This window comes from Ricinus communis, chromosome 9 (assembly GCF_019578655.1).
Source record: "Ricinus communis isolate WT05 ecotype wild-type chromosome 9, ASM1957865v1, whole genome shotgun sequence".
NCBI classification, from domain to species: domain Eukaryota; kingdom Viridiplantae; phylum Streptophyta; class Magnoliopsida; order Malpighiales; family Euphorbiaceae; genus Ricinus; species Ricinus communis.
In genome coordinates, this window is record NC_063264.1 from 10,100,463 (window position 1) to 10,172,551 (window position 72,089).

At 30.7% G+C, this 72,089-nt stretch overlaps 8 protein-coding genes across 9 annotated transcripts in view; 5 read left to right on the forward strand and 3 right to left on the reverse strand.

The window, feature by feature from the left end:
- The window catches only part of LOC112537081 (probable disease resistance protein At5g63020), a 2,694-nt gene extending 1,988 nt beyond the window's left edge, over nucleotides 1-706 (forward strand). The window contains exon 2 of the mRNA XM_048379545.1: nucleotides 1-706. This exon is cut by the window's left edge and continues 703 nt beyond it. Coding sequence (XP_048235502.1) covers nucleotides 1-457 — 457 coding nt within the window. The 3' untranslated portion in view covers nucleotides 458-706.
- Nucleotides 707-1,127: 421 nt separating this feature from the next.
- LOC8259399 (PAP-specific phosphatase HAL2-like) lies at nucleotides 1,128-5,795 on the reverse strand. Of its 2 annotated transcripts, XR_001536390.2 has the most exons (4): nucleotides 5,221-5,794; nucleotides 2,703-3,390; nucleotides 1,722-2,082; nucleotides 1,128-1,377 (listed from the first exon to the last, which is right to left on the reverse strand). XR_001536390.2 is itself a non-coding variant. In XM_002534464.3 (3 exons), the coding sequence occupies exons 1-3, from the start codon at nucleotides 5,384-5,386 to the stop codon at nucleotides 1,779-1,781; spliced, it is 1,158 nt and encodes a 385-aa protein (XP_002534510.1). In that variant the 5' UTR covers nucleotides 5,387-5,795; the 3' UTR covers nucleotides 1,128-1,778. The 2 variants fall into 2 exon arrangements, 1 of the variants encoding a protein (XP_002534510.1); XM_002534464.3 differs by having other exon boundaries at nucleotides 1,128-2,082; nucleotides 5,221-5,795.
- A 19,448-nt stretch (nucleotides 5,796-25,243) lies between these two features.
- Nucleotides 25,244-25,832, forward strand: LOC107262490. The gene has a single exon (XM_015728536.3). The coding sequence runs from the start codon at nucleotides 25,470-25,472 to the stop codon at nucleotides 25,674-25,676; it is 207 nt and encodes a 68-aa protein (XP_015584022.1). The 5' UTR covers nucleotides 25,244-25,469; the 3' UTR covers nucleotides 25,677-25,832.
- A 16,627-nt stretch (nucleotides 25,833-42,459) lies between these two features.
- On the forward strand, nucleotides 42,460-46,099 carry LOC8261056 (receptor-like protein kinase THESEUS 1). The gene has a single exon (XM_002534947.4). It carries the CDS (start codon nucleotides 43,192-43,194, stop codon nucleotides 45,739-45,741), a length of 2,550 nt encoding a protein of 849 aa, XP_002534993.3. The 5' UTR covers nucleotides 42,460-43,191; the 3' UTR covers nucleotides 45,742-46,099.
- Nucleotides 46,100-48,225: 2,126 nt separating this feature from the next.
- Nucleotides 48,226-49,994, reverse strand: LOC8277671. Its single transcript, XM_048379231.1, has 2 exons — nucleotides 49,239-49,994; nucleotides 48,226-49,116 (listed from the first exon to the last, which is right to left on the reverse strand). Exons 1-2 carry the CDS (start codon nucleotides 49,456-49,458, stop codon nucleotides 48,326-48,328), a joined length of 1,011 nt encoding a protein of 336 aa, XP_048235188.1. The 5' UTR covers nucleotides 49,459-49,994; the 3' UTR covers nucleotides 48,226-48,325.
- Nucleotides 49,995-52,179: 2,185 nt separating this feature from the next.
- LOC8277670 (phytohormone-binding protein) lies at nucleotides 52,180-53,265 on the forward strand. Its single transcript, XM_015728080.3, has 2 exons — nucleotides 52,180-52,640; nucleotides 52,842-53,265. The coding sequence occupies exons 1-2, from the start codon at nucleotides 52,460-52,462 to the stop codon at nucleotides 53,126-53,128; spliced, it is 468 nt and encodes a 155-aa protein (XP_015583566.1). The 5' UTR covers nucleotides 52,180-52,459; the 3' UTR covers nucleotides 53,129-53,265.
- On the reverse strand, nucleotides 53,243-54,701 carry LOC8277669. Its single transcript, XM_002533667.4, has 2 exons — nucleotides 54,406-54,701; nucleotides 53,243-54,285 (listed from the first exon to the last, which is right to left on the reverse strand). The coding sequence occupies exons 1-2, from the start codon at nucleotides 54,635-54,637 to the stop codon at nucleotides 53,495-53,497; spliced, it is 1,023 nt and encodes a 340-aa protein (XP_002533713.1). The 5' UTR covers nucleotides 54,638-54,701; the 3' UTR covers nucleotides 53,243-53,494.
- Nucleotides 54,702-71,040: 16,339 nt separating this feature from the next.
- LOC8277667 (lysine-specific histone demethylase 1 homolog 2) overlaps nucleotides 71,041-72,089 on the forward strand; it is a 3,486-nt gene continuing 2,437 nt past the window's right edge. Inside the window, exon 1 of the mRNA XM_002533665.4 lies at nucleotides 71,041-72,089. This exon is cut by the window's right edge and continues 1,202 nt beyond it. Coding sequence (XP_002533711.2) covers nucleotides 71,758-72,089 — 332 coding nt within the window. The 5' untranslated portion in view covers nucleotides 71,041-71,757.

A 72,089-nucleotide genomic window follows, 5' to 3' on the forward strand; every position in this document is an offset into this window, starting at 1 on the left:
TGCCAAAGAAGTAGGACTCGATCTTTCTGATGAAGAAGATACAAGGAAAAGAGCAGCCAAGTTACACCAAGGACTTCTAAGAAGAAAGAAATGTGTGCTAATCTTAGATGGTCTTTCATGTTACTTTGATCAAGTTAAGGTTGGCATTCCAACTGAAGTAAATACTTGTAAGCCAATTATAACTACTCGATTGTCAAAGTTGTGTCGCAGGATGTGTTGTCAGGAAATCATTGAAGTTAAGCCTCTTCCTGATGGAGATGCAGACAACTTATTTAAGGAAACCCTTAGAAACTCACTTCCATCGGAGGTTGATGAAATTGCGAAGCTAATTGTCAAAGAATGCGGAGGTTTGCCTGATAAAATTATCCATATTGCAGAGGAGATGAGGGAGATAGATGACATTCATGAATGGAAAGACAAGTTGTATACACTTCAAGAATGTAGAGGGTCTCAATGACCAGCTATAAAAGTAAACTCTAACTGTTGATTTTTCTGAGGACTGAAGTGTATTTCCTCAATATCTTTCTCCTTTGTAATTTCTATTTTTTTTTTCTTTTTCTTTTTTAGTTGCTGTAGGATCTCAAAATTGAAGTATGGCAATATGGATCCTTGTTGACTGGGGTTAGCTAAACAATTCAGTGGAGTATTTAAGACATATTCAGTAGTCTCTATATATACGGGAATTGGTACTGGTTCTAATGGCAGTATAGCACACAAAATTTAGTTTTTACTCTAAAAGAAAAGAGGCCTTCTTTTTTACCCTGTAACTACAGATGTTTTCTGTTCAAAGCTGCCATGTTCAAATTTTATAGCCTTAACAAATCGGTAAGGTCATTCATCAGATGGAAAAGAATGATAGCTCAAGATTGTCGAGTCAGAAAAACTCGATGCCAATCGAACTTCACCCTGACAAAACAATAGATGCTGGATCTCGAGTCTTATCTTGTATGTGAAACCTCGTAGATTGCATTGGCTGCGAAGGGCATCCAAACTCCATCTTCCAGAAAAACCCAGGGCCAAACAAGAAAAAGATTGCAATGCATGCCAAATCGTGTTCTAATTGCTAAGCTTGCACAGCAGGCATGGCATATCACAATGCAAATAATAAACAGAAAACAACCAAGAAGTGATCCACAGCAATCAGTTCTGCATTAGGATGTAAATAGATATGCAACTTCACCATCAATACTATTTGTTACATTAGAGGTATTCCAGATACTGGTTAGGTATCTCTATACAATAATATGACAAAGTTGCACATTTAATGCTCAGTATACAGAACCTTAATTCAAGATCATATCCTTGAGTCAATGGGTCAAATACGCCACTCTTTGACAGCTTAGCAAAGAATCCCTCCATGTATAAGCAGGTAGCAACCTGGCAAAGTAATTGTCCTGAGATAGTATTAAGAAATATGAAACAAAAACAAGTCCCATTGAGACTAGGTTAACATAATGTTGGATTCTGTGTCGAAAATTGGTAAAAGGGGTCATATCATCTTGGCACCAGCAAAACTGATACACCCAATTATGTGCATTCTTGTTACTCGACCAAGGAATCATTGTAAAGCTCCTCTTTAGGTTCTAATAATATCTTACTTGCTAGACATTCTTAACTCAAATGCTTGTTCAAAATTCAGAAGAATGTCCACATCCGAGCGATAGTCAAATCTAAAAGAAGTTTCCACAAACACAATATACCAACAGTGGAGATGACCTTACCCTGCCAAGAGTATGGAAATTATGTTGGATACATCCAGCATCAAGATTGAGAAGGCTTCATAGATTAGAAGAGTCCCAGCTAGCATAAACAGCCCCAATGAGCTTCTCATGTAGTGAAGCACCAGAGCAAGCAATAATGCCCCGATCAAGACCTTCCAAGTATATCCCTCTCGAGAAGTTTAGGGGCCTTCCACCAGCATCGGTCACCACACCACCAGCCTCTTCTACTATGACAACACCAGCAGCATGATCCCATATCTTCTCTTTGTACCCACAAGAGGCAAATTTCATAAAAATCTCAGCATCTCCTCGAGCAATCGCTGCATATTTGACCATGCTATGGACACGCAGTGGTTGTTTTCTGTCATTAGAATGTGAAAAGAGAGGTATGAGGATCAAAACACAGAACATGACCAAAGTAAACCATCTCATTCACTCTGATTGCAAACGGCATCAAAAGAGATGGACTTGCTTTCAGGTTTAGATATTCTAATTGATGCAAAAGTTGAAACAACTTGAAAGAGCATGAAAATCTACTTCCCAACATTGCCTGACATAACATATAAATCAAACTTAAGCATATGCCTTAATCATTTCAGTTGGAAAGCTGGTACAAGAATAAGCAAGGCTTGCATATGATTGCAACTTGAAGGCAATTCTACTTTCTTACTCTAGGATTTACTAGACCTTGCATACATAAAGCCCAAGTCCAAGTTCCTTCCATTACCTATAACATTGTTATCAAGTTTTTAATCTTGGTTACAGTGAATTCTATAAAATTATTCAGACCATGAAGCAGTAAGAACTCTAGTGAGATTCAGTCTACTTTTTCTTTCATGCCTTCACAATTGTAAGGGTAGAATATTATCCTCTTTTTGTTTTCTCCAGCACAGTTTTGCAATAAATTTTCAACCAGTTGATTTAATTGTCACATAGAATAAAAATTTAGAATATAACAAGGAATTATAAAAGACAGCATACTTTAGCCCCATGCTGTGAGCAACCCCAGCTGAGAAGATGTGGTTCGAATTGGATTTTTCCACGGGTTCACAGAAAGTTGCCAGTTCTGGATCATCAATGGAAGAGACCTTTATCCGGTTTGCAGAATTTGGCCATTGAAATTTGTTATTTCCATGGATTAATGGCTGCATCCATGCCTCACCACTGCCTCTCTGTGCATAGATCACACATCCTTTCTGCCCTGTATCAGAAGTAGGCAAAGGCGATTTTGATATGCTCTGATAGCACTGATGAAAATGATTCAGTAATTCTTTCCTCATAGGATAATTTGGACACCCAAGGACCCCAATCACCACTTTTCCATTCTCAATCAAGGCCAAGGCTATAGCATATTGATCTCCACGCACAAATCCTAATGTTCCATCAACAGGATCAAGTACCCAATGTCGTCCAATGGGGCCCCCAGTTGAGTTGCATCGACTGATGGCCTCAAGAATTTGTGCACCTCCAAGGGCCTCCGTGGGACTCTGAAGACCATATTTTGATGCTTCAGCTAATATTTCATTCACCGTGTTTGCAACAGCCGCCAGTAAACCTGCCGAGTCATCTTTGGAAAGAGTTTGGACATCTTCTTCAGCAATGATAGATACATTTTGATCCCTAAAAGTTTCTGACAATATCCAGCTAACAGTTGCTTGAACACTCCAATCTATTCAAGCATTGGCATCAAGAGAATCAGTAAGTTTGGAAGTGTATAATAGGACAAAATATAATTGCAAATTGGTTTTGAGAGTACTCTAATCATTTAAAAGCAGCTCCAACCGTTTTAGTATTTCCTGCTATTTCATTATTAGTCTACACTTCACATTAATGTGCACACAACCAGAGAGCAAAGACTTTGAATAATGAGATCCCGACGCAGAGGTTCAACAAAAGAAAGTCACTGGATTTTCTAAATCAATTCAGTTTACAAACTGAACTGAAGACTGAACCTTCATTTTCATAGAATCTTTAACTACATTACCATAAACCAAGCAATTTGTTACCCAGATCAAAGCCTCCTGATTCCAACAACTGTTAGTTTTAATATTGTAATGCAATGAACATGGAAGTTGGATGTTTTCTGAAAGCATGAGTAGCTGATATAATATTGGAAACTACAGAATATTTTAGGAAATCTTGTTGGTGATTTTATTTAACTATTTTAAACTCTAATTAGTCATTTTTAACCGTTATGATCTTTTGCCAATATAATATCACATATGAAATCTTAGCAGTTTTTTGCAATCCACAGATAATCGTTGCTCCTATTCAGCACTCCAAAGAAGCCTATCCCTATCTTACTACATCTCATATTAGGAATATTCTATCATCTATTCCTCTGTTTTTGTCCAATGTAATGGAGCAAGTGATGGTCCTGGCAATCTTACTGCAACTTGCCAACTAGGCATAGCATAATGGTGATATTAATCCATAGTTCTACCAACGAGTAAAATTTTATTATTCCCCATCATATAATCATCTTATTGTTCTTGTAATATCCACTTAATTCTTCAATAAACTCAAACTTTTTGTCCAGATGGGAAAGCTTCAGAAGCATATTATGCTCCAATTTCTGAGTTGACGAATTAAGATATGAATAACTGAATCCACATTTCAACTATCTCTAGGGTCCCTGAACACTTCAATACAGAAATCCCCAAACATAAGTGTAAGAGCCATCCATTTAGGCAGTATCAGAAATTCTAGCAATACAAAAATCTTTAATTTCCCAAAGATTAATGACATAAGAGAAAACATGTTCGATTTGTTAGGTACTTCAAGAATTACAAGTTCTGAAGCAGAGAAGAATGACACTTGCAAGTTCCTAAAGGTATTGCTCTTGAAACCAATACCTTGATATTTAGATCATCCCCAGGTGCCTTAGATTGCCAATCTGTAACCTAGATATCTAGATTCATGTACTTGAAGTTTAATCATATAATCAAGATATATGCTATAGCTCTGGAACCTTGACATATTTTACCAAATAATTATTTAAGGCATCAACTATCCCTTTCCTTCCAGAACCTTGCAAGGAAGTAAAAGATACCAAGTTTTCAAGCATTACCAATAGTAACATTTAATCTAAGCTTGCCACTTGCCAAAAGAAGTCACTAAATTTAACTTTTAGAAAAAGGAAAAGAACAGGTCTAAATAGTTATCTTCGGTTATTGAACGCACAGGAATACAACGCCAAATGTCTCTTGCATTTACCATAAAGCATTATGAAGCAAATGACATCAGTCACTCAAAATTCACCATTCTTTTGACAAATTTTAATTCTAACCCCACATTCTCTAAGCAACCAACTTTTCAAAGACAACCTAAATTAAAACTAATCAAACACCATATTTCAAATGCAGATAATCCCATTAACCCAAAAAAGGCAACTACCAAAACAAAACCATTACCAAACACCAAATTAAGAACGCACCGATCAAAAACCGCAACTTCACCATTTAAACAAACATAAACAAAAATTCAAAATTTGAAGTACCTGCAACAGTAACAGGAGAATCGTCATCTTTAGACAGAACCTGATCATTACTCCTAGAAACCAGGCTTTCTTGCACTCTCTGACAAAGCGTACAAGCCATATGTACAACTCTAACCGCTACATCCAATTCCTTAGCGTATTTCTTATGCTTATTCTCATTCTCCATGATTTGAAACTTTTCTTTTTTAATATACCCAGATGAAAAATTCAAGTCTTTTAGCAAATCCTCACTTCAGGATTTACGCCAAGAAAAAGAAATTATACCTCCAGAGTGGTTATCTCATTGTGATCTACGAGGGAGATGATCCCATGTTAGCATTATAGAATAAAAATGAGATTCGGTTCTTGATATCTGTGCTTGTTTGGCTGGCGAGGTAAAGGGCAGTGTTGCGGTGTACGGTTATCAACGTTCGGAGTGCACTTTTTTTGGGCTTCAAAGCTTTGGAGGTCAGCTTCTGATTTTTTCCACTCTCTTTTTGCTGGGGTCAAGAGGAGAAAATTCAATTCTTGCCAACTCTCTCTTTCCCTCTCCCAAATATCAAATTACTTTTTCTGGCCAACAAGCAAACCCCAAAATAGGACAAAGAAAAATTAGACAAAACGATTAATTTACTCCCTCAATTTATGTCCAATAATAAAATATATCTATTTTAATTTCTTTTTAATAAATAGTTCTCTGAATTTATGTTTAAGGGTCAAATACATCCAATTTAAATATTTCAGCAATTAACCCACTCAATCTCTGTCCAACTGTCATTTTCTGAAAAAGTTTAAGGGGATTATTTGGTAAAAAAGTTTAAATTGAATGTATTTAATCCTTGGACAAAAGTTTTAAGAGCTATTTGCTAAAAAAATTTAAATTAAATGTATTTGATCTTTAGATATAAACTTAGAGAACTATTTGTTAAAAAGTTTAAATTTAGTGTCTTTGACTCTTGGACATAAATTCAGGAGGCATCTAAAAAAACTTGATAAAAATATAGCAACATACATAAAATATTTTGTTATCGTCTAGGGTGGTAGTTTGGTCGAGATGGCTTTCACCAGGGATTCTAAATTCTGGATTCAAATTCTAAGGAAACAGTTTTTAAGAATATTTTATCAAGAGCACCCATGACCTCATCTTAGTTGGGTCTATCTTCCGGCTTTGAAGTCAGCATTGTGGTGACCGGCTTCAATCCATTCCATATTAGCTATAATTCTATGAAAATTACGAAGCGACGGAGAGCTCATCTCCTTTTTCTATTAAAATAGATATTTTTTTTGTTAAGAGCATCCCCAATATATTTTATATTTGTCAAAAATTTTATTTTAAAGAATTATATTATAAAATGATATTTAAATACACTATGTATTCTTTAAATATAAAGTGAAAAGTTAATTTGGCTTTCTATATATAAAGAACCAAACTTCACTCTCTACTCTATAATTAATAAATGCACTACAAATTTCTATACACTTAATTAATTACTATATATAATTCTTATTTTCCTATTAGTAAAAATTAAAAAGAAATAAAATCATTAATACTTATAGAAATAAAAATACAATAAAGAATAAAATATAAAAAATCTATTGGACTTAAATATAATATTTTACTTTTTATATTTAAATATTTTTTTAATATTATTTTTTATTATAAAAATTTTACTTTTTAAAATAAGAGCCCTATTGGATGCGCTCAATAACATACTTACATGACTAAGATGCAAATTTGCCTCATAAATCTGAACTCAACAGGCAATTAGCTCGAATTTTAACTTTTTTTATCAATTTAGTCCGTGAGTAACAATATTTAACTACATCAAAATACTTGATCATTGAAAAATTCACTTTGATCCTTAAACATCATGCTAAGTGTCAAACTTTGGAAAAAGAATTTTACTGAATTAAAATGAAACTATTAATATTAACATAATCTAATTCGAATATCAATTAGATAATTAAATAATAGTTTCTAATTAAAAGGATTGAATTATATAATACTACAAAACTCATCTAAGATTCTATTCTTATCAAATTTTAATGAAAACATTTAGATTTTATTTTAAAATATTTAGATTTTAAAATTCTTCAGTGTTATTAGACCTGTCCGGTCCTTAACCAGTGAGGGCACCGGATTAATAGACCATTGGTTGAACCAATGTATCATATGCATGTGACTTAGTAGTATAAAATTAATTTAATTTAATATATCAAAATTTATTCAAATGTTTTTCTTATAAATTCTTAATTTATCTATAATGCTAATTAATTTTTATAAATATAATAAGTTATTTTAATAGATAATCATTAATAAAATATACAACTAAAATATATTAAATATCTATAATAATAAAAACTGAGCAGTGTATCTCATGGAATTTTATGGATTGTGAAAGAGAAATAATATAATAACAAATTTTAATTTCAATAAATATTATGATCATATATCAAGAATACAAGTGGACTACATACATGAAATCTAACGCTTAAATAAAGAAATTAACATGCTACAAACTTTTGAAGTATAGCAATAAAATGAACCTCCAATTATAATCTGCACATCAAAATAATAGAAAAAATATCTTAAACTTATAAATATTTTAAAAGAGAGAGATTATAAAAAATATTAATAGGAATATTATAATTTATAATAAAGAATAAAAGAAATTAGTTGGTGTAGAATCTTATTTTATAAAATGATTCTTTATAAAAATTAATATATATATATATATATATATATATTCCAACACTTACAAATTTATAGCTTGATTAAGGACGGTATAGCAAGTTATTAGAAACCTTGTTACCACGCCAGATAAGGTATCAAATGATCCTTTAATCCTAAACGACATGCCTCGTATGCTTTAAAATTTTGGAATAATTATAAATTTAGGATCTTAATTTTTAAAATTTTTTATTTTAGTATTTAAACTAATTTTTAATTTAGTGAAATATTTAAACTTGCTAATTTCTATATATTATAATACCTCTTATAAGTTATACAAGTTAAAAAAATTATTTAATGGAATAATTACTATTTGCTTTCTATAATTTTTTCTATTATATTAGTTACCTGCTAACATTTAAAAATATATTTTTTATCATTCTATTTTATAATTTTATATTAAAATTCATTCTGTCAGAATTTATGTTAAACAATCATTTTATTCTATTTGTCTCTTGATCTTTAGTTTATTTATTATACTAAAACCGTCTTGTTTAATTTTTATACAAAAATCAACTTTAGCGTTTGTTCAAAAATAATTAACTAGTGTTCTTTAATTACTCGAATTTTTAGCATAATTAAATTTTAGTAAAATTTAAATATCTTAAAAGTAATTATATTAATCAAAATATAGAAACTTCATATAATTTAACTTTAAATTGTTAAAATAAAATAGATATTATTCTCATTATTAATTTTGTTACAGTAGAATTGTGACTTCGATAAGAGATTTAAGGATCGAATTATATTTTTTATATCAATTTAATTTTTTAATTACATTGACTTAAAATACAAAAGGATTTTAGTATGATAAATAAAATATAAGGAGTAATTTGTATATTATACAAAAACTCAAGAGGCAAATAGTATAACCCAAACCTAATTAATGATTACATAATGAAAATTCTGACAAAAAGATTTTTTAGAATTATTTTAACTTATTTTACATATAAAATGACTTAAATATCTTTACTCTTCATTATTTATAAATTGTTTCTATTTCTTTTTTCTTCTTTCTTTTTATTTTTCTATCTTCATTTTATATTCTATTAAATGTTTATTTTAAACACTAAAAAGACAAAGATGTTGAATTAATCTTATTTCTTAAAAAGAAAATATTTATTCATTATTCTTTTATTTCTAAGAATTATTTTAAAAAAAACTTAATATTCTCTCTCCTTTTATTGCTTTGAGATGAAAGAATATATTATATTATTTCTTAGGTGAATTAAGAAAATAAAGAATAAGCAATAGCATTTAATTTTTTTCAATTTTTTATTTGGATGAATGAGAAAGAAAAGATATATTTTTCCATTAATTACTTGAGAAATAAAAAATTTAAAAGTAATGTTGAAACTTGACAAAAAGAAAAAAAAAAAGAAAAAAAAGAAGATATGAGATTATTATATTGTTCATACAAGTCATATAAGCAATTTTTAATATGTAAAACCGACTAGATACATTATATTGAATATTTTATTAGATTTAAATGCTTTATTAAACAAGAAAATAGTTTAAACATCAAAATAAAATAAAAAACTAAAAAATTAAAACACTAAATTTATAATTTTTCTAAAAAATTCTCCAATATTGCCTTATTGTAAGCTTGATGAAGCTAAGGGTAGAAGATCTTAGTAGATTTATAAATGAAAATATTTCTAACTAGAAAGCAATCAAATAGAAAAAAGAAACATTATCATAAACGAAAAAAGAAACTGATTTATCAATTATATATCTAATAGTAGCAAGAGTGACTCATTGCTTGTCATGCTAAAAGTGCTATTGGGTTTAACAAAAATATTTATTTTGTTATTTTTGATATATGAGATTTCAAATTGCGATTAAAGCTTAAATAATACTATGAATTTGTGCATTTGGGGTTATAACATGCTTTCTTTTTTTTTGTTATTGAATTTGGTGAGAGGCTCAAGGGAGATAATCATGATTAACTAATACATTAGCATTTTTATGATCAAATTAGTGATATCTCCTTAGCCCACAGCAATCTCCTCTGACATTCGAGCACAAGGTCCGTTAATTAGCAACCAAGTTCTTCCGTCGTTAATTCTAATAGGCAAAGGTACACTTTCACCCCTAAAGTTAGCTTCCAGGTACAAATATACCCCTAAACTAAATTTAGGGCCCTTTAACTTATAAGACCTTTTTTTTTTTGTGATATTGGCCCCTCTATTGAATCGGGAAGAGAACTGCGTATAACACTGTTTGAGGAGGCTGACATGGCAAATTTAGGACCAATAGTAGCAGTAACTTCTGTTATTTTCTCTCTCTCAGTTTTAATTCAAAACCCACTATTGTTTGACCGAGAACCTTTTCTTCTCTCATCTTTGATAATTGCTACTGTGACTACAGAAGCCGATAACAAATTGAATTGATTTTTTTTTTAATTAAAAAAAATGAGTAAAGTATAGTGAGAAATAAAAAGAAAATGAAGAAGAAAAGTGATAAAAGAATCCAAAAGGAAAAAAAAAAAGAAGAAGAAGAAATTAAAATTGGTGACAGAAACAGTAGTGCTGAACGCTTCAAGCAGAGAGGACATGGTGCTCATACAAATGCAAAAAGAAAGAAGGAGGAAAGTAGGGGAGGAACATGGAACAAATGTAACCTTCAAAGTTGTAATAACAATACTGATTTTTAGTACTTTCTCTTAGAAAATATATGAATAAGCCAAAAAGGAAAAAGAAATCAAATACCACCCCCAGTTCTTCGGACATTTTCTAATATCAGACATTTCAAATAAGGAGATTAAAACTTATCATTTCTTATAAGAAATGTCCATATCCATAAGAACTCAAGGCACTTAATGAATTTATAGATTTAATTGATATTTAATAGCTGATAGCTGGTTACTGGTAACTGATGATTGATAAATTAAATCATTTGGTAAAATTTTATTAGCGGCTGCAGTTAATATGTTAAATGACTATTAATAGTATATTTCATCGCTAAATATATTATATTATATTATTTAATAATATAAATTAATAAAAATAATTTATAATAATTAAAAATATTATAGTTAATTTTCTTTAACTTAATTGTATTTATTATGAAAAATTATTTATAAAAATTATTTTAAAAATAAAAATTTAAATTCAAATTCATAGTTACCGAGCTTCTAAATTACTTGAGCAAATATATATAAAAAAAAAAAGTGAACATCATCCTGTTGCTGTTGTTGTTCTTTGTAGTTATCATCATAAGCCAATTGAGAAGGAAATATCACCATTACTCCAGTGTGTGGTTTTCTTACCACTGAAGGTACTGGAAAGCCGTTTATTTGACCAGAAACTTGAAGTAAAATTTGTGGTTTTAATGGTCCCACTATCTAGGTAATCTTATAATAATGTCATTTAGTATATTAATATTGATATTTTTTAAAGTTAATCATCGTCAAGACAGAGGCCAATATCACAGAAAAAAAAAAAAAAAACATGTTTTATAAGTTAGATGTCCCTAAATTTAGTTTAGGGGCATATTTGTACTTAGAAGCTAATTTTAGGGGTGAAAATGTACCTTCTCCCATTCTAATATTATTTTTTCAACATATAATGAGATATTTTTGTGGCTAACTCTAACATTTTCTATATATATTTTTGTTCCTTTCTTTCTTTATTTTCTATTTCTATCATTTTTCTCTCTCTATTTACTCTATTATTTTTTTCCTTTCTTATACCTTTATTTTTTATCACTATTATTTTTTTAGCAAAAGATACAAAAATATCCTTAAACTTATTAGAAAAATCCAATTAAGTTCTCATTTTTTTTTTGGCTTAATTAAACTCATTAACTTTTATAAAAAGTCCAATTAAATTTTCATTCTTTTTTGGCCAATTAAACCTATTAACTTTTATAAAATGTCCAATTAACCCATAATGCTAATAGCATCCAAAATGCCGTTAAGTGTAAAGATCCTATCATTTTGAGAGCGCGAATAATAACCACTCTAAATATTTTAAATAAAGTCTATATCATGTGAGGGAGATAAAGCCACTTCTTTTATTTTATTTTATTTATATTATAGCTCCTACAATTGTAGAACCTCCTTCCAAGACTGTTCTCCCCTCATGAAGTGTGCATCTTTATGGTTTTACTGTAAAAATATATTTGTGGCAAAATTATTCATTGATCAGCAAAGGAACAAAAGGAATTTCATCATTAAAACCTTAATGACGATTATTTTAGCAACAAAACTTTCCATTACAACTAGGTTGAAATAATAATTTTATGTATTGTGAGGCAATTTGGTTGACATCTTTGCCCCCTGAAGTTAGTTTTGGTACGGTCAGACCTACAATATTATGGTATTGGCTCCATTTATCTTTCCTTCAATCCGGTAATTCATGCTCATGTTAAACATGTTAAACTTAGACTATCAATTTATTCGTGAACGTGTAGCTAAACAACAGTTTCCATTAGAAATTTGCATAGTAAACTTACTCATAATTTGCAATTTAAGCTTGAGAGATTAGGTGAAAAGTAAAAGTTTATTTTCTTTGTTTTTGTTTCCTATTTTCCTTTGTTATAAATCTTTCTGAATTTTTATTTTATTATATTCTTCTTTTTTATTATTATTGTTGAGAATAAAAAAAATATTTTAAATTGATAAGACTTGAAATATGATTCCGCCATCATAAATTGAGATAATTGATAAATAGATTACATTCATATTATTATTAATTACTAATATTACATCTCTCGAGAGAGAGTCGATATTTATCTTGAACATATTAGAAGATTAATTTAGTACGGATATATCATTTATTCTTTTTCTTATAATAAATCAAATTGGTGTAGCTCTTACTTTCTGTTGAAAATTAAATTATAAATATCGAAATATTCTTCTTCTCTTTTTTAGTTATAAATGTGAGAAGGATGATTCGAACTTAAGAATTTACTCAAGTTAGGATATGCATTTACAGTCATACTGAGCAGATAGATACACTATAGAAATTATTTATATAAAAATATATATTATAGTTAAGGTGATCTTTGAATAAGAAATTAGTAGGTGTACATATTAAGGGCATATTTAGTTCAACTTATTTATATAACTAGTGGCTGGTAGTTAATAGTTTGTAGCTGATATTTAAATACCATTAATAGAAAAGTTTCTAATTTCAAATTTCATAATTATTTAGCTTTTAAATAAAATTTTAAAATAATAATTATTTATCATAAATTAAAAAAATTATATGAAATCAATTTATAAATAAATTATTATTATTATTATTAATTACAAAATAATATTATCTAACTAAATAAAAATTAAATCAGTCATTAATTAATTGATAAAAGAAATTTCAAAATAGAGATCATCTGATTGAAATTGATAAAATTTTATAAAAGGAATTTAATGTAACTATTAAAGGAAAACAATTATGAGTCGTAGAACTAAAGCCGATGTAAGATTAATAGCAGGTGTCCGTATGAAGTTGGCAAATTAATTGCGAAATCAACTATTGGCCATGCCGTATTGTCGGTGGCCCGGTAGCATATGCTTATTCGCTGTTGTTATAAATGCAAAACTTTGCCCACCTTCAAATTCTTAATAAGCAAGAAAACAATCTCTTTCAAAAAGAGATGGTCCTTCTCGTACCAATGAATGATCTAACCAAAGTATCACTAAAGTATTTAATATTTAATTTATAATATTAAACCGTCAGAATTTTAATTTTAATATTATAAAAAAAATTTATATATGATTTATCAATAAGAAGACAGCTGAAAAGTTGATGTAGCATGTCATGTATAAGAGAATTTAATTTATAAATTTATTAATTATATTTCATATCATTAATTAGATTAAAAATAAATAAATAAAAAATATATAGAGTAAAATGTAATTATCTTTTTTATTCTCTCATTCAAATTTTAAAATAAAAAAAAATATATTTTTTTATTTTCTCACTAGCCAAATACAATAAAGATAATCTTTCCTTTCATTTTCTCACCATTATCGTTCTTGGTGGAAGTACATTTAGGAGAAAGTTTCTTGGAAGAAAAAAAGGAGGAGATAAGTTGGTGTTGACAAGAAGATGATAATTTGCAGGTAATTGTTGTTGAGAGAGAGAGAGAGAGAGAGAGAGAGAGAGAGAGAGATAAGCGAAGAGTCAAAGAGTGCCCTTTGAGTACTGTCTGTAGCATGTTGCAAGCAAGAATGAAAATGGTGAGAAAATGAAAGAATATAATTTTTTTATTGTGTTTGGCTAGTGAGAAAATAGAACAAATATCTTTTACTTTAAAGTTTGAGTGAGAGAGGAGAAAATTACATTTTACTTCATATATTTTAAATTTTTTATTTTTAATCTAATTAATGACATAAAATATAACTAATAAATTTATAAATAAAATTATTTTATATGTGCGGTATTGCCACATTAGCTTTTCGGTTGTCTCTTTGCTAAAAAAATAGTACGAAGGACTTTTGTGATACTAAAATTAAAAACTAGACAGTTTAATGTTATAAATTAAACGGTAAGAATTTTAATAATAATATCAAAATTGAAACTTTTATGATACTAAAATTTAAAATTAGATGGTTTAATGTTATAAATTAAACGTTAAGAATTTTAATAATAATATCAAAATTGGAACTTTTACGATACTAAAATTAAAAATTATATAGTTTAATGTTATAAATTAAAAATTAAAGACTTTAATACTAATCCCAAAATTCAGAATGGACGAAGGTAATTTAGCTTTGTGTGATGTCATGCATAGGATCACGACTATCTATTATTCTGTTACATGTGCTCGGCTGCTCCTATGATATTCTCAAGTTACAAGGCTGCATCATTTGACAAAAATATAAATTATTAAACTTTTAAAATTCTCAATTTTATTCTATTAAACTCTTTTACTTTTATTGAGAATTTCTTTCATTTATTACCTGAGATTTTAATTTGTTCTATTAATTTTTTTATTAAGTGTAACAAAATATAAAATAAAAGTATAACGAAATATAAAATAAAAATTAAAGAATTATCGAATTAGGGTTAAGGCCATATAATAAGTATCATTATTTATACATTCTAATTAGATTAACACTTCTGAAGCGTACTCAAAATCATAGCAAAATCTTAACTAATGAGGAATTTTTAACTAAAATGGAAGCATTATTTAGTTGAGCCAAATATACATATAAATTTTTATTAATTTATATTTTAACACATTAAAATTCTAATTAATAATTAATATTATCTTAGTTTATAGTAGCAGGGCCTATCTTCTTTTGTCTTTTATGATTTTACATGTTAAAAAGTTTTTTAATGAAGCAGTTCTTAAAGTTGTATTTTTTACTAAATTATAATGATATCTTTTTTGCTCTCAAAAAATAATATTATCTTTTAAGTGCTGAAGGATATTATTATTTATTTCATAATTCACAAGAACTGTATATGCATGTTCTGTTTCACATGTAGCATTCAATTATGTGTACGTGTTAGGTAGGATGGATTCAGCATTCCTTGTCAAGGGTGGGATACTTTTCTACTTCTTTATAAGACTGTATTGTCTTTTTCCTTCATCTTTTTTAAGCCAAACAATGAATAGTGACATCCAACTATTCCATCTGCATGCTTGCTCATTCTTACTTGAAGGATCTTTAGTGTGTATATATATGTATATATAATATATATATTTCTGTCACTTTTAATTCACCTATTAATGAGTGATTTGGTTGATATTTATATTAGTTAGAATTGAAAAGATATAAGTCTGAAAATTTCATCCATCATTCAATATTAATGAAAATTTATATATTAATTGATATTTATATTCATCGAAATTGAAAAAATATCAAATCTAAAAATTTCATTCATCATTCAATATTAATGAAAGTTTATATATTGGATAATGAGAGATAAAATAACTTTGTTAGCTAGTAAGCCTATTGTACTTTTGTATAAGTATTTGTATATTTAACTTGATAGTCTTAATTTGTGTAAGATTTTAAGTTTAATTTTTTTAAATAAAAGAATTTAAAAAAGAAGAAGATAAAAACAAATTAGCCATTCAAAATTAAATCCCCGTATATTTTGAATTTTTGGTTATTTCTTAATTATAATTTCTTTCAAAAAGAAAAGTCAAAAAATTCGCATTATAGGTCAAAGAGAAAAACAATTAAATTGTCAAGCATGCACACTCAAATTTAATGTGAATGTTGACACTATGTACAATGTTTTGATTCATAATTAGGTATAAGCATGAACAATGAAGTGTTTGACATAATTCCCATTTTGTAGATCACAAGTTTACACATATATAAGTCAAATTGGTTTCATCATCCTAACATATAATTGCTTGCCACTTAATCTCGTAAACATGGCATATATAAAGAGTTCAAGTGTAGATTGTACATTGTGCAACATTTATTGCCATGACTTTAAATTGATGATCCTCTTATCTCTCAACTTGTCCTCTTAAATATTGTATGACTAATATGTGGTATTAATTCCTTTTTCTTTAATAATTAAATGGTGCAAAATTATAGTTGGATGATATTAGCCAATTGTGTTGTCATTTGCTGAGAGAAATAGTTTACCTTTTAATAGATTTGTGTTGGAGGAAATTTTGGTAGTTGCAGTACTTCTTTTTCCATTTTATTTTATTAACATTTAAGAAATTCATTATATTTCTAAAGCAGTATAATATCGGGAAAGATTTTAACATAAAATTCGATATGATATTCCTGTCCAATTTTATACTCTATTGAAAGATTTACACATAAAATTTATACATGTAATATAGAGAATAAAAAAATTATATCATAAACAATAGCTTTAATCGGATAACTACACATAAAACATATTTGATTCAATTAGGATGAACAGAGCAGACTAATGATAACTCATCATTCAAGTCATTAGCAAATAAGGGTTTTTATCAAAGATAGGAACTCCCAACAACGTTCCAAGAGTGTAGTGACTAAAATCAAACCGAAAAAAATAAAAAGATAGAATTTAACTAGAAAACTAACTCTCCATAAGTAAGGAGAGGAGCCTTATTCTTATACGAATAAGGACCAATATAGCTAGAATGAGGAGATCCAAGCAATACGAAACAATAGTGAGTTAACATCCAAGTCATGAAAGGACATGGATTCCTAAATAGATGAGGAGTTTCGAACTACATTGCTAATTCCTATATTTCAGGGATCAAATCTGAGCAGGATGAGTAATAAAGTCCAACCAGGAGACTCCAACTAGGATACTAACTCCCTACTTATTAGGAGATGAGTCTTATTCTTATACGAATAAGGACCAACTTGACCCTATATATAAAGGTGATAATGGTGATAATTTCGGATTTGAGGTACGTTACACTCACTTTAGCATTACACAACCTACAGCTTGTTCTCCTAAATCTATAACTTTAGCATCAGAGTGGATATGAGGAATCCATCTCTGGTGATTCCGTTGTTTACTTTTTTACATGTATTATGTTGAGGATCATCCTGCTAGGCAATCATCAAGTCTTACTCGGTGATTCCTCAAGTGGCACCGTCTGTGGAAAAGCTTTTTGAGAAAAATCATGTCTTTTGCCATAATTAATGTGGTATTCGTTGATCCTTCAGGGGAAGGAGTTAGTGCTATATCAGCACCTCCTCTACCACCAGCAAATGCTGGCAAGGCTGAACAGCCAGAGACATCCCAGCCTGTTGTTTCATCTCAACCTATAAATCCATCTGTGCCAGCAACTTCATCGCCATCTGCGGTTGTCACTACTCAGCCACATATATTACTAGCATCGCCAAACCCATTCTAAACACCTCAATCAGGAATTTCTCAACTTTTCTGGCCTTACCTAGATAATCCTCCTATGGTCTCCTTATCTTATTTGGCTGCTAGAGAAATCTTTAATCTGGGAATCCCGCCATTCCTCTAATTTTCTTCTGGTCCCCTTGCCACAGCACACACATACATGCAAACACCATATAACCCCCAAATATTTACACTAACAGCTACAAATTTGCCAACAATTTCTAGTAAACCGACTAGCTCCTCCCAGCCCCTCTCAATTCCCTCTCCTCGGGTCATTATGGCTTAACATAATGCCTAGATATAGGCAATACAGTAACATTACCAGACCTTTTAAGCCAAGCTATGGTGAGCTACCTAACCCCAGCTGCTCCAAATAATCAAAACCAGCCATCATCTTACCAAGGGATTTTAAGTCTATACAACATGATCCAACATCAAGAAGGAGCAAATCAGCAAGTGATCAATCCTTTAGGAGAGCAGCATAATAGAGCAAACCAAAAAATCAGAGATCAGGAGGCTAGCTGAAGTTCTAGGAGCAATAATACATAATGAAAACAAGCATTTGAAGATAATATGAAGAAGAGAATTTCTAAAGCTTTTCAATAGATAAAAGAGACAAAGCATCTAAAAAAGGATATTTTCATAGTTACAAACCCTTTAGGAAAAGAACATTCTTATGGCTAGGATCCCTGTTGGATTCAAGATGCTTGTCCTAGATTTCTATAATGGTCTAGGAGATCCAGAGAGTCATGTGTCGAATTTTTAGTCTAAGATAGGATCGCAGGATGTATTAGATTTAATCCTATGCAGAGTTTTCCTACAATGTTGAAATATGCTACTAAAAAATGGTATCAAAGCTTAGTTAAAGAGTCTATGCAAGATTCAAGCAATTAGCTTCGGCGTTCCAAACACACTTCATTACCAGTATATCTCCAAAGAAGAAGTCTAGTGATCTCAAAAAATATGTTTAAAGAGAAAAAGAGAGCTTAAAAAACTATATAGAGAGGTCTAATAAAGATTAAATCATGACACAGCAATAGATGCCATGACAGACAACACCAATATGACTAAATTCAAAGACTCTCTCACCACTGATCCAGCAAATACATATCAAGAGCTCATGGAGAGAGTATAGAACTTTATAAGGTTAGACGAAGATTATTGAACAAGTAAGAGGAAAAATATGGACAGTACAGAATATAAGAGCAAGGATGAGCAACCTAGAAGAGCAGGACGAGACGACAATAGGCCGAGCAAACAAGAATAGGCCGAGTAGAAAAGAGTAGGCCGAGCAGAAAAGAATAAGTTGAGGATACAGTAAAGTTCTGAACGAGCAATTATGAGGAAAGCTCTAATCCGAGCAACTATGAGAAAAGCTCTGAGATAAGCAACATAACTTAAAGCTCTTAGATGAGCAAAAAGGAGAAAATACAAGCAACTATGGGTAAAGCTCCAAACCGAGCAACTCAGCTCTAAGAAGGGCAATTCAACATAACTTCCGGGCGCCATTCCAGCCGTTTCCGGCAGCCTTTCCGGCCGATCTCGGTGGCGATCAGCTCCCTTTGGAGAGAGCTTCCTTTTGGCGGCAGCGGCGTCGGTTTTGGTGGCCGGAGGAGAGAGTTCTAGCGAAGTGGTGGCGGCCGTGTTTTCTGGTTTTTCCGGCGAGCTCCGGCAGAGGATGGACGATCAGAGGACGTATCCCGACTCTCCTCAGCTCAAGCTTCGCGATGGCACCGGTTTGGTGGCGATCGGGCTCCGTTTGCAAATCGACGGCCGTGATCGTCCGTAAATTTCTCCGGATGATCGAGTGTCAGATCGAAAAATCGGAAGCGGGGATCGTCGTCAATGCGTCGTTGTGAGTTCGATGGTGTGTCCAGATTGTCGATCGGACTCCGGCGGCCGGAGGTGAGTCGACCGAGCGTCTCGGTAATTTTCTCTGGCCATTGATCTTGGAAATCCTTTGATTTTAAATTTGTGTCTATTGGGTTATATTGAGTATTTGATGATATTTGTGAGTCAAAAATAATTGTCTGTTAGTTTGCCTGCCTCGTATTTTGTGCTGTATGGCGGAGTCGGGAAATAGTAAAGTTTGGGGACCCGACTCCCATTGTTTAAATTGTTGGATATTTGGAGTGTTTTTCTGGCAGGTCCTGGACCCGTTTTTACGGGGGGTAATGTTCGTGTTGTAGGGGAGGTTCTGCCGAATTTTCGGTAGAATTCTCCTGAGTCGAGATTCTTAGACAGTCAGTCCTAGGAGTCTACACCTAGGATTAATGATCGATTGTTTCAGCGTTTTGATAAATTATTTTCCGTGACTAGATTGTTCGTTTGTTCGGCTCGCTCCAACCGAGGCACCGGAGCAGAGCTAGGAGGTCGCCCAATTCTGTGAGTTAAAGTCATTTAATCATTACACTATTGCTAAGTTTGATTTTAATATGCTATTTTGGAAGTTCATGCTTAATATGGTTATTAGTATCGCAACGCAAATAATTTCACTGAATTATTAATTATTAAAGATAATATAAGTATTATTATAGTAATGTTATAATAATACCAAATATAGTCAGTTTTCCAAATGAGTTGCCTGATGTCATACTCTTAATTGTTAATTGTTATTTTGATATGGTTGAATGATTTCATCATACAATGATATATATTACATGTGATGATTGCGTTTTGGGAAATGTGGCTTTCGTAGAACATGCCACCTGATGGGTTACATCAGGACCGCATGCGCACCGGTACTGATCATGGACATGTAATAAGATTTTTATGGGTTTGCCCTGGTCGAGCATGGCTCTCTAGGCTGATTTGTGTAAATTGCCGGAGATAAGGTCCCTGGTCGAGCATTGCTCTCGGGGCACCGGCTTATTTGGATACTTAAGTGACCAGACTGGAGGTAAGGTCCCTGGTCGAGCATTGCTCTCGGGGCGCCAGTCTTATTGGATTAAGAGAGCCGAATGGCTACTAGACTTCTTATTTGGATACTTAAGTGACCAGACTGGAAGTAAGGTCCCCTGGTCGAGCATTGCTCTCGGGGCGCCCGATCTTATTGGATTAAGAGAGCCAAAATGGTCATTTTAGAATTTGGGGTTAGGGTTCTCTTGAGCCACTCGTCCCGTAAAAGTAAAAATATATTTTTATTTATTTATTTATTTATTTATTATGGTATGATTATAATATGGATTGTATTTACGTGCATTGTTGATATATTGATTCGAATGATTAATAGTTTCTGTGAAAAAGTAATAGGGTATGATTATAGTATGATTGGTATTTATGTGCATGGTTTGATATACTGATTTGAATAATCTATGTTTTCTGAGAAGAATGCAATAGTCTCCAGATTATTTGATTTTAACTCACTCTCGGGGCAGCGATCTCATTTCTTATTTTGATTCGTGTTGTTAATCCTCTCGCGACTCTTATTCAGTAACTCGATTCCTTCATCATCGGGTGATGTATTTGATTTGGTATGTAAATTGGTAAATCTTAGATTCTCCGCAGTAGTAATTATAGATGTATCAGTTGTAAATTTTCTGAGTTTCAGGTCTCGCCTAGTTTTTCTGGCAGACCGAAGTATTTATGTAGAATGTAGCTGTTAAGATAAATTGTGGCTTTAATAATATTAATTTGAGATGAGATTTGTTTAAGTCAGTGAGTGTCAGGCTTACTACGGGTTTCGGTGGCCTTACGCCTACCCATTCCCTAGTGCTGGTCACGGGCCCACGGGTGGGGTCTTGACAATCCAACTAGGATGAAGAGTTCTAAACCAAACCCTTACCTTGGGTTTCTTTACTTAGGCGACAGGGGGATAAATTTTCTGAACCCTTGTTATTTTAGTTAGGAAAAAATCTGACGAGAATAATATTCTACGGTCAGCAATTCCTTTATTTTCAAGCCAACCCTTTTATTTGATTAACCAATCCTTTATATTGGAATGTGGGAAGAGTCAAATATTTTGGCAATTCCTCATGGAAGGATGAATCAAGATAATTTTGAATCATAGCTCTAGATTATTGTTCATCCCTCGCTGTAATAATATCTCGGGGTTTGCAGCTAGAATTTGGTATATATACTATACGACCATTAACTTAAATGTCAATACTAATGATAACTCATCATCTAAGTTATAAGCAAATAAGGGTTCCTATCAAAGATAAGGAACTCCTAACAACTTTTCAAGATTGTAATGACCAAATCCGAACAGGAAAAAGAGATAGAATTTAACTAGAAAACTAACTCTGTATAAGCAAGGAGAGGAATCGTATTCTTATATGAATAAGGACCAACATAGCTAGGACGAGAAGATCCGAGCAATATGGAATAATGGTGAGTCAACATCCAAGTCATGAAAGGACAAGAATTCCTGAATAGATGAGGAGTTCCAAACAACATTGTTCCCTATATTTCAGGGATCAAATCTGAGTAGGATGAGCAATAAAGTCCAACTAGAAGACTAACTCCCTAATTATTGGGAGATGAGTCCTATTCTTTTACGAATAAAGAGCTTGACCCTATAGGTAGAGGTGATAACTTAGGATTTGAGGTATGTTACATTCACTTTAGCATTATACAACATATAACTTGTTCCCCTATATCTCTAACTTTAGCATCGAAATGGATCTGAGGAATTAATCTCTGGTGATTTCATTGTTTACTCTTTTACAAATATTATGTTAACAGTCAACTTGCTAGGCAATCATCATTTTCTGAATTCTGCAATGCCGAGGATACTGATAAATTATCAGATTCAAAAACATGGTTTATTACATTCATTTAGATAACTTAATTTGGTTTACGGATTGTAGATTATTAAAATGCAATATTTTGAATATTTTACTAGCAATATTATAAAATAAGCATTTAATTATCAAGTAAATAGAATTTATCGTACCAAAAATTCTAAGTTCAGTCTACCACGTCATTCGTAAATAAAACTGATTGCACAGTGATATATGGTATTACTTATGAGTTGTTGTATTTGTATTGATTAATTTCTAACTATGTTTGGTTAATGATAATAAATAAATCAACCAATATAAATGCAATACTTAATAAATATTTAATATTTATTTCAGTTTGTGTATTAAGAACATAACAGTACTTTATATTATATTATTGTTTCGTAATATATAAATTAACGATTAGGTGAAATACGAAGAAGCATAATATCAATTTTGTTTGTTTGGCTAGTAGTTAATTTCTTTTCTTTTATTTTTTTTTCCATATATATCAAAATGTTTTAATTAGAGGAAGTAAGGCTTAAACCTCTAAACTTTGGAAAATGAGGCGAATATATATATTAGATTCGATTTACGAATTCTACTAATGTACTCTAGTATGCATATATGTGATGATGACAGTGACAGTGACAGTGACAGTGACAGTGATTAGTGAATTTTTAATCCCTTTAGCGTTGTGAGAAGACAAGTCGCAGAATGACTTTGCAACTACCCAATTCATCTTTTTCACATTTTTCCTTCCTTTAAAATGACAGCCACGCAAAACATACATACATACAACTGGTTTGATTGTAAGGTTGGAGAAATGCTTTTTCTACTTTTATTTTTATTTTTAAATCTTGGATATTACTTTCAGAAAATCATATAAATTGATTTTTTTCTTCAAAAGCATGTTTAAGAAAACAATTTATAAATAATTAAAAACAATCAATAATATTATATATTAGAATTTTAAATCTACTTTCTGAATACTCAACAACAATTCTAAATATATATTTGAGGTCTAGTTTAAATGATAAGAGTGTTTGGATTTGAAAATAAATAAAAAAATCACGCTTTCAAATCATTTCTTCTGCATTAAATGAATTTTTATTTTATAGCAGCATAAAATATAAAGATATATTATACATGTAAATTGAATACTAATATCTATCAAAAAAATTCAGTTGGTTTTTCAGTGCCAATTAGAAAATTCTCTACTAAAATACTCCAATAAAGGCACCCCAATAACATGCAAGGCCACAGATTTGTTTTGTGTTGTCTAGGTTTTAGTTTTTGTATTTTAGGTTTTTGTTTTAGATAAAAAAATTTACATATAAAAATATAATTAGTTTTGTTAAATAAAATATTACAGTTTAAATATCAACTTAAATGTTTGTGTAAAAATAACTAAGTAACTTTTTTGGATTATTCTTATTGATATCTTTGGCTCAATCAATTTGGTGTAATTCAAGCTACGATATTTTACATGTAAGCAATTCCTGGCACTGTGTAACGTTCTCAACCTCTCCAAATGAACACAATGATATATGCAACGAGTATATTTTAAATATATAATACTCTGATTTTTATTGAAATTTTTTTATTTAAATATTAAAATTATTTTTTATGTAAATTTTTTATATAAATATAAATAAATCATCTATTTTCTTTATTACAACGGACATTGAAAATAAAACATGAGGTATATAGATTTTGATATAGCGAATATTCTCGTACCGAAGCATCACAGTTTTCCAAATCTCATGATTAACAGTATAAATATACTCTGAATATACTATGAATATATTATATACATCAAATTTATTTTAAAATACAAGTTTTTACTGTATTTCTAAAAATCCAAGTATATACATTTTTCGTTTATAATCCAAGTATATAAATATCCTATATTTTTTTCTCATTTTGTTTATTGGCTATAAACATATGATATCATTTCATTCTATAGCATAATCTATGATGTGGTACCACCATTTTAGATTTTATATGGGTTGTGCTTTCTATTTTTAGAAATAAATCTCTCAAATAAGTATTATACAGTAAAATATCTTTACAATCATATATTTTGAATCAAATAAAATTTATGATTATGAGAAAGTTATAACTTAATGGAGATTTGAGTATTAAAATTTTTCTTTGGATTTTATATTTAATATTGTTGGTGAAATGACAGAAACCAGAGACAATATATGTACATTTCTTATCATACTATATAAATAAGATTAACGAGATAAAACAATACTATAATAAGATAAAATATAGTATAACATACATTTTTTAAAATTATATATATAAATATTACTATACAGAGAGATTTTTTTAAAACGGGACTTAAAAGAATATATAACTTATTACAATAATAAGTTTATTTCTATTTATAACTGAGTTAAATTGGAATCATAAATTTATATTACCATATAGAGACTATTTTTATATAAAATATCTCTATAGAAAAGTTTTATTAAATTTATAATTTTTTTATTTAAATCTATTTATAATTTTTATAAAAGTAGAAATCCACTTAGTATAGAAGAGATTATTCAGACCAAAATCTCAATAATAAATGTTTTGGCATTTGAAGTAGCCGTCAAGTATAATATTAGATTTATAGATTGACAAATGGCAGTGATATTATGATATATCAGTTTTTAACTGTAACACAGCGACCCCAATATCACAATCCAATTAACACAACCTCCAACCATATCAGACGCTTGACGTCCATCCACACCAACATGGTTATGATTTCTTAGCCAGGCAGGTTATCCACACCATGGTTATGATTTCTTAGCCAGGCAGGTTAGCCACCATGTATACATGAAATTTTATATATATGTATATAACTCCTTCTCCTATAATCCTCCACTAGTCAATCATTCAACGGTCATTATTACTGCCACCACACCCTAATAGCTCGACCTTTAACTCAGGTTTTCTGTATATATATACCTAGCATTCCATGCCAGTATAGTAATTGGAAAACTGTTGCAAAGCGGATCCCTGCACATTTCAATGGTCTGTTTCTGCTTCTTGGTGGACCAAAGAAGAAGGGTCAGGAGGAGCAAGCCGGTGGCTGGAAGTTGTTCCCGGTGCGGCTGTGGGGCAAGCGTTGCTGACATGAGAACCGACTCGAGGCTTTGTTGCATTCCGGTTTATTGCAAATCTTGGAAAGCTATTATTTGTACATTCTGTGGAGCTATTCTGAAATCTTACAGATAAAGAGTTTTAGAGGCATATGCATCAGTTGATTAAGTTTTATGACTCACTTCTGTCTTCAACCTTTTTCCTTCTTTGGTCTTCTAGTTTTTTCTTTTTTCTTTACATATATGTATCATAAGTATATGGATCAGAAAACTCCATTTTTTTCTCTTTTTAGCCTTTTGAAGATATTCGTAGTTAATTTGAAGTTTTAAAACGACAAAGGTTAATCCGGTAGGTAATAGGTGGAACTCACCAACCCTTTACACATCTTGGCAGTCATGGTTCTAATCTTAGGACCAAATCATCATAAGCAAGATACATGAGTTTTGGTTTTTGTGAATCATTTAGAGTGGTTTGTTCCTGAAAAATTGGGTGGGAACAAGAATTAGAAATGGTGATTTTGATTGTTGGTATTTGATTTCTTTACGAAATACTTTAAAATCGAAATTTGATAATTTTATTAAGATGAAAATCACTTATTTTCTTCCTCTCTTTTAGAGATAAACTTTTCAATTTTATAAAAATTAAATCAAATGAATTATAAATTGATCAAACAAATGTTAAAATTATAAATAAAATGTATATATAATAATAATAATAATAGTAATAAAATGAATAATTAAAATATCTCTTATTCTATATTTAACTAAACAATTTATTAAAATTTTCATTCCGTTCTTCAATTTCTTATGGTATTTGATTTCAATTTAGAGTGAACTAAATAATCCCTTGAAATTTTATATTGGAACTGTTAATTGGACTAGATTTTAATATATTAAGAAGGTGTTTGACATAATTATCAGAGAGCAACTAATAATTTTTCAGTTCTCAACAACTATGTGAACGTTTTTGGTTAAATTTTATGAATAGCAACTAATAGCTGCTAGGACAACTCTAATTTACAGAAGTAGCAACGACTCTTATATTGAAAATAAATAGGCTTTTTACTATTTTTAATCTTACTTATTATTTTTTTTAACATTAATTTATAATAACTTAATTTGAATTTTCTTACAAAGAAATATCAAATAAATTATTCCTTATATCTCTTATAATTAATTTAAAATATTTTAAAAAACTGATATTATTTTTTTTATTATCTTAATAAAATAATATATGATACCATGTTTAATATCTTTAATTATTAATATAAAAAACTATTTAATATATAAATAAGAATTTTAGTATATATTTTATGTTTAATATATAATTATAATTATAATATTATATTATATATTATTGATTTTTTTTTAATTTAATGTCTATATTGGTCAATATAAACAACAACAGCTATAAATGATTTTATCAAACACAATTTATCAATTAGTTATCGGCTACCGACTACCGGCTATCAGCAACAGCTTAGCCAAGCAGGCTATATATAAGAGAAGATTAACATCATATTATTCAACCACAATTAATGCTCCTTTTTTAAAGAAATAGAAGTTTCTTTGTTTGCGAAAGACTAGTGCGGCAAAATGTTCAGTTTTCAGACATATCGATCAAGAGGAACATTCTCATGTGAGAATCAGATAATGCTACCTTGCTGCTACAATTATGTTTTTATTGCCATAATGGTTTTTCCCTTTCTGTCTTCTCTGATTCTTTCTTTTGGATTGGTTTGCTGGGCCTCATTGATTAATAATGTAAAGACAGGGACCTAATTTTATTTAGTGATATCTTTCTTGATATGGAATTGGCTTAAATGATAGGATACCCATACGGGAGTGCAGTTGTAAAGTTAGATATGAAGTATAATAGTCAAACAATGAGAAATTCTTGACCTGGAAACAAATCACAAAGCTAATATGTAGAGAATGATTTTGAGTCTAGATTATTGGATTCGAGCGACTCATTTATAAGAAATTAATAATAAAACTATACTTCTAATAAGAGTAATTTTTAATACAAGGATCAAGTTCTGAGATTTTGAATCTATAATCCGAAAAAAATATATTCAAGTATATATATTTTATTTTATTAGAGAATCATATTGCAACGTCGAGTTGCAAGATATTATTATCGAGATCAAATAAATATAAAAAATTTAAGAATAAGAAATAGGGAAAAGTTTGTTATTCATTAATCTAAGATATTTTATTTTATTGAAAATATAAAAGTTAATAAGATAAATAATCAATTTAATGAAAATAGTAGATTTCTTCATGTTAAGAGAAAATAATTAAAGCAATAATTGAATATTTTTACAAGATTTCTTGCATGTGAAACCATACAATTTCGTTGCCAATATTGAAGAAAATTTTCTAGTTATAAATGCTCTTTTTTTCTCAAGTCCGTTTGAGAGGAATAGGCAAAAGTCTCTGATTTTTTTTTAATTTTGTTTTATTGAACTATTGAATTTTATTCTATTTTATTAAATTTTTTTATTAAGGACTTTATATATATATTTTATGAAACTTTTATTTGTTTTATTGAGTATTTATATTTTTATTTTTATTTTGATTAAATACTATTAGATTCTTAATAAAACTAAAAATAAAAATATAAAGTCTGAATTAAATAAAATAAAAATTAAATAGTTTAATAAAATTAAAAGATTAAAAGACCAAAACTCGGTAGTTGTCAATATAGATGGCCAAGCTAGAAACTGAAGTATCGCTTCAATTAAGTATTGATACAGAATATTCTTTCACATATGCATGCATCTTTGAAAAAGGATCATACATGTTACTTACACCTTAATTAATGCCAGTAAAAGGAAAACTCATCACAGATACTTCCTCTCTTAAAACAAAAAAAAAAAAACAAAAAGGGTCCTATTTTTTTATTTCGTCTTAAATTATAATTTATTTTTAGTTATTAATTTAATTAGTAATTATTGAATTCTGTTATAAATTAAAATAGATATTATCACAATTAAATTGTAGCTTCTATATCTTCTAAAGTCCAAGTTGGCCTTAATCTTGTCATCCGCATTCAATTTAGTTATTCATACACATTTTAGTATAAATTTTTAGCTCAAATTAGCCTTTATCTTTAGAAGAAAAAAAAAAGTGAATTATACACTCTTTAAAAGAAAAATAAATATAATAAAATATAAAAATATTAATTTTCTATAATAAATCAAATTATTTAAATTAAGAGATATTCGTTGATATTTTAAATAAAAATAATAAAAGAATAATTGTTGTATTTGCCATTGTCTACTATGTTTTTTCTTTCTAATAATAATAGTGAAGAAAACCAGTAGGGCAGTACTGGTACAAAATGATTATACCAATAGTCACTTAACTTACACTAAGTTTTATTTTTGTCACATTTTTTTCTAATAATGACAGTGAAAGAAGCTGCAGTGCTGGTACGGGATAATTATACCAATGTCACTTGACTTATATTAAGTTTCATTTCGATCATATCATTTATTTTTTTATTTCATAATAGTCATATAACTTTAAGTTGGGTAACAGATTAATCATTTATCTAAAATTAAGTGGTTTAATGTTATAAAATAAAATCTCTAATTCTGTAGTTTTGAAATGAAGCATCGAATTCCAATTCTCAAAAATTGATTTCAATAAACTGGTGTTGTAGACAATTATGAGAAAATGCATTTATTTACTGTAAGTTCTACATGTACGTTATTTTACAATTAGCATTCGGATTTAATTAATTTGATGGTTAGTCATTTATTTGATATTGAAGTTCTTTGACCAAATAGGAATTGATTGCATATCCTTAAATAGACATGTGGACATGTAAGAAACATAAAGAAAATGACAACTTAAAAAGAAAGAACTGCAACAACGTTACTAATTTGGTGGTTGGACATTTTTCCCTTTTTGGTTTTTCACTTTCTTTCTTTTTTGTTTATTATTATTATTATTATTATTATTATTATACTTTGAAAATAATATTTTAATAAAAATAAATAGAAAAAATAATTAATTTAGATCAATTAAGCTGGGAAAAAGAATGTTATTGTGACAATAAATAAAAAAAGAATAAAATATGAGAATAAAAAAAAATAACAGAGCCTAGAGAATTTCTAAACTCTAAAGTTTGGTTTAATTTTAGGTTAAGTTAATAGATTGGTGAAACGGGATGATGACAGAATAGTGACTTATCAATTTTTTAAAAGACGTGTTAGTCTAACATTAAATGCTTTAGACATATTATTGTTCTAACAAATTAAACTACTAGATTTTAGATAAGTGACCAATTTGTTACCCAACTTAAAATTAAATGATTGTAATGAAACAAAAGAAAAATATATATGACCAAAATAAAATTTTGCATAAAGTTAAGTAACTATTGGTATAATTATCTCGTGTTGGTGCTTATGGCGATGAGTATGGTGGAGGTGACGGAAATAATGGTAGTAAAAGCTATCTTTATTTTAATTATATTATTTGTATAAAAATTATAAAATAATTCTTAAAAATTATTATAAAATTTTAATAGTTTTTATTTATTAAGAGAGAGTGACTCATTCTTAATTTTTTAAAATGGAGTTAATTTAAATTAAATATATACAGATTTAGGTTTAAAAATTCTATAAATCAGAAAAAAAAAATACTAAACTAAACTGAATAACAAAATCAGTGGCCAAATTGACAGTAAAAACATTGGCAAATAGTAATATTTATTTTTGAAATACTCATAGTTGAGTATAAGTATGTGTTGAAATATCCATAGTTGTTTAAAGATCATATTTAGTCTGCATTTGCATGTGAATACTAATAAATGGTTATTGATAAATTATCTTTTACGTAACTAAGACATTGAAGGCGGTCTTGATGTGTTCAGGTACCCCAACTCTTGACTCTTTCTTCACATGTTACATTGTGTTCCTAGTGGAAAAATTTATCATATTTAATGCTACTGGCCACTGAAAACTGAGACTTCTTCTCCAACTTGATCTCATAGTCTAGCAATAGGGGTAAAGCTTGAGTTTGATGAATGGGAGCATGCTCTTTCTCTAGCTAGCCAGTCTTTTTAAGCTCAAAGAAGATGGAGGCTTCAGTTCTCTTCTCTACTAATCTCAAAGTGTGACACATTTGCATAAGGAAAAGAAGTCTAAGTTATGGTTGGTGCTGAGCTTGCCATCTAATGCCCAAGTCACTAACTGTGACAGTAAAGCTTGAATGTGGAGAAATGCACAAGGGAGGAAATTTGGGCCTGAATGCAAATCTATATTTATATGAAGTCAGAGTAGTAGATTAAGAGCAACTTAGCCCATGGTTTGCAAAATGCCTCACTCCAGTTTTGAGGTTTTGAAGACTTGTCTATTACTGAAATAATTGGACTTGTAAACAATATAATTTTGGATTTTTTTTTTAAATATTCTAAAATAAAATAAAAATATTTTGTTTTACTGTTTGAACTTTTTTTTTAGAATTTTTGGTGCGGTTATTTTTCAGTTTTTTTATCTAAAAATAATAATAATTAAAACCGTAATTTTGAACAAAAAATTAAAATACTGTATTTTGATATTTTAACACAGTAAAAATAGAAAAATAAAAATTAATGTAAATTTTATAAAAGATAAAGGAAACATGAATATTTCTAATATTTTTTCTATAAATTCTTAAGGCTAAGCTATATCTTATATACAAAAAGTTATACAATTTCTTTTTTCATCGAATATATTTAAATGATTGAATATTTGAATTTTAAGTATGCTCCAGTTAGGTTCAAGTTCAATCATGTCTCATATTAGTCATGATTCAAATGAAATGAAAAATTCCTTTTAGTATTATAAATTAAAAGAGAAAATTCGTATTTAAATAACAACTCATGTCGATATATGTATTTACTCACAAATTTGATTTGTCGATACTGAATTATAAAATATTTGGAAGAAAGATTGATGACCAACAATTGACTAGCCAAAAGAAGTTACCTACATTTCGCATGCTAAATCCATTTATTAAATTAACCAACCCCTCTATTGATTAATTTAATTTTTAAAAATTACTTTCCTATATTAACAACTTAAGATTAAAGAGAATGTTAAATGAGGATAAATGAGTCTATCAATTTGTACAATATTTAATATATTATATAACAATAGCATATAGGAATGAAGTGCTCTTATCTCGACATCGTCTGTTTTACTATATATTAGAACCTTCATTTTCTATTGGATTATAATGTAAATAGTATATGAACCAACGATTTCGGTTTAGGAACTGTCAATTCATGTTTTCGTGATTTTTGAAACTAATCGGTTCCAGTTTCAAGTGATTCCAACCAGTATAAAAAAATAATTATTATTTTATTTAAAAATAAATTTAAACAAATTGAATCATAATGTAGAAACTAGAATATAAAAAGTAATATTCATAAAAAATGAGATAATGTTAAAAAAAATATTATGTGAATAAGTGAAAAACCTTTTTCTCGAGTTAAAACTAGTCTTATACCGGTCGGTTTAGAGCTGGTTCGAATCCGACTCCAAATGTAACCGATTTCAGTTCGATTTTAACCGATTGTAATTCTAATCTAGTTCCAAGTCCAAACCGGCTGGTGGGCAGGGCAAAGAATAATGCATGGAAAAGAAAGTAATGGTGTTAGGAAAGTGGGGAGGAAATATCGTTAGAGAAAAAGATGGTGTAACCCACGTTTGCTTTGTATTGCATTGCATGACAGCCCAATCCCATCCACTGCTCTGTTTCTTTGTTTGTTAGTCACCCCGGTCCCAACTACTCAAATTTCCTGCTTCTTGATATTTTTATTTACAAAATATCTTTTTTACTTATAAATTTATATAATATTATTAGATATTTATAATTGAATTTTTAAAATCATTATGTCCCAACAAAATTTGACATATTTTTATATTCTAATTCAACACTTTCTCTATTATTTTCAAAAAAGAGGTTTTATTATTAAAAATATGTGGATCCAACAATAGTTTATAATGAAAATAAGTAATTACCAATTTATTTATGTACCTTTTTTTTTGGCGCAAAATATTTAATTAATCCAACATAATTATAATTCTTGTGACCATATAATATTAATATTTTTATTTATACTTTGTAATTATTTTTAAATTTTAACAATGTATTTTGATATTAATTTAATTTAGCTTCCGACGAAATTATAAATCAAATTTATTAACGCGACTATAATTTTGATAATAATATAAAAAATTAAAAGGCGGGTCCTGTAATAAAAAGAATGTAAATAAATTATAACTTAACGAATTATTTTTTTTAGTATTTTAAAATGAATTAGCAATTCTAATATTGACTTAATTTTTTTTAGCTAGAAATTATAACCACGTCTACATATTTTAATTGATAATGTTAAAATTAAAAAATAAATGTAGAATATAAGATGTATTTAGAAATTAAACCATCATTTTTCTGTAAAGAAAAGAGAAATAACACTACCATGGCTGTGATACAGTAGAGAAAGAAACTGGGGAAAACAGGAGGAAAGGGAAGGCTGCTATTACACGTCAAGATTGGCTAATGACATCAGTCAATGAAATGGTATTCATTGCCTTTTTCTGCAAAAGTTAGAAGAAAAAGAAGGCCCTGAGCAAATCGTGAAAGTACAATTGAATTTCTATATTTCAAAATGTCTAAAGTAGATTTTCTAGCTTGTTTTTTTTTTTTTAAAAGAGATCCTTTAGCTTTTTAAAGTGTCTTATTAGATCTAAATTTTAACATTATTATGATATCGGTTAATAATAGGGTTTACTTCAAATATTAACCAATGATATAAAGACATATAAATATATTATTTTATTTTTTATTCAAAAGAAAAGTAAATTAAAAACACTAAAAAAATTATATATCTTTTATTTTTCTTCGTCTTCTTCTTCTTGCTTTTTCTTTTAGATACTCCTTTAATCTAAAATTCATTTTTATATCGTTCTTTTATTATCTTTCAATCAAACAAACAAGCTCATAGAATGATAAGCGGACTCATAGAAAATAAAGAGTAGTGAATAACGAGCAATAGTAAGGGTTTTCTTATGATAGTATTCAAATGGTTCTTTTGAGTTGGAGTCGTTGCACTCTACGTTGAGCATATCTTTTGAAAATATTCGTTTCTCCAACTTCAATGATTTAGGTTTAAATGAGAGTTATGAAGTGTGTCAATCTAAGATGCATTATATAACTTATTTTAGTCACTGCAGGAATTAGGATGCTAAAAGTGGAAAGCAAATATATTTTTTACTAAAACATTGGATGACAAGTTTATTATATCAGAAATTGGTAAGACACAATTTCAGTTCGAGGCATGATATAATGGTCATTGAAGACATTTTTTTATTAAAATATCAATAAATCTGAAGTTTGATGGGTGTTTAAAAAATTTGAATTGTTGGAAAATGAAAAAAATGAGAAAAAATCTTTTAAGTTTGGTTTTTTTTATTATATCTTAGTATTGTTGATATTAAATATAATGAGAGTTAGATGTTTTAAAATTATTTATAAGTATTTTAAATGGATCTCGGTACAATCGAAATTGTCACTTTAGATTTAATTAGTCATTTTGAAAAACTAAAGGATCAACTTGAGACAAATTGAAGTATAAAGACTCAATTGTACTCATTCAATTTATGTAAAAGCTTTTTTACATTTTGCCTTTCTTTCTAAATCAATTCTTTTAAATCGCAGCATTTTCCATATTTTTAAAAATAATTTCCATATGTTTTCATAATTTTTTATTATTTTATTTCCCTCAGTGTTGTCCATTATTCCTTCTAAAACTTTTGTATGTATATAAGTTTGATTAAAATTGAAATATTGTTTGAATCAGGCTGTTAAAATTTAAATTAAAGTCCCTTTATAATGGATGAATTAATCTGGTTTAATAAGTTTTTTTTTTTTAAGGATATAAAGAAATTCACTTAAAGTAACTGTCTTTGTAGTTAATTTTTTAATAATTTTTTTAAATTAATAAAAGAGAGTTTGAATTTTTTAACCAAAAATTTCTTCTTATAAAATATAATTTTTGACGCATGATAAAATTTAACGGGCTTTTAGAAAATATATATTTAAATATAATTGACTATTTTATTATTTTTGAAATGTTCTGAATTTTTATTTTTGTTGGTGACTATAAAAATAAATATTTTTATTATATAATTTATAAGCGGTTGAGAGTCTGTCAAGAAATAATCACTATAATGTACCATGAATATATAATATTTATAAATTTATAAGATAAAATTATTTTAATTTTAATAGTTTATTAATAATAATTAAATATTAAATTAACTAATTATATATAATTTAATTATTAATTAACAAAATATATTATTTTTATTTATTAAAAATTAAATATATTTTTAAAATTTAATCAATAATAATTAGCAGCTATAAAATTTATTATACAGTTTTAACTTTTATAAACAATTAATAATTTAGAAAAATAAATATATAAAATTAATAAATTATATAAAATAATATTTGATTGGCTTTAAAATAAATTTATAATATTAAATATCAGAATAAATTAATAAATTAATAAATTAAGAAAGCTAGTTGACTATGTTGAGCAGGCAGTTAGAATGTTGATGGGTGTTGACGCCTGCAAACAGGAAACATCAAACGCGAGAATCGGCTTTATTCACGGAGGCGACGTGAATGGCGGTGTCTATTTTCTTCCCTTCCAAACACAGATATTTTCCCTATGCCCAAAGGAGAGGACATCATGATCACACCAAAGACAAAGAGAAAGAGTAAAGCATCTTAGCATATTATTTAGAAACAATATATAATTATTAAAAATAGATTGTATGTAATTTAATTATATAAACTTTACAATTATTTATAGAAGCTATTTTAAAATTAGTCGATAGAATTTAAATTTCACTGACCACTGTTAATTATATAATCGTTTAACTATTAAGTATATTTAAATTACTGGTTACTATTTTTAAATAAAGATAATATTATTTAGATAAAGAAAATTCAAATCAATCACCATCTAATAGAATAAAATTTCAAAATAGATATAACGCGATCAACAATAGTTGAATATTTTATTATTTAATTATTAATTGTTAATTTTTTATTTATTTATTATACCAAACGAGCTAAATTCGAATTTGACTTGTTACATGTTATATAATAAAAAAATCAAATTTAAGCTCATTATGCATTTTTAATATTATTATTATTATTATACAATAATTATTATAGTGATTATGATATATAGAAATATAGGTAAATTATATAGGCAATTCAAATAACACAAATTTATAATATAAATATAAATATTATTATATATTTATAATATAATTAATTTAAATTCGAACTCGAGCCATTAAATGAATCTATAGATGAACTCATAAATAAGTATATGTCCATGAACTTATTCGCGAGCTTTTTAAATGAACGTAGCTCGAGCTGAAATTTACGTGAAATTTCGCGAGCCAATAAACAAGCAAGTTCAGAAGCTAACGAGTCAAAATTTGTCAAATCTAAATTCAACTTGATAAAGTTATCGAATCCAAAACTAAGCGCTCGAGCTCGACTCAATTAACTTAACGAACAATCTTGAAGAGTTTTTTATCTAGCTGAACTCTAAGCAGCTCACCAGACATCTAATTCATTTACAGCTCTACTTGTTAGCATATTGAATGACTATTGAATATTAAATTTATCTTTAATATATTTTTCATGTAAAATAAATTATCAAAAAATGCTCATAGTAATTAAAAATATAATAACTAAATTTATTAACTTACTTAAATTTATTATTAGATAGTATTTATAGGACCTACTTTAAAAGTAGGTGTTAGAATTTAAACTCTGCCTGCAAAGCCTTTTCTTCAAACGCTTTAAATATTCTACTGTTTTATTATTGATTATAATTTTAAAGCAGTTATTTTTTATTATTGATGATACAAAATAAAAATTATCAATTATTACTAATAAAAAATGATACAATCGAATAAAACAGATTTAGTTCAATTATTTTATCATTAATATTATTAATTGCATAAAGTTTCTAATCAGATACTGATTTTAGTTTAATCCTAAAAAATTTAAATAATCACATTCCAACATTTTTGTAAAACATGTTTAAATTAATATTTTTGACAGAAAGAAAAATTAAATATGAAAGCCCGCAGGTCTTAGGTCTGACTCTCGCGGCCCTCATCTATGGTTATGTGACGCATTAAGTTTATATTTTAATTTTAATATTTTTATTTTTTTATTTAATATTTAAATTATTATGTTTTAATTAAATATTTAAATCAGTTAAATTAATACTGTATTTCTAGCCAATTTTACATGTTAAGGTGTTTATTTGATTTATTTTAAATAGTAAACTGATTTAGATATTTTTTAAAATAATATTATATTTTTTCCTATTTTATTTATTTTTAGTATTATTTTTAAAGATTAAAAGAAAAAATGAAATAATTTTATTTTTCTCATTTTTTCCGAATAAAAATTAAGAAAATTAAATGTTATTTACTAATTTTTTATTTTCATGTATTCACCTTAAAAAGACAAAAATAAATATACTTTTTCACCTCAAAATAGTAGGAAAAAGAAGATATTAAGTATTCTAAAAAATAATTTTTAGAAATAAAAAGATGATGAGTAATTTTTTAAAATAAATAAAACTTAAAAAGATTTGATTTAATATTTTTTTTGTGCTAAAAGAAGATTTAATAAAAATTAAAATCAAAATTAAAAATTTAGAGAAAACAAAAATTAAAAATTTATAAGTAAGGATGAATAAGAATATTTAAGTCATATATAAAATGAGCTATATTATTACTTTAATTCGTGAAACTGGTAAAAAGTATTATAATATATAAAAATTAGCATATATGTTGATATATTTAATTACATAAATAAATTATTAAAATAAAAAAATAAAAAAATTAAAATACTAAATTCATAATTATCCGATAAATCTCAAAGTGAAGACTAACCACCCTACTACTAAAAGTACACATAATTAAACTTGGCTAAAACAAATACCTATATATATATATTTTGAAGCATATTAAAGTTCAAACTCACCAAGTTCATTAAATAAAACTCCACTAGAAAAGGAAGGAAATAAATTAAATTTATTCCCCTCGTTTGAAAAGCTAAAATATGAAAATAAAAAATCATAATCTTATACATTTATTATTTTGCACTTTAATCTCATTACAAAGAAGTATAGAATAATGGTCCGACACCAAATAAAAGCATATAATAATTATATTACAAATAGTAAGATTTTCCTCTCATTTAAAAGAAAATTATTATTTGTCTAACATTCTTTTATCTGATATTCTGGTTCAGCTATTAAAAGAATTTCAGACTAATTGACCTGACAGAGTCCACCGCTAGTTTCCGGTCACAGCTTCACGCGGCAAAAGACTTACTTTACTAAGAAGTCAATTTTCCAATGGCTTGTTTGTTTGTTACAATGAAGAGTCAATTTATTCTTGATACTTATGTCTATAATTAATGGATAAAATATATAGAAATATGAAAAAAGAATTTTCTGAATTAATTAAAATAATTATTAATTATTGTGACAACGTGGCCTAAAAAAGCGGTTCGATGAGGGCGGAAAGTGAACGCCCAAAACAAAAATAAAATGTCACGGATAAGGCGAGCTAACAAGATTTTAAGATACGGAAGTACATAAATGAATCAAATTGCAATTTGAAATAGGGCGTAGAATGATTGATAACATATATATAAAGAGTTTGAATTAATTATATGATCTTTTTTTGTGGTTTGGTTGTGGAGTTATAAAAACTCTAAAGTTAAACGTGCTTGATTCAGAAAAATTCTTGATTTTTCTAAATTTATATAATATTATATATATTTATGATAAAATATAAATAATTTAGTATAAATTTTTACCAAAATTATAAATAAAAATTAGATTATATACTCAATTTTATTTTATTAACATATTAATTTATATGTTTTGTTATTATTATAATATTTCATTCATGCAAGTATTTACTATTTGATATCTTTATTAATATTTTTCTTTTTTATTAAAATTTGAAATAATAAGCAACAATACTTATGTATGTATATGAATTGCGAAAGAATCTCAATTAGTTGAATTTAGCCTTCGTTACATGTATGAATGAGTAGACTAGAAACTACCCAGCTTACCATCACTAAAAATTTCTAGTTGGAACATCATTTTCTTTCAACTTTGTCATGGAAAATGCCTATTTTTAAATAATGAATTATTTTTATCTGTTCTTCGTGGTATATATATTGTTATAAATAAATATATAATAAAATATATGAGTATTTTATATTATATTTTTAATATTAAAATTAAATTAAATAATTAAAATATGAGTTAAGTATATAGACGAAGCGTAAAACCTAATTAATAGAATTCAACTTTAATTTCTGATTATTTATTTGATTGGATTTAATATTTATAAATATTTTATATTTCTTTAGTGATATAACATCTTTACCATTTTTTTTAATTACAATTTAAAATTTAGATTTATTTTTGATGTTTAGTTATTATTTGAAAAAAATATTCTTGTAAAATTTAAAATTAGATTTAGACTAAAAATTAAAAATTAAAATAATTTAAAAAATGCTAGGAAAGGAGATTTAGACTAAAGATTAAAAATTAAAAATAGGTCAAATATGTGCTAATATCATATAAAAATTGAATTCGATTAAATATCAAAATGACTATAACTAAGTATTTAATTTGTTGTTTTTAATTTTTATTTAGTAATAATCTATTATTTAAAATAATTATTTGGTGTCCAAAAAGTCATAAAATTTGACAAATATTTTTAGAAAGAGTTATGGGAGAAAAATGGAAAAAGAAAAAGTAGAATGAAGAAAATGATAGAGACGTTTTGCGTTGGTGGCCATGTGCATGAGTGCGGCGGTACATAGAAAATTCCATATAAATAATTTTGGAAACGGACATTTTTCACGTCAACTGCAACAGTCGTTAGGTTATTGAATCTAATGATGCTGTCATGGATTTTGTTCCTTACGTTTACTGTGTTAATACATTTGTCCTTTTTCATTTTTTATATGACCGTTTACTAATGCCGTTTAGAATCGGTGATAATACAAGTTTATAATGAATTTGGTTAGATTATAGAGGTGCATGTCTCTTGGGAATTGATTATAATTGCTATTTATTTATTTATTTTTAGAAAATATCTACCCATCTTTTTTATTTTTTTATTTTTTGTTAAATTTTTGAATTTTTTATTTAATACTGATATTTTTACATCGATGGCGATTTCTTTTAATTTTATATTAACTAGTTTTGATAAATAAATTTTAATATTTTTTAATAAATTTTATAGTTCTCCATTATTGAATGTATTTATTATTTTATAGGAGTTTTATAGTCTTACATTATAAGAAATTGAATTCTTCCTATATAGGAGTAATGAAGAGAAAAATAGATTCAATTAGACATTTAAATAATTAAACTCATTAATAAAAACATATAAAGTCGATATGTAATTTAGAACTACTTAGTGAAGCATTCTTCGTGAAGTTGCAATCTGTTGTTTCATTAACGCCATTGATGATTGTTAGAAATAAATTTCTTTACGTATAATTTTTAATTTTTGATTATATTTCACATTAAGATATATTTGTTAACTTTTACTAATAAAATATCTAAATTTTTTTTCAAAAAAATAATACTAGAATTTCTTATTTTGATATTTCGTTTGACCTCAAAATATGGACGAGCACATATTTAATTTAATTTATTTTATGTTAAAATATCTTTTTAATTTCTATTTTCCAGTTTTTTTTCTCCTTTTGAAATTTAAACAACTAATAGTTTACTAATAACTTATAGTATTTGAATTATGTAAAAAATGGTTGATGCAATTATTGGAATACATCCAAATGCTTCATAATTCATCAGATGCAAGCAATATTACAAGGAAAATCTTAACTACTCCTGTTGTATGTATCTATTACTTTAAACATGTACACATTCTAAAATTTACCTTTTTAAATCAAATAATATATGGTGTAGGTAAATAAATGTGGCATATATATTAACTGCACAGTAACTATTAAACATTCATCTGAAAAATTAGGTTGTAGCAATTATACATGTTACACTTAACAAGTTTGAATGATATATGCAACTGTTTTTGTTTAATTTTTTTTTAATTATAAATGAGATAGATTTAGGTTTAATACATTAACGATCATTGGAATTTGTATTTGATTATTATATTAGTCATTTAATTTAAATTTGATTACAATTTAATCATTTCTGCCAATAAAGAGATTGTCGTGATACATAAATAATTTATAAAAAAATAATTATTAGAGATACATGCAAGCAATGTATCAGTCTCTCTATAACAATTCTGATTAATTATAATAAAAATTAAAATTTGAATGATTGAATGTAGAATTCGATAATTCTAAATACAATCTGATATAAACAAATTCAATGTAGAATAATACAAGAATTAATGAATAATACTATCACTAATACAAATTACAAATAGTATTAAGAAATATGCAAAAGATATGATAATCTTTGAATTTCTGGGTTAAGCGTAATTAAATTCTATAATTTAAAATAGATTCATTACATTTTTAAAAATTTAAAAAATAAGATAATTATATTCTTGGAATTAACTTTATCTATTCCATTATATAATAATATGAGATTGAATTAATTTTAGGTCCGTTTAACTCTTTTTAACTTATTATTATTATTATTTTTTCATATGAGTTAAGAAATGATGATTTCTCCTTTAAGAAATATATGGGTAGTAGCTTTGGAGCCTTGATTTAACAGTTATAACTAACATCATTGATTATTCATAGGAACGAAGGAATGAATTAGCTTTAACTCTGTCAACGTAAATTGTTCACAAATAATGTCCTAACTTGGGGCATGGAATATATTTAATGTATGTTAGGCAAACATAACAAGTTGTAATAAATAGGAAACCTATTGGATATAGCCATCAACTAAAACCATATTCTTAAAAACTACTTAATTATAAAATAAAAGAGTGACATATTTAATATTACTCATTTACAGTAATTAAAAAAGATTTTAAAAATAAAATACTAATAAACGTACTATTTTATAAAATATGTAATACAATAATAAAATTTGATGTTCAAAAGAATTTATATTATTATTTTAATTTTTTATGAAATTACTAAATATTATAAATTTGGGTAGTGCAAGATTATAGAAAAATAAAATTTTTATTATAAATAATTTAAAATTATTATATAATCAATATAGTTAACCGCTATCAATGTTTATTAAGTCCGTCGCAGTTACTCAACTTCCGATAAAAACAATCTTGGATAAGAATAACATAAAACTCAAAAAATATTACCCTATCATATATGAATTTAAGAAATTCAGATACAAAATTATGTATTTCTGAAGAATCGGTGAAACATCAACACATGATCGCCGTCAAACCACCGTAAATGTAGGACATAGACGGAAGGAAATACATACATCGGCACCACCAGACGGTCCTAATGGCAAACGGTTACTTAACGCCGCCAACTTTTGTCTCCTCAAAGCCGCGTAAATGCGGGTCCCAGAGATCGTTGGTCCCAGCACAGCAGCCCATTTCCCTTCTACACAATAATAAGCTTTTATTTTCCATTTTTTCTTTTCTTAAAAAAAATAAAAGTAAAATAAAACTACATTTAAAAAAGAAAAACATGATCTCCAAAATGATTAGAGCCTCTAAAAGAAAATTAAATAATAAATAAATAAGCATCACTTATTCAAAGGACATTGATGTTCATGGCGTTTTCTGTTATAAAAATTCAAGATACTGAGTATCAAGCTATCAATATCAATATCCTTTATACAATAAAAAAAAAAAAAAAAACAGCTGGGTGTTTTTTTTGCTTTTTTTTTTTATTAGTGAGTTTTAAATGAAGCAAGAAGTTTCATTTCATATCTTTTAATTTCTTCTTCTGCTTTGTGGGAGTGGGGTCCTTGAGTTTTTCACTGGTAAATGACAGCCTAATCACCAGCCTGGAAAGGGTTGTTGTTATAGGTAATAGTTTCTCTTCTCCCACTAAAAAGCTCTTTGCTTGATGTGTTTTCATGGCTGCACTTGCACTCATTCAATGTCAACTGGGTTTTGATCCTTGACTCAAAAAAGGGGAAAACCCAATTGCCAATTTTACATTTTCTACCAGGTTCTTCTTATCTCCATTTCCTCTCTTTCTCGTTTAGTTCCTATCCATTCTCTGTTTCTTATTGCAGTAAAGGTGTAACTTTTATGCAAAAAAAAGTTTCCGTCGTTGTGTTCTTTTGCATTTTTCAGATTGTAGTAGCATTCAAATTGGTTAGATAGATCTGGGGTCTATGAGTATATGGGCTTCTGGTTGTGAGTGATTGGGGAACTGGGTTTTTAGCATTTTGCTATTTGAAGTCTTGGTGATACATTTTGAAGTTCCATTAAGTTTTTAAAGTGGGACATAGATTCTGCTAGTAGTATTGGGATTTAGTTCTTTAGGAGCTGGGCAGTGTCTTTATAATTTACGGTTTATTGAGCTGAGAATTGGGATTCTTTTATTTGCTAGGAGTTGTGTGATTTGGGATGCTGCAAATGGTAAAGATGAAAACTTTGAGTTGGTTCCCTTTGGCTCTTGCTCTTGTGCTACTTGAGCTTATTGTTTGCAATAGATCATTTGCTGCATTCACTCCTCTTGATAATTACTTGATTGCCTGTGGTTCTTCCCAAAATGTTACCTTTCAAGGTAGAACTTTTGTTCCTGATTCAGGGCATTCATCCCTCACATTAAAGAGTGGAACTTCTGTAGTTGCTGTCTCCAATTCTGGTTTCCCATCTGCTATTTATCAATCTGCTCGAGTCTTCTCTGGTACAGCTTCTTACAAATTCAAAATTCAGCAAGAAGGCAGGCATTGGATCCGCCTTTACTTTTATCCTGTCCCAAACTCTGGTCAAAACTTGACATCTGCATCAATTACTGCAGTTACAGATGATTTTGTGCTCTTAAACAATTTCACTTTCAAGAACTATAATGGTTCTTATATGTTTAAGGAGTATGCAGTCAATGTGACATCTGATACCTTGACTATTTCCTTCATTCCTTCAAACAATTCAGTCACGTTTGTTAATGGAATAGAAGTTGTTTCTGTTCCTGATGAAAACTTCCCTGATCAGGCATTTTCTTTGAATCCACGTGCCCCTTTTGGCGGTCTTTCTGAACTCGCTTTTGAAACTGTTTACCGGTTAAACATGGGGGGTCCATTGATCACAGCCCAAAACGATACTATAGGAAGAATTTGGGAGAACGACTCCAAATATCTCCATGTGAACAGCTCTGCGGTGAATGTTTCAGCCAACCCTGCATCCATAAAGTATCCACCTTCTGTCACAACTGAAATAGCACCAAATTTGGTTTATGCTTCTGCTGAAGCCATGGGAGATGCAAATGTTCCAACCATGAACTTCAATATAACTTGGGTCTTTTCTGTCGATCCAAACTTCAGATATTTCATTCGAGTGCATTTCTGTGATATTGTTAGCAAGGCTCTGAACTCTCTCGTGTTCAATCTATATGTAAATGATGATAGTGCCCTTGATAGTTTTGACCTTTCATCTTTTACCGGTGATTTAAATGTACCCTATTACAGAGATTTCATCTCTAATGCCTCTTTGGAGTCGGATACTTTGACTGTCAGCGTTGGTCCAGATACGCAAGCTGACGTCACAAATGCAACCATGAATGGGCTGGAGATTTTGAAGATCAGCAATGAAGCTAAGAGCTTGGATGGGCTTTCTACTGTTGAAAGCCTTCTTCCCGAATCACCCTCAAAGAAAAGCAAGGTTGGAATTATAATCGGTTCGATTGTTGGAGCTGTAGCTGCACTTGTTCTGGTCGGTATCTGCTACTGTTGCATGGTGGCCCGCAAGTCAAAGACTACTAACCAGGGTCATCCATGGCTACCTTTGCCTTTATATGGAAATTCTCAGACCATGACAAAGATGTCCACAACTTCTCAAAAGAGTGGCACAGCAAGCTGCATCTCATTGGCTTCCTCCAATCTTGGTCGGTTCTTCACATTCCAAGAAATCCTTGATGCAACCAACAAATTTGATGAGAACCTACTTCTTGGAGTTGGTGGATTTGGCAGGGTCTACAAAGGAACCCTTGAAGATGGAACTAAAGTGGCTGTAAAAAGAGGAAACCCCAGATCAGAACAAGGTCTCGCTGAATTTCGAACTGAGATTGAAATGTTGTCCAAGCTCCGACATCGCCACCTTGTCTCTCTTATTGGCTATTGTGATGAACGGTCAGAAATGGTCCTTGTATATGAATACATGGCTAATGGACCTCTCAGGAGCCATTTGTATGGGACGGATCTACCACCATTGTCATGGAAACAGCGGCTTGAAATATGTATTGGTGCTGCGAGGGGGCTCCATTATCTTCACACAGGTGCTGCTCAAAGCATTATTCACCGAGATGTCAAGACAACAAACATTCTCCTGGATGAGAATTTCGTGGCCAAAGTTGCTGATTTTGGCCTCTCAAAAACTGGTCCAGCTCTCGATCAGACCCATGTCAGTACTGCAGTTAAGGGTAGCTTTGGTTACCTTGATCCTGAATACTTCCGAAGGCAACAACTCACAGAGAAATCAGATGTATATTCATTTGGGGTGGTTCTAATGGAAGTTCTCTGTACTAGACCAGCTCTGAATCCTGTTCTCCCAAGGGAGCAAGTAAATATCGCAGAATGGGCAATGACCTGGCAGAAGAAGGGCATGTTGGACCAAATTATGGACTCCAATCTGGTAGGAAAGGTGAATCCAGCTTCACTCAAAAAGTTTGGTGAAACTGCTGAGAAATGCCTTGCTGAGCATGGAGTTGATAGGCCATCAATGGGAGATGTCTTGTGGAATCTTGAATATGCTCTTCAGCTTGAGGAGACCTCATCTGCACTTATGGAACCTGAAGATAACAGTACAAACCACATCCCAGGCATTCCCTTGACGCCTCTTGAATCATTTGATAACAGTGTAAGCATAATCGATGGAGGAAACTCTGGAACAGATGATGATGCTGAAGATGCTGCAACAAGTGCTGTGTTTTCCCAGCTAGTAAATCCTCGTGGAAGATAAGAAATACAGAGTCCTGTCCATTTTTGGCCAAGAGACTATTTGGCCTCCTGATGTAGAGTGTTCTTGGAAAAGTGCCCAGCTAATGAACTAAGGTCATTTCTTATCACAATACTCTATTGTTTTACCTCAATTTTTCTATCATAGTATATTTAGTTTGTAATATAGCAATGAGGGTGCTAATTATTCCATCAGAAGTTGCATGTAAAGCACCAAAAGATTCTCTCTTGATTTGAAATTCATCCGGGTTTCAGCTGCCCATGTTATTTTTTTTACACAGTTACAAGATATTCAATGTATTGGACTTATAACCTTTTGTTCACTGAATTGGCATAGAAATAAGGCATAGCTTCTTGTCTCAGTGGATCGATTGATTTCAATATTCATGCAGTATATTCTGTTCTTTTGGTGCCTTTTAAAACTGAGCTAAATTATAGGAATCTACCTTCCACCGTACCTAAAACCATCCAATATTTGATATGAGATAGAGTTGATGCTGTCGATCTTGATACCATTTCAGTAACTTCATGAACTAAACCATCTGGGACCTGCTTATAGTCTTCATGGTTGGCAACACTTTAGTCTCTTGAATCTCAATCCGGTGTAACACATGATCATCGGAGTTGATTGCGTCTCTTAATTATTTTGTTATATCTTTTACTACATCCTACAGATGATTTATTTTAGACAAGGGTCAAAACTAACATTAGATGCAGAGCATTTTCTTTTATCTTTGTCTTTTTAATAAATTTTTAAAGTTTTAGAATTTAAAGATCATCTTGGAAGGGTTGTTATAAATATTTTGCGCAAGGAATAGGCAACTTTATATGGCAAAACAAAACTCTTTCCAAAATATCTCACACGCAACTACACACAAATTTTATAATGTCACTTGTCAGCAATTAAACTACTACTTTTTCCATAAGAAAGAGCCAATTGTTGATTTTTTTTTGTGAGACAGGTTCTTATATATATTGATGATTGCTTCACTTTTGAAAGTATCAACACCCTGATGTTTATAGGTAGTATACTAATGAGGTAATGGGGAGTCTCCAATTTTTAGTGGGAGAGCATCAGTTTCATATTGAATCTTTATAATACTTGTTTAGCTCAACAAGTTCACTACAGTGACTTGGTCTGGTTGGATTCTTAAAATCTTGGAAGGAAAATAACTGATAAATTATAGAGAATTTGGAGATTGTTTTTTCTTCAGCTTCTTTATTATTGAGCCTAGCTGTGTCTGTGATATCTCTACTAGTCAGGCTCAATAATGTAATCTTGCATGCCATTCTTATCACCAATGTGTCGTTCTGGTCCAGCTTTGTCTAGAGACACAGCTAACACTGGCCTTAAATTGCAGACAGAAGTAATGTGCTTCTGTACTTCTCTTTACTGTTTCTGGGCTACATCAGGAATCCATATTGCTTTCCTGACTTCATTCCTTTCATTTTCTAACATTTCATCAAATCCAGCTTCACTAACACCACCAGCTAGATTATTCTGTACAGTCAATGAGGCCTCCCACCATTCCTCCACTAGTGGCAATAATGGAATAATGCCATGAGAATAGTCTAAGCTTCTGGATCATTTATGATTGACTGTCCATTCCAGATAGGATCTGAAACTTGAAACACTTGCAATCAATTTGGCAATAATAGCTCAGGAACTGTGTATTTAGCATGAAATTCCATGCCAAGATTTGGTAATGCAACCATTCATCTAATGGTCTAGGATCTTGGCGTCCTAAATTGATGTACAAATTATTCTGCTGAACAGAAACAGTCATAAGCTACTTTATTTGAATGGGTCCTTTTATTCATATAAAATAAGAAAGAAACAAAGAAGAACCTTCCAATAATCTAACCACATGCACATGGTTTGACCCTTATTTCTTGCAAATTATCCCATGTTAACTGCTGTAAACCATCAATGCAATCAAGCATGCCAAAATCCACCACCAACATATCCTTTTGGTCCAAGATTCCCGCTAAAGAAAACATACAAGATCCATACCTCCCACAACTAGCATTGCCACCCCTGGTTTTGCTGGGCTTCAAGCTTTAGGTGACAAGCCATAGAAGGTGTCTGATAGTTGTCAATACTATTGTCATTCTTTACTTAAGAGCACACCAACGACAGGTATCTCTGCATTAATATCAATAATGAACTCTTATGTGTGTGTGGATATACACATCTCATTGCTTGTTATTTTCGAAACCACATCTCAGATCAAAGTCATTAGAGATACAAAAACTTGCCAAGGGGACAATTCTTGGTTTTTTTTTTGTCCGAAGTTTCAGCTGCAGATCTGCAAATTATTTTGTTAGAATGGGTCCTTTGTTTCATGTAAAATAAGAAAGAAACAAGAATACAGGTAAACCAACTTTCTCAACTCTAATGCTAAATTTCAAAAGATACTAAAGAAGAAAGATACCAAAATGGCAAAATGAGATGCGGGAGATTTTGAGAAAGAAGAAACTTATGAGGTGAAGCCAACTTTCTCAACTCAAATGCTAAACTATTTAATTATTCAATGACAAAAAGAACTTTCCAATATTCTCAGAGCAGATGACAATAACTTTGACCCTTATTTCTTGCAAACTATTCCATGTCCGCTGCTGTAACCACCAGCGCAATCAAGCATGCTAAAATCCATCACCAATGGATCCTCCTGGTCCAAGGATCCAGCTGAAGAGAACATACAAGATCCACAGTCAGCAGAGAGCAAAGAACTTGTTCTATACTTGTCTTCACCTCCCACAACTGGCATTGCTACTCCTGGTTTTGCTGGGTTCTCAAAATCAGGCTGGTATGTCCTTCCTAGCACCCCTTCAACTTTAGGTGATAAGCCATAGAACTTGAACTGCACCTCTAAGTGAGCAAAACAGTCATCAGAAGGTATCTGATAGCTGTGAATCCTATCATCTTCTTTAGTTACAGGCACAACGTTGATCGATATCTCTGCTATGTCTGGAAGAGTGACTAGTACACTATTCTTGCTTGATGTTCTCTCAACTCTAATATTGTTTTCTGGTGATTGCCATGAAGATAATTGGCCTTCGGGAACGACTAGTTCTTTCCCATTGTGGGTGAACCTTAGATGATCAACCTCATTATCCCATTTTTCTACTTTTTTAGCCTCGAGAGAGAATGTGCACGTATCAAAGAGGATACCAAGGGCTTGAATCCAAGTAAAGTCCCTGGTTCTGCCAGCTGGACGAAGGCCAATGAAGCGAGCATTGATTTGCAGGCTGGAATCAGACACTAAGCTGAAATGTTCATTGCTCTTGCCATGGAAGTAAAACACAATGCCATCTCCGCCTATGAAGCGAGGATCATAGCACGCTGCTCCAGGTGAATTGCAATTGGGTTTTCGGTCTACAATCACAAAAAAAAAAAAAAAAAGAGAACCTTGTTAGCAATTAAGTGACTGTGTATCTCATCAAATGTAGAAAGTGAATTTATAAAAGTATAACACAGTTGAAGAGAATCGGACTTACGTCTGCATTCAGGCTTGCAAACGGGTGAATTACAGTTCAAATAGCATACTTTTGCTTTTGGTTCGTACGAAGTCGTCTGTGGACACTCGGCAGGGCAACTTATTTTCTTCAGAAAACATGGTCCTTTGCGGCAGGTTACAGTAGCTGCAAATATTTCTGCTGCACTATACACAAAAACCAGCAGAATAATCAAAAACATTTTGCTGTTAAATCCCACCATAGCTTCTCTGTCTAAAGGCCTAAAGATACTAGTAGCTAGCTAGCTGAGAATTAACCTTACATCCAATATATACACGGACTTCTACGACTGGTATTTCTTAATTAGTATTTTGTTTTTCTTTTACCCCAGAAAAGTAATCAAAGTTTGAGATCTATTACACCGTTTAGCTAAATTCAGAGCAAGGAACATGCTGGATTCTTCATGTCAAGTACTTTATCAGACATAATTAATGTTGGTCAATGCTTTGGGGCTTGTAACCATGAATAATAAATCTCTTTAGGCAGAACGCATATTCCATTAACAGGGTAAACTGGTACGTACCTTTTCATGGTTTGGCTAAAGAAATGTAACTGATACAACAATGTTTCCTGCATTGCGGAGGGAGGGCCGGATAATATGCTTTAGCACATGTTGCTGAACACCGTCTTTTTCCCAGAAAAAAACCCATCATCAATATTCAAGGATATCAGCCTACTACTGTGCCGCTTCTTGCTCATTGCGTATTACTTGCTCACATGAAGCATTTAATTTTAATTGTATCTTCCTTATTACCATCTGTAGCATTGTTCAAAATTGTCGCGTTTAAAATATTTGGTAAGGATATTAGCCCTTTATTGTCCTCTTTAAGGCGCTCTATCTTTTTTGGTCTAATGGAATAAGAATAAAAATAAATTTTTAATGTATCCGCATAATTAGTCCGATGATAGATATATATTTCGGTTTTGAATAGAAAGACAATAACTTAAAAATAAAAGACAATATATATTAAGATTGAATGAGAGCATTCTTATTAGATAATAAATGATTAATGGATATGAATTGAGAAATTGGGGAACTATGGTACTGATCCCCTGGACCAGGGAATCATGATACTACATATGCGGAGAGTTTTGTACCGCTCCTTTATTTATTTATTTTAAATCATACAATGAAAAAGCCATTTGATAGATACAATTAAATTTTGATCACTGTATTACTTTACACATACAGATTACTGCTGATGCAATTGAGATAACGGGCAAGGCAAGAGCCAAGAGGTTCTTTTTTTTTTTTTTTTAATATTTCATTCTTGTTTTCACCGTTGGTTTTTCAATTTTGTTCCTCTTTAAATTATAATAAAATAAATTTATAAAAATTTAATATTATATTAAAAATTATATATTGAATAATTTTTTATATATTTATAAAAATTAAATAAATTATTTATATATTATACGACTGGCGTCATTATCTTATTGTTGTTATTTTAAAATTTTTTATTTTGACATATATATTTATTTTTGACAAATGAGATTTTCTTTATATTATGATAAAATAATTTTAAAAATAATAAATTAAATAATTTTTAATATCTATAAGAACTAGTCATTTATCCGCTAGTGACTACTATCATAATTATGTTAATTATAAATAGAATATAAAATTTGAATTTATAGATAAAATTAAAAGACTTTTTAATAATTTTTAATGTTTTTAAAAATATAATAATAAATTAAATATTTTTTATATTTTAAAATTTTATTTATATAATAATATAAAAATTATCAATAAATTAACTGAAAAATTATAAAATTATATATAAACTTAAATTTTATACGTAGATGATAAGTACATGTGTGAAAATAAAAATTTTATGTGTCAAAATATACTAATTCATGTCAAAGAGCTTTTATTGAACCATGTACGTATTAATAATTTTTTATTTATTTACATGTATTAAAATGTTCATTTTCTGAATGTCTAATATTCATAAGATGTAATGTCTTATAATAATTAATTTTTTTTATATTTAACTGTTCATTATCTATAAGCTTAATATTTATTGCGGTTAATATTTATGTTTATTTTGTATCATGTATTATTCATCAGTGTTAATATTAATGTACATTATCTGTATATATAATGTTGATCAATATTTTTAAATGAAATATTGATTTTTTATGAAAGTTTTTATTAATTTTGTGATACATATTAAAATATTTTTTTTGTGATTAACATAAATATTCATCATTTATAGGTATAATATTTATTAGTTTGTTAATGGATATTCAACATTAATTCATTCAAACATATATATGTATAATATACACATAATATAAATCGTCATAACAATTATTAAACAAAAAAAGGCAAGTTAAAATCATATTATAAATATTTATACTGTAATACACATATCTTTTCAATAAATTAAATTAATAAATAATAAATATTTAAAATTTAAATAATAAACATTCAATACATATTTAATGAATATAAATTAATAAATATTTAATAATAAATATATTTTTTTTAAAATAAAAAACCGTTATATAGTATCTAACTATGTGACCGGAGTCAATTTGCCATGCCTCTTCTCTTTAAATGTAAAGTTACATAATACTCATGTGGAAACTCTATCCAGTATATTGGCCCATTCAAGGAAAAATATCCAAAATGCCAATGCATGACGTACATTTATATGCTAAAAATAGGGATTTTTTTTAAATATATAAAAATATTTTCTTTTACTGTGCAAAATTTTTAAAAAATCATTATTTTGTATTTCTTTAAATTTACGGTGTGATTATCTTTTATTTGTCTTTTAGTTATTTTCGGTTATTTTTCAGTTATTTTATCCAAAAATAATTAAAATAAAATAAAAAATGAACGAAAATTGCGAATTTAGAAAAAAAAGTTAAAAATATACTTTTGAGATTTTAATACAGTAAAAATGAAAAAAAAACTGTAAATTTGGTATAAAAAAAGAGAGGATATTTCTGATATTTTTTCTTTAAAGTATTGATTCTCATACTCTTATTGATTGGATTTTCTGTTACTTACCTATAATGCTTTGGTAAAGGGAGACAAAAAGGCATCTGTCATGCCCTCTTTGTTCTAAATAAAGGGAAGATGCTCTGAATTTTGTTCATATTTGGCCTGATCTCAGTAGATATATAATATCATACACAGGTCATGATGCTTCAACATTTCTTTGCAACATTTGCATAAACCTTTGGAAACCATGGTAAAGGAAGTGAAAACTCAAGCCAAAATTGGTGTTGGTGTAGATATCCTGTGGAAAGCTTTAGCTAAAAATTTGAAATTTATTATTCCAAAAATGATTCCAAATTTAGTGAAGGATGCTGAAGTGATTGAAGGTGATGGTGGCCTTGGTACAGTCTACCTCTTCAATTTCGGCCCTGGTCAGTCCATTTCTCCTTCTGATGAGACTTCTTTGATTTTTTATTTTTTCCTTTTGGTATCTGGGAAGGAATTTTTTTGTTAGTCAGGTAAATTTACAAATCTTGATCTAGTACTGCTTGAGTTTAGGAATTACTATGTTTTTCACGAGAACATGATTCGATGGTGGAAGCAATAACGAATTGTAATGATCATTATGTTAGATATCAAAACAATGACATACCAGAAGGAGAAGATTTCAGAGCTTGATGATTCCTTGCACCGAATTGCACTGCAAGTAATTGAAGGGGGCCATCTGAATCTTGGTTTTTCTTACTATAATACAATTTTCCAGCTAACTGCCATTGGAGAGGGGGAGACACTGATTGATGTCACAGTAGCATATGAGTCTGAAATAGAAGATGATACCATGCCATCAAAGACAAAATCATCAACGTTAGCTTACATCAGTAGCCTGGAAAATTATTTGGCAAATGCTTCTTCTTGTTAGATATGTATGTTTGTCTTTACTGGGTTCATCTCACAGATATCTCATAAAGAAATTTTCCTGTTAAGCTTTAAACTTCTTATGTCATCGGTTGCTTATTTCAGACTAATGCCCATATATATAAAATATTACTTTTATTCTATGCTTTAGTAACTTTTTTGCTAATATAGTTTTCCAATGCACAAACATGCATCGAAAGAACATACAAGTTCACATTAGACATAGACAGGGACACCCTTTTACATTCTCAAGCGAGATTAAGTGAATCACACTTATTAAGCCACATCTACAGGCAGCCACTATTTACTTATTCAAACAGAAGCTAACTGAAGCCTTCTGTTAGCATGGCAACTTGCAAATTTTTAGCATTTACTTCCTGCAGACAATACCATATCCTGCAGATGCACCGCGGGTGCAGTCTAGGGTGCCATAGTCAATAGAAGATGAAGCCTCTTGCTTTGAACCACTTTGCGTCGAGAAGATGCAAGATTGGCAATCTGGAGACAGAAGGGATGGGGTTCTATACTTCTCTTCACCTCCCAAAACTGGCATTGCTACACCAGGCTTTGCAGGGTTTTCAAAGTCAGGCCTGTAAGTCCTGCCCAAAACTCCATCAACCTTAGGGGACAGGTTAAAGAACCTGAATTGAACTTCCAAGTGGACAAAGCAGTCATTAGCAGGTACTTGATAGTTGTGGACTCTATCATCTTCTTTAGTTACTGGCACGACATTGACCAAAATCTCCACAGTATCCTTCAAGGTGACAATGGCACTGTTTCTGCTTGATACTCTCTCTACTTTGACATCCTTCTCTGGAGAATACCAGATGGAGAGAGACCCTTCAGGAACGACTAAATCTTGCCCATTATAAGTGAACTTTAGGTGATCAATCTCACTATCCCAAGTTGCTGCCTTAGTAGCCTCAAGAGAGAAGGTGCGAGTGTTAAAAAGGACTCCCAAGGCTTGAATCCATGTGAAGTCCCGGGTTCTGCCTGCTGGCCTGTGGCCAATGAATCTTCCGTTTATTTGAAGATTGGTATCTGATACTAAGCTGAAATGCTCATTGCTCTTGCCGTGGAAATAGAAAACAACTCCATCACCGCCAATGAAACGAGGATCATAGCAGGCTGATCCTGGGGTGTCACAACTTGCTTTACGACCTGAAAGTATCAAACACATGATTCGCTTTATTAGTTTTCATAATCTAACAACAGAACAATATCTATTATATAGTCACTTCAGGCGATGGAAATGAAAGCAGCGAAGTGGGTTTCTCTTACGCTTGCACTCAGTCTTGCATTGTGGATGATCACAGTTGATATAGCAAACTTTAGCATAAGGGTCTTTTGAGTAAGTGCTCGGACATTCAGCTGGGCAGTATACATTCTTCCCATAGCATCGGCTGGCTGCGTTGTTGCACTTCACAGATTCTACTGCAGCATTTGCTTGTATTAAGCCTGAAATAAAGGCTAGCAGAATGACAGATAAGGAAATGCTGCTTAAGATCTTCATGCTTCTCCTTGAATATGACAGAAGAAATTAACACAAAGCAAACTGATGAGAGTACTCACCTTCTGCTGATGCTATATATAGAATTTTCCAAGCAGTTCTTACTTCTGGATATTGTTTCACTTTCTATTTTAAAAACACTTTTTAAGCTTGTGATTGAATCTAGAATTTAGTTCATATTCGAAGCATGAACATGGGCTTAGTTGGCTTCATTGCATCGGCATCCCATTGCTTGACATTGAAGGGAACTCAAGATAATCACTCATGCCTGAACAAGTGCAAAATTTGATCTCCAAACACAACGTGTCCTGTCTACTCCAAAATGGCTGGCACGAAATTAGGAACTTGAACATATTTGCATTAATTATCAGGATAGCATAGAGTGGATTGCCAGATATGAAATGGAGTTGAAGCTAAATTATGATAATTTCATTTTACAGTAATCAGGTACTATGCTTCATTTTTAATTAATTCATTTCCTGGTACCTACTCAATGTCAGGAAGAGTTAGGAGAAATATTTTATATTTATACGAGAAATTCTTAGGTAGACTCGGTTTACATCGTAGTCTATAGACTAAATGATTTCATTTATTAATTTTTGCATTTAAATCATGAGTTGTTAAAAGTGATAAATAAACCAACCAATAAAAATACAATAATTAATAAATAAAACTATATGTCATTATATAATTGATTTAGTTTATAGATGATATAGTAAACCGAGCTTATCTAAGAATTTCTTGTATTATTATTTCAACAACCGTTGCCTGAAGTAAATTCTTATCTAGATCATGGTCCATCATGGATCATCTCTCAAACTAACTGTATCTAATGTCAATTTAAGAATTGGCAACCCATGATGGTCATTTATTTTGACAGATTTCACATTCTTTCATGTTCTTAAACTCTTGTGACACATATCATCCGGTCGCTATATTGCTTTTTATTTTTATCTTTTGCTTTTATTTTCTTATGCAAATAGAAAAAATTATCAAAATTATAAGTAGATATCCGAGTTAGGCTATCTATCTTTATTTCTCGCAAACAATTTAGAGGTGTCGCCAATAGCAATGATTTCTCAAAAAATTGATATTGTCCGCATATATCAGATATCATCAAGGCTATGGCGACATTTCAAATTATTGCTAATGTAGCTGCCGCCAAAGACTCATTTGTGCTGTTGTGAGTTCTTCCTCTTTCTTTCTTGGCATGTTTAGCATTAATCATTTGTTTCGTTATGTGATGAGTTCCACATGTTTACTATTATTTGCTTTTCTCACATGCGGCTAAGAAAGTTCAATATAATTTACAGGCCGTCAGCGGTAGAAATGATTTACAAAATAAATTTTTGTTAGTTTATAAATAGTTTTAATTTGATGTCTATGAATTAAGTGAAATATGACTTTAGCAATTCAGGTACGTTTATATATGTTTAAACATAATAGAATTATTATTCTCGGTCTCACACCACAATCCAAATAAAGCTTGAGTTAATGCTAGAATCGAGAGATCAATATCAGAGAAACTATAAACATAAAGCTAATTAAGAATAATAGAAAACATACTTATGAATAAGGAACACGATAAAAAATGGAAGGAAAATTTTAGTTTTAATATTATGGTGCTAAATATAGTGACCATAGCGACTGAAATTATTGATGTCGCTTATGTTTCACCGTTAAATTTTATAGGAAATTAGCACAAACTTTTCTTAGTGATTAGCGACAGTAGTTTCCACCACTACTTAGCAATGTATAGGTTTGCTATTGCTAAATAACTGGCTACAAAAGAGTTAGGTTCAACGACAGATGCAGTCCATGTGGCTATATGACGACAAACTGCATCCATCGCTAAATGCAACGCATAACTCATTCAATGCTATATATAGTCACGATATAATTTGTTGCTAATTAGGATGAATATTGCCCATCGCTAAATAATTTTTGTAAAATGGTCGCTTATGCTATTGTTTAATTCATGATTAGCAATAATGTGTTTCTGTTATTAAGTTGTTTTAATGAAAGAACAACTCATACTAGTTAACAACAAATAGTCTTGTCGCCTATAACAACAAATAGTTCGTCGCTAAGCCAAAATATTGAAGCTTATGCTACCGTTTTATCATTTTTTAACACAAAAACAAAAGATCAGATCTTATGCTTTTGTAGTTGTAATTACTTTAGAAAAAGCAAGTAATTATATTTTAATATTATATTAACTAATAAACTAGTTCTTTTATTAGATAATAATTCTAACATCTTAAATTATATTTTTAATATTATCAAATAATAAATTAATGTTTTAATTATATAATAATGTTTTAATTTTAAAAAATATTAATACCAATTATATTGATAGTATTAATTTATATAATGCAAAAATCAATTAATAAATATTTTAATATAATATTTTATATTATTTTACTAATAGAATTTTAAAATTTTAAAAAGATTAAGAAAGACATTTAAAAATAGTTAGTTTGCTATTAATCTTAAAAATATTATAAACTAATATTAAATATTAAAAAAAATATTAAATTGTATCTATTAATTTAATTTTATAATTGAAATAATAATAATGCCCGTGCAGTGCACGAGTAAACGACTAATTATGTATTATTTTTATAATGTATTAATTTCTAAATAGATTTTATATTAAAATATTCTTGTTTGTAATACAATTTTATAACTAAAAATAGGGATTTGTAAAAAAGATATTCTAACTGATCTTTTAAAAAATATAATTAACATCAGCGATAAATTATTTTTTAGGTGAGTAATAGTCCGCAGTTAGATTAGATTTGGAGATGCAATACTCTAAATTTAGCAACAGATGTTTAGACCATCGCTATAACCCATTGCAATGTTAGTGATAAATCTCTTATCCATCACTAAAGGAGCAAGCAATTTGCGAGGGAAAAACCATTCCTAGATGCAATGACGGATTGAGATACTATCGCTAAAAAGTACTGACGGTTTGTTGAAGCCAATGTTGGCTACATTTGCGTCTTCCTTGGCTTCAGCACTGGCATAAATCGAATTTGGTGCTATTTCAGTTGTGACAGAAGGTGGATACTTTATGGATGAAGGGTTGGTTGAAACATTCATGGCAGAGCTGTTTATGTTGAGGTATTTAGCATCATTCTCCCAAATTCTACCAAGTGTATCATGTTGGGGCGTGATTAATTGACCCCCAGGAAAGAGTCAAGGTATGAGATGTAAGGTTGGTTGCATACTCCTTGAACATATAAGAAGCATTGCAGTTCTTGAATGTGAAATTGTTCAACAGCACAAAATCATCTGCGACTGCAGTAAGTGATGCAGATGTCAAGTTTTGACTAGAGAGTAAAGGCGGATCCAATGCCTTCCTTCTCGCTGGATTTTGAATTTTTAAGAAGCTGTACCAGAGAAGACTCGGGCAAATTGATAGATATGAGATGGAAAATCAGAGTTGGAGACAGCAACAACTGAAGTTCCAGTTCCTAATGTAATTGATAAATGCCCTGAATCGGGAACAAAAGTTCTACCTTGGGAGGTAACATTTCGGGAAGAACCACAGGCAATCAAGTAACTTTCAGGAGGAATGAAAGCAGCCAATGATCTATTGCAACCAATAAGCTCAAATAGCACAAGAGCAAGAGCCAAAGGGAGCCAACTTAAAATTTTCATCTTTACCGTTTGCAGTATCCCAAATCACACAATTCGTAGCAAACAAAAGAAAAGAAATCCCAATTCCCAACACAACAAAACATAAATACAAAGACACTGCCCAGTTCCTAAGTAATTAAGCCCCCAAGGCTACTGACAGAATCTGTGTCCCACCGTGAAAAGTTAATGCAGCTCCAAGATCTATCAGCAAGACCTCAAAGAGAGCCAAATGCTAAAAACCCAATTCTCCATTCACTTAATAAGGTCCCATTTATCTATCTAAACCAATTCCAATGCAATCGCAATCTGAAAAATGCAAGGAATACAAAGACAAAGACTTTGCTTAAAAACTACACCTTTACCTTCACAAAAAAGAGAGAATGAATTGAATAGAAACTGAAACAAGAAAGTCAGAATGGGGTAGAAGAACCTGTTAAGAAATGTAAAGTTGGGTAATTAAAGTTAAAGATCAAAGCCCAGTTGACCCTGACTGAGTGAAGCCATGAGGATCTTACCTGACAAACCTTTTCAGGCTGGTGATTAGGCTGTCATTTACTAGAAATATAAGTAAATAAATAAATAGAGGATCCGACTCCGTTCCAGAAATAGAGGAAATGAGACTTTTTGCTTCATTCAAAAGCCTTGTACTCTTTCTAATAAAGAAAAAGATTCATAATATTTCATAATCCTTGCGCTCAAGTCAGAAGATCTTTTTCAAATCTTTCATTATCTCACATGCATAAAATATCTATACAGAGCACTGCATCCTGACAGCCCAAATGAGCACCGCATCCTGACAAATGACAACCCAAAGGAAAGGCTTAAGTGTTTTCAAGATCTGGAAGGGACGAAACTCTTACACTCATAGTTCATTTATGACTTGTGCTCTGATACCTATCGTTGGCCTTAGAGGGAAACTACAAGAGATAAATTGCAGGATATCTGGCTTATGTTCTCCTGTATAAATTGTTTTTTTTTTCAATGTTTTCAGTACCCTTTTTAACATGTACTGACTCTTGAATATTATTCCTTTTAGAATTGTCATTTCTGCAAAAATAACTTTGGATTTCTTATGACCTGCGGAAGTCAAATTACTTTGTCCATAAACATATAATCAAGAAATAAGAATGTATGTAAGCAACTTTCTCTAACTCAAATGATAGACATCATGAAGATACAAAAAGAAGAAAAAAGAAAAATAAAAAGACAAAAAGATGTGCGTAATTTTGAGCTACAAAAACCATGAAAATACTTTATTATTCTATGATAAGAACCTTTCCATATGCTCACACCAACTAATATGTAGCTACCGCCAAGTTACTATGAATGCATATAAAACATGAGGAGGGGCTATCTAATATATATATATAAATATGTATATATTAATCACAACTTATCATGTACGATTATTAAAAAATAATATTTGTCACTTTTTTTATAAATACTAATTTATAAGAAATCATTATTTTTTCTTTTAACCTATAATTGTAATAATAACAATTTTTAAATTTTAATTTTTCATGTATTTTCTTTGTTATTATTTTAATTTATTTTTCTAAAATGGTATAATTTCTATTTATAAACAACTTTAAAGAATAAAATACGAAATTTTATTTTAATAAGAAGGTATCAGAATCATTTAATTTTTCTTAAACCGATTCAACTTTTTTTTTCTCTCTATACTTCTATACTTCAATTTTATTTTTAATGTTTATTTTATTTTCTTAATTAGTAATAAAATTTAGAATTTATTTTAAGTATAATTTTTTATTTTCTTTTACATTTCATATGTAATACTCGTGATTTTAAATTTTAATTTCTTTAATATTTATCATAGGTAATTTGATAAATTTTAAAATTAGATCTATAATTTTAAAAGAATATTCAATTTTATTTACATTCACATTAGTTTTATTCAAAACACTTGTATTCTATTTAATTTGAAATTAATATTATATTAAATATTGATGATTTATTTATTATATATATATATAAATAAATAAATAATAAAATAAAAATAATTTGGTCGAGAGTGTCATTTTAGCAACTTATTTGTAAGGATTCATTTATATTTTTTCATCTTTTATTTAAAAATAAAATAAATAAATATTATAAAAAAAGCCCACCCTCTCTCCTTCTTCTTCCTTCCCCTCCCCCCGGTCACCTTCTTCTTCCTTCTCCCCCATTCCCTCGTATTTCTAGCCACACGCCGCTGCCAGCCACCCAACTTTCCTCTTCCCTCCCATTTCTTGTTAGCCCATCCTTTTCCCCTTCCTCTCGTTGTTCCCTCGACGCAGTAAGGAGAAGAAGCCACCTCCCATGCTACCGTTGTCGGTTCGGCCTTCTGGCGGTGTCCTTTCGCCATTCTAATGCTGAAAATAGACTCTTGGACACCCCGAAAACTCAAGGCAGCTCTTCCCGTTTTTCCTCCACCAATAGTGGTGTGTGAGCCTCACCGAAGCCGAAATTGTCAAGCCTCGATCCAGTAGCTTCTGGCGAGTTTTCGGCGAAAATAATCGGATATTCGGACTCTTCGCAACTCAAGCTTCACGTAGACGTCTCCGGATTCAAAATCTCACACCATTGGCGGTACCGGCTTTCGGACCCTAGAGTTTTCTGGACGAGCAGAATTTCGAGTTTCGGGTCGGTATAATTTTATTTAGACTTTGAAAATATTTTAAAATTATTAAAAAATATTTGATGTATTAATTTTTAATTTTTAGTTAAATTATTTAATTAATTAGTAGCCTGATCCTAGAAATACTACATATTAATTATAGAAGAAATTACTACCTTATTGTATAAATTGGGGCTGAGATTAATTAAACTAAATGTGAAAAAAATATCTGTGTGGTGTATCATGAATAATATTATTATTTTGCTGGACTGTTGATTTTGCATTGCGATTGGGTTGTGTTGTGGAGTCAAAAATAATAATAGAATTTTGGTGGCTCGACTCCCGTTAAATAATTGTGGAATATTTGAAGTGTTTCTAGCTAGTTATGGACCCGTTATACTGGGGGTAAATATCTATATTTTAGGGAAGGTTCTATCGAAATTTCGATAGAATTTCTTAGGCAGTCTAATATAGGAGTCTAGACCTAGAAAAATTTATGAATGTCTTATTAATTAAGTTATTTTCGTGAATAGATAATCCCTCAGTCCAGCCAGCTCCATTCAAGGTGTAGAAGCAGACAACGAAGTGCGGCAAAATTGTGAGTTAGAATCATATATTATTCTACTTGTGTCATATCTGCATTTCGATGAAAATTTTAATTGAATAATTAATTTGGTTATTTTAGTAATATAAGTAAGATTTAATTTATTTTATCTTCTTTACTACTTATATTATTAATATTGATAATAATGCCTCTTACTATTATTATTATTATTATTATTAATTATTATTATTATTGCGCCATCACCTTTATTTTCATCTCAAGTACTATTATTATTATTATTATTATTATCATCATCAATTATTATTAACGTTACTGTTATTGTTTAAATATTATTAATACTATAAAATTTCATGCATCATGTTTCTTAAATTTTTATTGATACTAAATATATATTGTGTCTCGGGATGAGGTAGCGGTAGAACATGCCACTTGATGGGTTACATTAGGACCGCATGCGCACCGGTGAAGATCAGAGTTAGGTAATAGAGAAATGTTCAGTGATGTGCCCTGGTTGAGCACAACTCTCTAGGCTTATAGGATTTTAATTTGCCGGAGAAAGGTTCCTGGTTGAGCATTGCTCTCTGAGCGTTAGCTATATTAGTATTTAAGTGACCAGACTAGACATAAGGATCCTAGTCGAGCTTTGCTCTCTGGGCGCCAGTTTTATTGGATTAAGAGCCGAAAGGCTGCCAGAATTGGAGGTTTAGGGTTCTGTTGGAGTGCTCGTCCCTTGTGTCAAAATTTGCATTTCCTTTAAAATTACGATATGATGCACATTTGTTATTTGTGATATTCTATATGTTTGAGCTTGTTGGCTTGCTCTTGCTTCATTGTTATTTAGACATTACCTGAATTTACTTACTTGGTAGCCTACGTGAGTATCCGGATGGATAGAGACTAATCTCTTTCTACATACATCTAGCCTCACCCCCCATATATATACATACTTTTCCTCCTTTCTCCCAAAATTTCATTACCTGAATCTTAGCTCTTCTCTTTCTTATTTATTCTTACTACTATCACTTTATAAACCGGGCCCGACTTAGAAAACAGTAACGTTTTTGGGTCGTACACCTGGAACAAAAAGGTTCATCGTACAATTTCGGCGATTACAAAAATAAAGGAGTATATCCCTCTCCCTTAGTGTCAATTAATTATTTTACATTTACAATTGCTTTAATTATGAGTATATGATTTTAAATCACTACTAAGACTGACAGTCTAAATTTTAAATTGTTTCAGGTGACAACTAGGTTCTCCACCGACTTCTTTTTGCAACCTGACTTCCTTACCCCTCCAGGCTTATTGGAATTAAATCTTAATTTTTGTATTTTAAATTATTTGGAATTCTAGACTCTCTGCAGTAGTGTATTTGGTACTTTCTATTTTATTTTGATCTATTAAAAATTATGAAAAATTTACTAGTAATCTAGCTGGAAGATTAATTTAACTATGTGGAGATTTATAAATAAACTATTAGTTTATTTTAATAGTATATATTCATGTATGCATTTACTTGGATCATTGGGTATTTGTGCTTAGTACGAGTTTTGATGGCCTTAAGCCTACCCATATGCCTTAGTGCCGGTCACGGGCCCACATATCGGGTCGTGACAAAGTTGGTATGAGAGCCTAGGTTTAGATTTCCTTCAACCTAAGTTAGCTTCCTTAGCTACTGCGAAATTAGGATTCAATATGTTCTTGCATGTTTCATTGATTCTAGTATCTACGCTATACATTAGAGAGTTTGTCGTTGTTTTGATATCTTGTTGTTTATTTTCAGCTTTTGCTATATCGAGGACTTGAGCGGCTGCAACAGCAAGAGTAGCCCAAGAGGCCCAAGATGAGGTTTTCACTCATTCAGCCCCACCAGCACTAGCCAGTGATACCAAGAGGCGAGGTAGGCCTCAAGCGACAGCCCGGCCAGATCAGGGCGAGGCTCAACAGACACCCAATGCTGATGGAGTCCCAATTGAAGCATCTGTAGCCGGCATGAATGGGATGCAAAGGGCTTTAGAGTAGTTGTTGGCCTTTTAGCAGTAGTAGGTTGCCCAAGGTTCAGGAAGTCGTAGCAGTAGGTCAGGTATCAGGAATTTAAATGAGGTCCCTATGTTTGAGTATATTAAGCTGAGGCCTATGGAGTTTGATGAGATGTCAATAGACCCTTTGGACTTCCTGGACGAGGTTGAGAAGAGGGTATCAGATTTCCACTGTTCAGATAAGAGGACCATTAAGATGGCAGGTTTTTCTCTAAAAGGGATAACATCTCAATGGTTTAGGGATTATATTCGTCCCTTTTTGGATAGTATATTATGGAGACAGTTTAGGGAAAAGTTCAAAGAGTATTTCATCCCTTTCAGTGTGAGGTAGGAGTACAGAGAGAGGTTCCAAAGGCTGGTTAAGGGAGATCTGTTAGTGACAGAGTACACTAGACAGTTCGTGCAGCTGAGTAGGTATGCACCCTATGCTGTGGGGACCGAGGAAGAGAAGGGTAACAAGTATATTTTGGGACTTGGTCCAAAGTTTGTCTTTTTGGTTCAGTCTAGGAGGAGCAGCTTCGTAGAGGTGACAGATGTGGCTAGACAGATGGAGATGACCTTGCGAGGGTTTAGCGAGGGGACTGATGAAGGCAAGAAAAAGAAAATCAAGACTGAGGGCCAGACTAGTGCGTAACCATCTGTGCCGTTTTACGCATTGAAGGATACTCTAGGGGTTCCGACTAGTAGGTCGAGCAAAAAGGCTACCGTACTTACAACAAGAGTAGACACAATCAGAATGGTAGCCAAGGATTTAGGCCAAGACAAGGCTTTAATGGTAGTGGGAAGAGTTTTAGTTACAGTAGCTCTAGTTGTGGAGCCAACACTTGTTAGATTTGCAATAAGTCACATCAAGGACTGTGCCTAGTTTCCAAGGAGCCTGTTTCAAGTATGGCGAGATGGGTCATATGGCTCGAGCATGTCCTCACTATTTCGGTCAGCCATCTTTTCCTCAAGGCTCATCTGCTAATGTGACCCGACCAGCTTTTTCTGCAGCTCTTGGATATTAATAAGATGGATCTCAGTTTTTCGGCCAGCAGGGCCGTGGTTTTGGAGGTAGACCTATAGAAGGCCAATCAGGGGGCAGAGTTCAGAGTGAGGCTTCAGGCTCTCAACAGTCAGGCCGTGGGCAGGCAAGAGTGTACACTCTCACCCATCAAGATGCGCAAGCCTCTAATGTTGTGGTATCAGGTATTATTCCAATTTGCTATTCTGAGGCTAGAGTTTTGTTAGACCCTAGGGCTACCCATTCCTTTCTATCCTCTAGTTTTGCTTTAAGGTTTAGTGTTCAGCCGACTAGACTTCAGATTCCTATGTAGATTACTACGTTTTTAAGTGACGCCTTAGAGACCGATGTTTTTATTTCAGTCGTGTTTAGTGTTAGTTGAGGGTCAAGATTTGATTGCCAATTTAGTCATATTGGACGTAATGGGTTTCGATGTAATTTTGAGAATGGATTGGCTGGCTATGCATTATGCCATGTTGGACTGCCGAGAGAAGCAGGTGACTTTTTCAATTCCGAGAGAGTTAGAGTTTAATTTTAAAGGCGAGCAGATACTTGCCCCATTGAATCTCGTGTCAGCCATTATGGCTATACGGATGTTTCGTCGTGGGTGTCATGGATATCTAGCATTAGTCAGGGATATCTCGGCAGAAAAAGGTAGAATTGAAGATATTTCGGTAGTCTGCAAGTTTCCTGATATATTTCTAGAATAGCTACTCGGATTGCCGCCTGATAAAGAAATAGAGTTCTGCATCAATATAGTACCAGGTATAGCTCCTATCTTTAAGCCACCATACCGAATGGAACCAGCAAAGTTAAAGGAGTAGTTGTAGGACTTTTGGATAAGGGTTTTATCAGACCCAATATGTCTCCTTGGGGCATTCTTGTACTATTTGTGAAGAAGAAGAATGGCACCTTGCGCCTCTGTATTGAGTACCAGCAGTTGAATAAGGCAAAAATCCGTAATAAGTATCAATTTGCTCGTATTGATGATCTATTCAATCAGCTTCAAGAAGCCGCATGTTTCTCCAAGATTGATTTGCGATCGAGGTATCACCAGTTGAGGGTTCGTGAGGAAGACATTTTAAAGACGGCATTCAGGACGTGTTATGGGCATTACGAGTTCTTATTAATGTCGTTTGAACTCACTAATGCTCTTGCAGCCTTCATGAATCTGATGAATCGGGTGTTCAAAGCTTCCTAGATCGCTTTGGTATTATATTCATTAATGATATCTTGGTGTACTCCAGAAGTGAAGAGGAGCATGCATGGCATCTGAGGATGGTACTTCAGACGTTGAGGGAGCATCAGTTGTACGCTAAGTTCTCCAAGTGCTAGTTTTAGTAGAAAGCGTTAATTTTTTGGGTCAAGTTGTGTCTGAAGAGGGTATTTAAGTGGATCCCAAGAAAGTAGAGGCGGTAACTGATTGGCAGAGACCGACTATGGTGATAAAGATTCATAGCTTTCTAGGCTTGGCAGGCTATTACTGCCTGATTCGTGCAAGACTTTTCGAGGATAGCAATGCCTTTGACTACGCTGACTCAAAAGAATGCCAAATTCTAGTGGATTGACGCGTGTGAAAGAAGCTTTCAAAGGCTGAAATACTGTTTGACTTCAGCTCTAGTGTTGATCTTACTCTTCGGGACTGGTGGTTACACGGTATATTATGACGCTTCCAAAGTGGGTTTGGATTGCATTCTGATGCAGCATTGTAAGGTAGTGGCTTATGCATCCAGAAAATTAAAGAGACATGAATAGAATTATCATACTCATGACTTGGAGATAGCAACAATAAGTTTTACCCTTAAGATCTGGATGCACTATCTCTATGGGAAGACGTGTGAGATATATACGAATTATAAGAGTTTGAAGTATATTTTTTAGTAGAAAGAATTGAACCTGAGGCAGATGAGATGGTTGGAGCTTTCGAAAGATTATGATTGTACTATTCTCTACCATCCAAGTAAAGCAAATGTCATGGTAGATACCTTAAGCAAGAAATCAGTAGGTAGTTTTGCTCATATCAGTGCAGAGAAGAGACCTTTGACCAAAGAGTTGCTCGAGTTGTATGATCAAGAGTTGCAAATGGAGTATTGGAATCGAGAGCATTGTTGGCGCATTTCAGAGTTAGGTATGTGCTTGTTGATAGAATCAAGTTAGCTCAAAGTCAGGACCCACAGTTAAGGAAAATCTAGGAAGAAGTGCAACAGGTTGAACTAATGATTTTGTTATAGATGATGACAGTACTCTCAGGATGGACACTAAGCTGTATGTTCCTAATGTGGATAATCTCAGGAAGGAAATTTTAGAAGAGGCTTACTATACAACTTACAACGTCCACCCAGGTTCTACCAAGATGTATCACGATTTGAAAGGTACTTACTGCTAGAATGAGATGAAAAAGGATGTGGCAGACTTTCTCTCCAAGTGTCTAACATATCAGCAGGTTAAATTAAAGCATCAGAAGCCGTTAGAATTATTGCAGCCGCTTCCCATACCAGAGTGGAAATAGGAAAGGATTACTATGAATTTTGTATCGTGTTTACTTAAGAATTTGGCTGGTTATGACTATATCTGGGTAATTATGGACCGATTGACTAAGTCAGCGCACTTCCTTCCCGTGAAGACTACTTATTCTGTGGCTAAGTATGCACGAGTGTATATGGAGAGAATTTGTCAGTCTTCACAGTGTTCCTGTTTCTATAGTGTCTCACAGGGGATCGCTGTTCACTTAGAGATTTTGGAGAAAGCTACAAGAGAAGCTTGGTACTAGATTGTACTTCAGCATAACTTTTCACCCCCAGACTGATGGACAGTTGGAGAGGACAATTCAGACCTTGGAAGATATGCTTCGGATGTGCATAATAGACTTTGGTGGTTAGTGGGATTGGTACCTGCCATTGATTGAGTTTGCTTATAATAACAGCTACCATGCAAGCATCGAGATGGCTCCTTACGTGTCATTGTACGGCCAAAAGTGCAGATCTTCTATATGTTGGGAAGAAGTTGGTGAGCGAAAGTTAGCAGGATCAAAGTTAGTTCAGATCACTTTAGATTATCCGTGAGCCACTGAAGACAGCTTTCAGTAGGCATTAGAGTTATACGGATCCGAAGCGGAAGCACGTGGAGTTCAGTATTAGATAGTATGTATTCCTGAAGGTATCCCCTATGGATGGTGTGATGCGGTTTGGCAAGAAATGCAAGTTGGCCCCTCGTTATGTAGGACCCTTTGACATTATCGACTGGATTGGTAAGGTAGCATATAAGTTGGACTTACTGCCGAATTTCGCGCATGTGCATTCGGTATTTCATATATCCACATTGAGGAATTACATTTTGGATCCTTTGCACGTGTTGCAGCCTCAATATGTGGAAGTAAGCGAAGACTTGACTTACGAGGAGCAGCTAGTTATGATCATGGATACTTAAATTCGCCAACTGCGCTCTACGGCTATACCGATGGTTAAGGCATTGTGGCGAAACCATTCAATCGAGGAGTGTACCTAGGAAACTGAGCAGGAGATGAGAGACTTCTAGCCTCATTTATTTCAATCTTGAGATAAGTCTTGCTTCTTTCAAAATTCGAGGACGAGTTTTCTTAAGGGGGAGGGGGGGATGTAATACCCATGATTTTTAAATTTTAATTGCTTTAATTTTTATCAGGGGTAATTTGATCAATTTTAAAATCAGATCTATGATTTTAAAAGAGTAGTCAATTTTATTTACATTCACATTAATTTTATTTAAAACACTTGTTTTGTATTTAATTTGAAACTAATATTACATTAAATATTGATGATTTATTTATTTTACATATATATATATATATATAAATAAGTAAATAAAAATAATTTAGTCAAGGGTTTCACTATAGGAATTTATTTTGGGGGAGGGACCATTTGCATTTTTTTATCTTTTATTTTAAAATAAATAAATAAACAAATATTATTAAAAAGCCCACCCCTATCCTTCTTCTTCCTTCCCTCCCCCCTCATCACCTTCTTCTTCCTTCTTCCTCACTTCCTCCCATTTCCAGCCACACCCCGCCGTCAGCCACCCAACTTTCCCCCTCCCTCCCATTTCTCACCAGCACCATCCTTTTCCCCCTTCCTCTTGTCATTCCCCCGTCGCAGTAAGGAGAAGAAGACGCCTTCCACACTGCCGCCGCCGGTTCGACCTCTTGCCGACGTCCCTTCGCCGATCTGACGCTGGAAACAGACTCCTGGATCCCAAAACCTTAAGGCAGCCCTTCCTTCCCGTTTTTCCTCCGCCGGCAGTGGTGTGTTAGCCTCGACGGAAATGAAACTTTTCGGCGTCGATCCGGTGGCTTCCAATGAGGTTTGGATAGAAACAATCACATATTCGGACTCTCCCTAACTCAAGCTTCATGTAGGCTTCTTCGGATTCGAAATCCAACACCATTGGCGGTACCGACTTTCGGACTCCAATGTTTCCTAAACATGTAGAATTTCGAGTTTTGGCTTGGTATATTTTTATTTAGACTTTGAAAATTATTTTGAAATTATTAGAAAATGTTTGGTGTATTAATTGTTAGTTATTAATAATTAATTAAATTATTTAATTAATTAGTGGCTTGATCCTACAAATACTACAGATTAATTATAGAAGAAATTACTACCTTGTTGTGTAAATTGGGGCTGTAATTAATTAAATTAAATGAGAGAAAAATATTTGTGTGATTTATCGTGAATAATATTATTATTTTATCGGACTATTGATTTTGTACTGTGATTGGGTTGTGTTGTAGAGTTGAAAAATATAATGCAATTTTAGTGGCCCGACTCCCATTAAATAATTATGGAATATTTTAAATATTTTTAGCAGGTTCTCGATCCGTTATATGGGGTAAATGTCTATATTTTAGGGGAGGTTCTACCGAATCTTCAGTAGAATTTCTGAGGCTGAATTTCTTAGGCAGTCTAATATAGGAGTTTAGCCCTAAAAAAATTATATTAATGAAGTTATTTTCGTGAATAGATAATCCGCCAATCCAGCCAGCTCCATTCGAGGTGTAGGAGCAGACATTGGAGTGCGTCAGAACTGTGATTTAGAATCATATATTTTCTACATGTGTCATATCTGCATTTTGATGAAATTCTTAATTGAATAATTAATTTGAGTATTTTAGTAGTATAAGTAAGATTAAATTTATTTTTATTTTCTTTACTATCAATATTATTAATATTGATTTAATTCTTGTTACTATTATTATTATTATTATTATTATTATTATTATTATTAACGTTACTGTTGTCTTTTAAATATTATTAATATTATAAATTTTTGTGCATAATGTTTCTTAAATTTTTATTGATGCTAATTATATATTGTGGCTCGAGATTAGGCAATAATAGAATATGCGACCTGATGGACCACATCAGGATCGTGTGTGCACCAGTGAAGATCAAAGTTAAGTAATAGGGAAATTTTCAGTGATGTACCCTGGTCGAGCACAGCTCTCTGGGCTTATAGGATTTTGATTTGCAGAAAAAAGATTCCTAGTCGAGCGTTGCTCTCTAGGCGCCAGCTATATTGGTATTTAATTGACCAAACTGGACATAAGGACTCTGGTCGAGCTTTGCTTTCTGAGCTAGTCTTATTGGATTAAAAGAGCTAAAAGACATCTATAATTGGAGGTTTAGGGTTCTACTGGAGTGCTCGTCTCGTGTGTTAAAATTTGCATGTCCTTTTAAACTTACGATATGACGTGCATTTGTTATTTGTGATATTTTATACTATTAATTAATAATTTTATATTTACAATTGCTTTAATTCTGAGTATATGATTTTAACTAATTCCTGAGACTGACAATTTCAATTTTAAATTCTTTTTAGGTGACAGCTAGGTTTTCCACCGACTTCTTTTTGCAGTCCGACTTCCTTTCCCCTTCGGATTTATTGTAATTAAATTTAACTTTTGCATTTTAAATTATTTAAAATTCTAGACTCTCCACAATAATATACTTAGTATTTTATATTTTATTTTGGTATGTTAAAAATTATAAAAAATTTGCTAGTAATCTAGCTGAATGATTAATTTAACTATGTACAGATTTGTGAATGAACTGTTGGTTTATTTTAATAATATATAATCACGTATGTATTTATTTAGATTATTGGCTATTTAGGCTTGCTACGGGTTTCGGTAGCCTTAAGAAAATAAATAAAAATAAATATTTAATTAAATAAATTATTTTAGTAAATAATTATTTTAATAAAAATGAAATAAAATAAAAATAAAGGTTAATATTAATAATGAGTCATTAAATCGAAACAAAGTACAAACTTTAATATTTTGTAATTTTATATGAATTTATTTTAGTCATGTATTCATTAAATTTGTAAAATATATAGTAACATATAAATTCTTATTATTTGGCAAAAAAAAAAATCTATAAAATAATTAAATACTTTTATATTATAATTTTTATAATAATAATCCACGAGCGCGTGATGAGCGACGATACCAGTTCAATTCCTTTATATTTGCCCTAGAAAATCCCATGGGCCTATCAAATACAATTTAGTCCCATCAATTCGGGCTTAATACTTGCAATTTTAGCCCATTACTTATTTTTTAGTTTCAGTTCCCTCCAATCATTTTTTAGAATTCATTGATTGAATATTTCTGTCACACACTTCTCTAGGCAACACCAGAAAAACCCTAATTCGTAGATTTCCACACTCGAATTGTTGTTCAGCTTGCGACTCCAAAGGTCAGTCACCTTCTTCTTTCAACTCTTCAACAGTAATATCTATAATATGATGCAAAAGGTTTTGGTGGTCTTTTAGTTACTATATCTTGGTTTCTTGGCTACAATATCGTTTCTAAATTGTGACCGTAAAGTCTTTATAATGAAGCTACAAGTGAGAATTGTTACATTCTTGCGATTAAGACTCTAAATTGAGTTAAAAGAGAAGGGGGTTTTGATACAAATCTGGTACCTTTGAAGTATGCTGAGTAACTTTTGTATTAGCGTTTCAAATTGAGGGATAAACTCGAGAGAATGATAGTAGTTAGTTTGGTGGGTCTCTTGGAACTGATAGGTGAGAAATACCCATCTGATAGATGTTTGATTTTAATGAGTTTGTGGCATTAGAAAAGATATGTGTAATGGTTGTTGTGATGTTAAGCACTCCGTGCATGACGCTATTCTGCTTGGAATTGATATGCTTATAATATGGAAGATCAACATATGAGCTTGTGTTAGTAGGAGTGTAGTTTGTAACACAATGGAAACCCCGGGTCAAGAAGGATCAGTTAGGAAGAGGTCCTTGAGGAAGAAAGCAGGTTTGCGGAATTACGATGAGAATTTGATGGATGAGTTGATAGAGAATCATTTGGGTGGTTCTTTCAAGAAAAGGAATAAAACTAGAGAGGATTTGGAAAAAGAGACGGAAACTGAGGCTATGATAGCAATATCTCTGGGATTCCCAATTGATGCGTTACTCGAGGATGAGATTAAAGCTGGGGTAGTAAGAGAATTAGGTGGAAAAGAGCAGAATGATTATATTGTTGTGAGAAATCATATCCTTGCAAAGTGGAGAAGTAATGTGAAGATATG

Excerpts from the sequence above, each read along its gene's own strand:
- LOC8259399 (XM_002534464.3), bottom strand. The coding sequence starts at position 5,386 with ATGGAGAATGAGAATAAGCATAAGAAATACGCTAAGGAATTGGATGTA. Across the intron at positions 3,391-5,220 it reads TTCTCCTGTTACTGTTGCAG|ATTGGAGTGTTCAAGCAACT; the intron begins GTACTTCAAATT and ends ATGCTTGAATAG. Across the intron at positions 2,083-2,702 it reads GCTCACAGCATGGGGCTAAA|AAAACAACCACTGCGTGTCC; the intron begins GTATGCTGTCTT and ends TTCTAATGACAG.
- LOC107262490 (XM_015728536.3), top strand. The coding sequence starts at position 25,470 with ATGGTCTGTTTCTGCTTCTTGGTGGACCAAAGAAGAAGGGTCAGGAGG.
- LOC8261056 (XM_002534947.4), top strand. The coding sequence starts at position 43,192 with ATGCTGCAAATGGTAAAGATGAAAACTTTGAGTTGGTTCCCTTTGGCT.
- LOC8277671 (XM_048379231.1), bottom strand. The coding sequence starts at position 49,458 with ATGGTGGGATTTAACAGCAAAATGTTTTTGATTATTCTGCTGGTTTTT. Across the intron at positions 49,117-49,238 it reads TTGCAAGCCTGAATGCAGAC|ACCGAAAACCCAATTGCAAT; the intron begins GTAAGTCCGATT and ends TTGTGATTGTAG.
- LOC8277670 (XM_015728080.3), top strand. The coding sequence starts at position 52,460 with ATGGTAAAGGAAGTGAAAACTCAAGCCAAAATTGGTGTTGGTGTAGAT. Across the intron at positions 52,641-52,841 it reads CCTCTTCAATTTCGGCCCTG|ATATCAAAACAATGACATAC; the intron begins GTCAGTCCATTT and ends TCATTATGTTAG.
- LOC8277669 (XM_002533667.4), bottom strand. The coding sequence starts at position 54,637 with ATGAAGATCTTAAGCAGCATTTCCTTATCTGTCATTCTGCTAGCCTTT. Across the intron at positions 54,286-54,405 it reads ATGCAAGACTGAGTGCAAGC|GTCGTAAAGCAAGTTGTGAC; the intron begins GTAAGAGAAACC and ends TGATACTTTCAG.